This window comes from Suncus etruscus, chromosome 4, assembly GCF_024139225.1.
Source record: "Suncus etruscus isolate mSunEtr1 chromosome 4, mSunEtr1.pri.cur, whole genome shotgun sequence".
In the NCBI taxonomy this organism is placed as follows: Eukaryota; Metazoa; Chordata; class Mammalia; order Eulipotyphla; family Soricidae; genus Suncus; species Suncus etruscus.
The window spans coordinates 160,131,028-160,203,116 of record NC_064851.1 but is presented as its reverse complement, the minus strand read 5'-3'; the positions used below and the strand labels follow the sequence as shown (position 1 = coordinate 160,203,116).

Here is a 72,089-nt window from a genome sequence, read left to right as displayed (position 1 = left end):
AAAATTAAAGGGGTTATTTTCACTCTTAAAATATTAAAATTATTATTTTTGAGCTAATTTGTACATTTGAAAAGAAGTATTAGAAGTAATGGGTAGGGGAGGTCAATTTGTTAACAGTGAATTTGTCAACAGTAAATTCACTATTAGATTTAGTGTAGTATATACAACATTTGTGTATGTGTGTATTAAGGCTGTGAAACTATTCTCCCCAAAGATACAGCGTTAGAATTCAAAATAAAATAAAATTAATTTTTTAATGCTAGTAACTTTCCATAAGCTTTATTTAGCAATTCTAGGCATCTGAGCTCAGAAGGAATTTCAGGTTTTCTAAAAGTATTCCCTCTTAGTGAACTGGAATGAAAATCTCTTTTTTTTTCATAACTGAGTTAATATCATTTCTAAAGTTAAAGTTATAGCACAAATATATGTCTAAATACCAAATTTCTGTCACAACAAGTTTACTCTACTTTTGTGAAATGTTGGCTAGGTCAAGTTCTTCTTATGGAATTGTGTATTTGATTCTCAATTTCTTACTTTATATAAACAAATTAATAACATCATCAAACAAAAACAAAAAATATTAAAATTATAAAACAAATACTTAAATTTAGGCTGGAGAGATAGTATAGGAAGTAGGCATTTGCTTTGTATATTCTTAGGATCTCCATGTTTTGATACTCAGCACCACAAATGGTCCCCTAAGCACCTCAAGGCACCAATCCTAAGCACAGAGTCAAGAATAGCCTCTAAGAGCTGCCAGATGGGGCCCTAATACCCTCCCTCCCAAAAACTTTTAAAAAAATAAAACCTCAAATTAATTTCTACTAGATAATTTATTTGCTCTCAGAACTTAGAGCCTTCAGAACTCTTGACAGAACTTTTCTTAAAAGATGGTCGGTCCATTACACTGGCAAGCCAGAGGGCTATGTTTGGAGGTATAGGATGCACCCTGGGAACTTTGGTGGAGGAAGGTCAACACTGGTGGGAATGGCCCTAATTTATTGTCATAGTATGCCTGAAATCCAACTATGAAAGACTTGAAATTCACAATGGTTTCAATAAAAAATTCTTAATAATTTTTATTGTGACCAAAGTGAGTGAGTTACGAGCCTTTTCACAGTAATATTTAAGGTACATAGTGACAATAAATCAGGGCCATTGCCACCACCAGTGCTATCCTCCCTCCACCCCTATTCCCAGCATGCATCTCATATCTCCCTCTCTTGCCCCCCCCCCTTCCCGTTCTGCTTTTTTTTGCATAGGCACAGTAAGTATTGGGGAAAGTAGAAAGGGCCTAAGAGATACAGGGTTTCTCCACCCTTAAAGCATACTGCATGGGACCAACTGCAGGCTCTGTATACACTCATTTTCACACCCCGAGGTCTTTTTATAGTGCCAGGAAACTTTCCACTTAGTTGTAGATGATAAAATCAGGCCTCTGTAGCTAGAGATCTTGGTATTTCCGTAAGTCATAAGACAAAGGCTAAGATAGAGTCTTCCTTTATGATTCTAGAAGTTCTGTTCCATCACTGTTGTTGTAATCAGTCTTCTGTAATTTAGTAGTCTTGGTTTTTGCTCAGATCCTAGGACAAAGCCTAGGTAGAGTCTTTCATTATAGTTCCAGAAGTTTTGCTCAGTCCCAGTTGTCAATGTTAGACCTCTAGAATTAGAGATCTTGGTTTATGTACAAATGCTAGGCTGAAGCCTAGGATAGGATCTTTCTTATTGGTCCCACTATAGGTTCTGCCCAGTAATATTTGTCAAAGTCACTCTTCTGTAGTTAGCAGTCTTGGTTTTTGCATAGAGCAAGAAATATATTTTTCCTAAGATTCACACACTCAGTTTAAATATTAGGAAAATATAAGAGATAAGGTCAACCAGATAAGTAGATCATTGTTTGAAAAAGAGAGTTTGAAATAGTCATCAACTGTAAATTATCTTCTAATTGCATTATGATTTCATCTTACAGTTAGATGATAAGATTGGGCAATCCTCTCTTAAATCAAGTTGTTGCCATTCTTTCTTTATCAGAATGTCATGTCATATAAAAACTGGTGCAACTTGGTACTAGAGCAATATTGGGAATTTCCCAGAAAGGAGTTTGGTTCTTGGTGCTTTTGTTTCTAGAAACTGTGTTGGTTAGATGTCTGGGATCTTGGGTTCTGGGTTGGACGGTCACTGTCCAATCACATGGAATCTAAGTTGGGTCCACATGACACAACAGTGTGGGACACACCCCTATATTATAAAATGTATGGGTTCTTATCCCTAGTTGATAAGAGCTTGTTTCTGGAGGCTGGAAAGATAGCACAACAGTGTTTGCCTTGCAAGCAGCCGATCCAGGACCTAAGGTGGTTGGTTCGAATCCCTATGTCCCACATGGTCCCCCGTGCCTGCCAGGAGCTATTTCTGAGCAGATAGCCAGGAGTAACCACTGAGCATAGCCAGGTGTGCCCCCCCCCAAAAAAAAGAGCTTGTTTTTGTGCAAAAGATTTCTTCTTTTTTAGAGTGTCTATGCAAAAGGCACTGGTGCATTTGGGGGTAAGAATGACAGGCTACACAATCTCTGTGCCCTGGTTTTGACCTGAGCTTTTATTCCAGGCACAACTTTTTCTTCTAGGTTTTCATACCAAGCAGAACCAAAACAGGTAAAGTTTAAAATTATATATATATAATATATATTATATATATATATATATATATATAATATACACATATATAGAAGAAAAGAAGAAATAAGTTCAAAAAATGTAACTAAAGAAAATAAGTGATTGAGGAAGCTACCTTTACATTTGGGAACCAACTCACTAAGAGGTATTATTATAGAGGCATTAAACATACAGAGAAAATATAGTCATCCCCATTAAGTCTTTTGATATATTCTTGTTGGGGGCTGAACTTCAGGGCACATTTTCATCCCACACCATGGTCTTGTTGAGTTTGAGAAATGACTTGCAGCAGTAAGGGATCAGGTAGTGTCCTTGAGCTGGAGCTGCATGAAGCAGCATGCGACAGTCCACATTTGGGGGGGGGGAGGGGTTGAGAAAAAGGGCCACATAGCAAGAGTCAGGAGTGTTGGTTGTATTTTCTTTTTTTTGGGGGGGTCACACCCGGTGACGCTCAGGGGTTACTCCCAGCTATGAGTTCAGAAATTGCTCCTGGCTTGGGGGACTATATGGGATGCCAGGTGATCAAACCGTGGTCCGTCCTAGGTTAGGACAAGCAAGCCTTACCGCTTGACCCACCACTCCGGCCCCGATTGTATTTTCTTGCTGGGGCAGGAGATGTGGGACTGAGAGGGTGTCCTTTCACTTTGGTAGTTGGGTGGTGGTTTATTGGGGCAGAAGGTTGGTCTTGGTACCTAATGGGTTAAAAACTGAGGGTAAAGAGAGTTAAATAAGGAGGGAAAATGGATCAGAATTGGGGGATGAAAGGATAGCAGGATGTCTGAAGTGGGGGAGGGATAATATACAGGAGGGGCTATATACACTATAAGCATGGATTGTTTACAATTTAGTTTTGACAATCAGAGAGGAGTCCCTGTGTACAAACGCATGCCCTACCAGTGGTCCTCAAACTATGGCCCGCGGGCCACATATTGTATTTGTATCTGTTTTGTTTCTTCATTGCAAAATAAGATATATGCAGTGTGTATAAGAATTCGTTCATAAGTTTTGTTTTTACTATAGTCAGACCCTCCAATGGTCTGAGAGACAGTGAACTGGCCCTCTGTTTAAAAAGTTTGAGGGCCCCTGCGGGCCTAGACAGACAGACATATAGACAGACATTAGAGATCTATTCTTAAGTTGTTGTTAGACGCCTGACCCTCATAGGATGAGGGTCTGAGTTCTTAAGAAATAGTCTGAAATGCTTAAATTAAGAAAGGATAAAAAAAATTAGCTAATATATAGATTAGGAAAGAAATAATTGGAAAACAGAAGAAAAGAGAGAAGAGAAAATAAAGACAAGTAAATACAGTAAAATAAGTTAAAAAATAAATTGGGCCGGTGAGTCAGAGTTGAAAGGTTTTTCCAGCTTCTAGGCACTTCATATCTGACAGGGATGGGCTGTGCTAAGTGAAGGTTTTAGGGTTAGGAAGTGGCCAGAGCATATTAGGATAAGACTACATCTAGAGCACTAAGCAATATGGTAGTCAGAACTATACGAGATAGCTACCCTATGAAGTATCATTTGCTGCATCTTATGTATCAAAGTTCCTTTACTAGAAAGCCAGTGTGGGATTTATTTAAGATAGATTGAACTGGTAAAGAAGAAGAGGGAAAAGGAGAAAGAAAGAAGTATGAAGAGAAAGAAAAGAAAAAAAAACGAAGGAAATGGTAATTTGTAGAAATGTATTTGATGAGTATGACTGTAACAAAAATCTGTGGTATGCCGTTGACTGTTTCAGTGGTCTGAATGCTTTAGGTCCTAATAGAACACATAAAACAAAAGAAAATGGGTAAATTGGAGTATTTGATCAAGACATTGTCAGAATTAGCACTGCATATGGTATCTAGTATGTTTGAGTACACAGGCATAAAATTCGGGAGGGTGTCCACCCTATGCTTCCAAGAACCACTGTGAACAAAGAAGCTGAAGGGTTAATTTTATGCCTGATAAAATTAAGGTATTAAAACATTGCTAGTAATCACTGCAGTGGGAGTGCCTGGCTTCCAGTCATATTTTGTACCTGGTTCTGTAGATAAATACATTAGAATATTATTATAGACCTTTGTAATTGGAGGGTGATTGATTACCTATTCTCTCTAAAAAAATTTTTTTAATTCTCTTAAAAGATGAATTTTGGTGGTTTTTGTTGTTGTTTATTTGTTTTAATCACACAGTCATTAAATAGCCACTTACAGGAGCTCGGTAACCCACTTGTATGCATGAAGCCCTGGGCTTCATCTCTAGTACCAATAAAAAAAAAAACACAAATTGAAAAAGATAGAGGGGCCGGAGTGGTGGCACTAGAGGTAAGGCATCTGCCTTGCAAGCGCTAGCCTAGAATGGAATGTGGTTCGATCCCCCAGCATCTCATATGGTCCCCTAAGCCAGGAGCGATTTCTCAGCTCACAGCTGGGAGTAATCCCTGAGTGTCAATGGGTGTGCCCCCCCCCCAAAAAAAAAGCAAAAAAAAAAAAAGCAAAACACAGAATTCCTGTAAGGAAAAAACTGCTACCATTCCTAGACCTATAAAGTCTTTATTGGAAAACATTGTTCCCACTAAAATCATTTTGCATGCTTAAAGCAATGTTGCATGTTTAAAGCATAAATAAGGCAAATAGGACCAAGAACTAGCATCCAAAAAGATATCATGATTGGTAGTGGTGGTGGTATGTGTATGAGGGATGGAGAAAATAATGGAGAAGGAAGGAAGGAAGGAAGGAAGGAAGGAAGGAAGGAAGGAAGGAAGGAAGGAAGGAAGGAAGGAAGGAAGGAAGGAAGGAAGGAAGGAAGGAAGGGAGGGAGGGACGGAGGGAGGGAGGGAGGGAGGGAGGAAGAAGGGAGGGAGGGAGGAAGGAAGGAAGGAAGGAAGGGAGGGAGGGAGGGAGGGAGGAAGGGAGGGGTTAAGGACAAAGAAAGGAAGGAGGAAGGAAGAAAGGAGGGAAGGAGGGAAGGGTGGGAGAGAGAAGAGATGAAGGGAAGGAGGGAGAAAAAACTAAAGGAAAAAGGAAGGAAGGGATGAAGGAAAGTAGGAAGGAGAAGAAGGGAGGTAGGGAAGACAAAAGAAAGAAGGAAGAAAGGAAAGAAGGAAGGAAGGGAAGAATAGAGGGAGGGAGGAAGGGAGAGAGAAAGGAAGGAAGGAATATGGAGAGAAGGAAAAGAGGGGAAGGAAGAGGACTGGAAGGGAGGGGAGAGGTGGAGATGAGAGAGAAAAGACAGGAGAGGAAAGAAAGGGAGAGAAGGGAAGAGAACAGAAAAGAAATAGAGGGGACAGGATTGATGGGGAGAGAAGAAGAGCAGAGAAGTAAAAAGAAAATGAAAAGGAAGCCAACCTCAGAATATTTTTCCCAATATTTCAATGGCAGAATTGGTAACCAATATAGGATTAAGTGGAGCTAAAATATCTAAGTTTTTTTACATTTGCATTGAAAGAAGCAAAGCAGATGATTTGAAAATGGCTGTGTGCTCAGCCAATCATCTCAGTAAATTGGCTACAGTCATCTGAAATGAGGGTAATTGAATTAAATTAAAAGCCTGATTGAATGTCGAGAATGTCTTTACTTGTTTTAGAGTAGCATCTGTAGTTATAATGATTAAGTGCCAATTCTGACAACATATTTATTCTTTGTTCAGACTAGGAATTAATGACTCAATGAGAAATTTGTATGAAGGACTATTTTCAAGACAGTATACCCTATTGTTTGACTAAATTACAGTTTTGCTTTACCATATGGCATAGAGATTATGAACGTGAATTTTAGAGTCAAATAAACCTAGATTTAAAATTTGACTCTATTACTTATAAACTATCTGACATTGGTTGATTAAGTCATCTCTGAGCCTTGGTTATCCTTTTTGCAACATGCTAATTGTTCAGATAACTATGGAAAATATGGTACATGGTCCAAAATGAAAGTACAGCAGGTAGGGTGATTGCCTTGCATACTGTTGACTAAGGTTTGATTCCTTGAACTCCACATGATCCTCTGAACCCCACCAGAAGTGGTCCCAGAATCAAGAGCAAGTCCTGAGCACATCTGGGTGTGACTCCAATATATATATATATATATATATACATGTGTGTATACATGTGCATATCTGTATGTATATATAATGGTAGTGATCCTTCATAGATAATACATAATCTAGCGACCTAGCCAAATACTATAATTTCTGTCTTTTGCTAGTGTGGCCATCTAAGACCAAGACAATGGGTTATAAACATGACTCCACTTCCTAGACTATGAACCTTGGAAACACAATCCTCTACACTGAATTTCTGCTTCCAGCCAACTAAAGTAGTACCAGAGGGACCTTAAAAGTCTTTTCATATACTTTTGAGGCTGAGTCTGGATAAGTTGAACCTAGTGTTCATACTCTTACCCAAAAGTGAAGTCAGTTTTGACTTTCTTATATTGGTAAGTCACCAATTTATTGTTCGGTCTTATTATCATGGTTTGGCCTACCTTAACTCGGTCCTGACACATAATTACCCCTCAATAAATTTCAGCAACGTCTCAATGATTACGAAGGTTATATCCTTAAATACTTTTTTTAGAGTAAAATCATGGTATTGACATAGCTACTGAATCCCTCTTTATCCAAGTTCTAAAATTAAATAAGTCATCATTTTACATTATGGCGTTTTATTAATTTGATATTTTCAGAGAAAGTTAAGAACCTAAGAGTAAAGTCTACTAATTTAATAAAAGTGATATAATGAGTATTTCCACAGTTATCATGTTACTATCATAAAATAATTCTTCAACAAGAACTATTATTATTGAAGAAATAGTGTGGGTGTACCTATTTAAGACCCTAGACCCACCCATTTCGGGGAGGGGTCTTGGAAACCGGATAGTAGGTGTAACCTTACCTGCTAGACCCTCCCATTCCTGGGAGGGGTCGGGGAAAAGGTAGATAAGGCTTGGACCAAGGGAATTCGGGCCCTTTTGGCTTTTGGCCCTTTTGGCTCTTTGCCCGTTCTGCGCTGCTGGGCGCTCTGGCTTTTGGGTTTCTGTGTTCTGGTCTTTGACCAGCATGGAGCCCAAAGGGAAGATGGTTGAAAGGAGTTTAGATGCAGAGCCAAGAATAACTAGTGCTTAAAAGGTTATGAGATAGGCCACACACATGTGGTGAATAGGGCATGAATAAAGTTAATGCTTCCTGAAGCCTGCATGTGAGTGAGTCTTGATTACGCCGATTACCTGGGCCTGGAACCCGCCAGCTGAATGGGGGATGAAGCCACGTGGCTGGGGCCTAAGCACAAAGGCCTCCATCCATCGCCATCCAGCACCATCGTTAATTATTTCATGCTACATCTGGCGCTCCGAACTTTGACCTGAATCCTGGACCCAACAAAACAGCGAAAATGGTGAGATTTCTGCTCTTCTGTTTCATTTTTGCTCTTTTCGGGTGCACTGAGCCCAAAACTCTGGGCCACGTGCAACAATGTTCAAAAATGGCCAACACCCCATCTGGGGGTTCAAAGGCCATTGAAACAAGAGAGGTGAAAGCTTGCATCACCTCCAGCCCAGGCCCAGGCCCAGAACTAAAACTTTGTTACAAGAAACAAAAACCTGGGCCTCTTCAAATACTTACTAAAAGTCTAAATTGGAAAAGGAGGAAAAAAAAAAGACTATTAAAAATGGACTGATTTTCTGAAAATGACCTGCGGCTTGAATTTGGATTTCGACTTTGGAAATTTCGAACTGAACTTTTAGTTTAAATCACTTGGAACTCTAAACATCCAAAGTGCGCCCGAAGGAAAAAAAAGCGGCGAAAAGCTCCAAGTGGCTCGGCTCGGCTGGGCTCAGCTTTGCCCGGAAAAGCGAAAAACCTGAAATCCACGCTCCAGATCACAAACCGGCAGTGGAGCCTGAAACTACGGAAGAAAGCCACGTGGTAAGATCAGCGTGGGACAAACCAGCATCTAAACTTTAAAAGTTTACAGAAGCCACGTGGTGAGATCAGCGTGGAACAAACCAGCAAGTTTACAGAAGCCACGTGGTGAGATCAGCGTGGGACAAATTAATCATTTTAAGTATAGGAACTAAGCAAATAGTCATATATTTCACTCATAGTTGGTAATGGGATAAGTTTTAATTAGTTAGTGGTTAAAAAATAAAAGGGAGGTAATACAGTTTAACATCTGATTTCTAACCACCTGCATCTTTGTCTTAGTCATTTTCTTTATAATTTAAATGTGTTTTGTTGTCTTTCAAAGTTAATATTTTCAATTGCAAAATGTTTTACTGTGTATTTTAATGTACTTAGCCTGTTTTTAAAATGTATGTTATGCATGTATGCTGCAGTACTTGTGTATAGAATAGGTATAGGAACATGAAGTTCCCCCAATATAGTTTAAAAGTATAGGAACATGAAAGTTCCAAAATAGTGCTTGGTAAAAAAGCATTAATAAAATTTTAGGTTACAGGTGTAAAGTATATTTTGCAAAAATATGTTTTTGAAAAGGGCTGGTATATTAATTTTCACTCTATTACGTTGGTGCATAAAAATATTAAGAAAAGGAGGAAATGTGGGTGTACCTATTTAAGACCCTAGACCCACCCATTTCGGGGAGGGGTCTTGGAAACCGGATAGTAGGTGTAACCTTACCTGCTAGACCCTCCCATTCCTGGGAGGGGTCGGGGAAAAGGTAGATAAGGCTTGGACCAAGGGAATTCGGGCCCTTTTGGCTCTTTGCCCGTTCTGCGCTGCTGGGCGCTCTGGCTTTTGGGTTTCTGTGTTCTGGTCTTTGACCAGCATGGAGCCCAAAGGGAAGATGGCTGAAAGGAGTTTAGATGCAGGGCCAAGAATAACTAGTGCTTAAAAGGTTATGAGATAGGCCACACACATGTGGTGAATAGGGCATGAATAAAGTTAATGCTTCCTGAAGCCTGCATGTGAGTGAGTCTTGATTACGCCGATTACCTGGGCCTGGAACCCGCCAGCTGAATGGGGGATGAAGCCACGTGGCTGGGGCCTAAGCACAAAGGCCTCCATCCATCGCCATCCAGCCCCATCGTTAATTATTTAACACTACAAAATAGTAATAATTTATTAACCTAAGAGGAATGATAGAGTAGTATCATAAGGGACCTCTTGTCAGATGGTTTCATATTAAACTCCAGTAGTTCAATCAAAGTCATCCTGACTTCAGAAACAATAATTTAAGAAATCGTAAGTTTTATTTAAGTAACAATATTTTATATATAAAGGTTTAAGTATATCAAGTCATAAAAGTACATTACTTGGTTACATAATAATATGAAATTTTCAAGTTTCATACACCACTTACTTGTTAGATTTTCACTTCCTGGATTCTTTTCTTTCTTTTTTTTTTTTTTTTGGTTTTTGGGCCACACCCATTTGACGCTCAGGGGTTACTCCTGGCTATGCGCTCAGAAGTTGCTCCTGGCTTGGGGGACCACATGGGATGCCGGGGGATCGAACCGCGGTCCGTCCTAGGCTAGCGCAGGCAAGGCAGGCACCTTACCTCTAGCACCACCGCCCGGCCCCATGGATTCTTTTCTTACTGTTTTATGCAGCTGTCAGGAGAGATGAAGTCATGAAATTTTCCTATACATGGATGTACACGGAATCTATTATGCTGAGTGAAATAAGTCAGAGAGAGAGAGAGAAAAACGCAGAATTGTCTCACTCATCTATGGGTTTTGAGAAAAATGAAAGACATTCTTGCAATAATAATTTTCAGACACAAAAGAGAAAAGAGCTGGAAGTTCCAGCTCACCACAGGAAGCTCACCACAAAGAGTGAAGAGTTTAGTTAGAGAAATAACTACATTTTGAACTTTCCTAATAATGAGAATGTATGAGGGAAATGGAGAGCCTGTTTAGAGTACAGGCGGGGGTTGGGTGGGGAGGAGGGAGACTTGGGACATTGGTGATGGGAATATTGCACTGGTGATGGGGGGTGTTCTTTACATGACTGAAACCCAAACACAATCATGTATGTAATCAAGGTGTTTAAATAAAAAAAAAAGAAAAAAAAAGAAATATTTAAAGCTTGTCTCTTGTGTTCTAACCTCTGGTCTCAAAATAAAGTAGGAAAGAGCTTTATATAAAATGCATCATTCACAAATGCACATTCATATATATCCCTTTTCTACTTTCATGATTATAAATCAAATTTAGTCTTCTGTCCCAGATCCGGGAAGCATTTTGGAGCATTCCTAAAAGAACTTTTTTAAACAGAACTAATCTTTAAAAAAAAAAAGAAAAAAGAACTAATTTAAATAGAAACTATAGTATTGTTTTAATGATTAGCAATTATGCAGATAAATATTTGATTTTTTTAGGGTGGAAACATTTTATTTCCAATAGAAATAAATATAGGGGGCCGGGCGGTGGCGCTGGAGGTAAGGTGCCTGCCTTGCCTGCGCTAGCCTAGGACGGACCGCGGTTCGATCCCCCGGCGTCCCATATGGTCCCCCAAGCCAGGAGCGACTTCTGAGCGCATAGCCAGGAGTAACCCCTGAGCGTCACCGGGTGTGGCCCAAAAAAAAAAAAAAAAACCAAAAAAAAAAAAAAAAAGAAATAAATATAGGAGTTTAATGGAATAAAAGGCCCATTTAATACATAGTTTGCTATCTAAAGTTTATAAAATTTACTTTTGTTTTAAAAATGAGGACTATGGGGCCCGGAGAGATAGCACAGCGGTGTTTGCCTTGCAAGCAGCCGATCCAGGACCTAAGGTGGTTGGTTCGAATCCCGGTGTCCCATATGGTCCCCCGTGCCTGCCAGGAGCTATTTCTGAGCAGACAGCCAGGAGTAACCCCTGGGCACTGCCGGGCGTGGCCCAAAAACCAAAAAAAAAAAAAAAAAAAAATGAGGACTATGATCACAGATTTCTTATTTTACCAAGTATAGAACTTTCCTAAGAAATAGCCATCACCATTAGCTTAGCACAAAGAGTGGTGGATGCAGTTAGAGAAAGAGCTACACTAACAACTATCATGATAATGGTTAGAAGTGAGAGAAGTAGAATGCCTGTCTTGAACACAGGCAGAGTGTGGGAGGAGGGAGATGGGTGGCACTGGTGACAGGAATGATGCACTGGTGAAGGGGTGTGTTCTTTTTATGACTGAAATCCACCTATAAACATGTTTGTAATCATAGAGCTTAAATTAAAAAAAAAAGAAATGACCATCAAAAAGGCCAGTGCAATAGTATAGTGGGTAGGGTGTTTGCCTTGCTTGAAGCTGACCCAGGATCAATCCCTGGGTTCAGTTCCCCCAAGCCTTCCAGGAGTAATTTCTGAGTGCGTAGCTAGGAGTAAGCTTTTTTTTTTTTTTAATAAAATCTTTATTTAAGCACTATGATTACAAGCATGACTGTAGTTGGGTTTCAGTCATAAACCAGTATGGAGTAAGCTTTGAAGTCTGCTGGATGTAGCTCAAAAATGATAAAATAAAAAATGAAATGATTATCAAAATGATTTTTCTGTCAGATTTCTAAAGATCTGTATTTCTACCTTTCAGGTTTAAATTCAGTCACCCAAAACTCTGAGTTGTTCCTTTTACCCTAACTTTGGAGATGAATTTATAAATATATTTAAAATTGCTATACTTCAATACTGTGAAAAATTAGGGGAAATTACAACAGAACCAATTATTTTTTTGACATCTAAAAACTACAAAGCATATGGAAAGGTCCCATTTCCCTATAAAAATAGAAACAAAAGAGCAATGGGAAGGACCCAGGAAGCCTGCTCTCAGCTTTCTATTCAGCAGATGAAAGAGCTAGAAATAATTTTTCCTGTTTCTGGAAAGCCAGGATCAAAAAGCCAAGTTCAACCAACCCAGCTGTACTGTTCCTAGTGTGATATTAATTATGATTTTATGGCATCTACTCACTGCAAAAATATTTCTCAGCAACTATTTGCTAATTTGGATTGTCAGGTAAAACATAAATATCAATAAAATGAAAGGGGGAAGTTCTTAATTATTTTAGTAATCTGAAAAACTTCTCAGGAAGAAAATGGTCTTTATTTATAAAAAATGCCTTAAGAGAAAGCAGTTTTAGGCTTGAAAACTGGCTGAAAGGCTGAGTACATATTTGGCATGTAAAAGTCTCTGATTCAATTCCTAGCAACACTTGGTCCCTTAGTAACACCAGGAGACTCTCTTCCGATAGATGATAGATAGATAGATAGATAGATAGATAGATAGATAGATAGATAGATAGATAGATAGATAGATAGATAGATAGATAGATAGATAGATAGATAGATAGAATGGAGGTAAGGCATTTGCCTTGCATGCAGAAGGTTGGTAGTTCAAATCCCAGTATCCCATATGGTTCCCTGAGCTTGCCAGGAGCGATTTCTAAGCACAGAGCCAGGAGGAACCCCAGAGCGGCGCCAGGTGTGACCCAAAAATCAAAAAAATAAAAAATAAAAATAAAATAAAACACTTCTGGAAACTAAGAGTTGACTGAGTCAACATATCAGAACAGAAAGCTTCAGATACTTGGGTTAAAGCAATAGTACAAGGGTTAAGGTACTAATATGTAGCAGCCCACTCTCGTTGGATCCCCAGGACTACCACAGATGGTCTTCCAAGTCCCCCAAGAATAATAACTAAGCACTGCATCAGAAGTAGACCTTGAGCCCTGCTAGGTATGGCCCAACTGGCCCACTTTCTCTACAAAGATATGTAAGGTGTACTGTCCAGGTACAACAGACTAAGGAAGCATACAATTCCTTACATTACAAAGCATTACATTATATTACACTTTACATTATATTACATTAAGGCATTATTAAGTTTCTTGTCATTATAGACAAAATAAAAACAATCTAAATATAAATTTAAAACATTTATAAATGGAAATAATATAGATACTTATCTATATATAAATATTTGTAATAGATAAAAAGTATATATAAATAGCAAATAGAAGATAAAATTTTAAATAATTTTTCATCAAATTTTATTATGCTAAATAGTGTCTTAAAATAATGAAGCTGATTACATGTACTTGCAGGAAAAATTGAAAAACAAACTCACTAAGTGAAGAGGCAAACTCTTTAAGTAACACAGTAATTTCATGCAAAATCTATAGGTATTCCTGGGAGGGTAGTTCCTAAGCAGATCATATAAATACTTTTATATAAGTCTTTAGGTGTTCTCAATAATATATTTAAAAAGTAGTTTATAAGAATTTTTGAAGCTTTTCAACTTCCTTGCTCTATAGAATACAGCTGCAAGTCCCCTTTTCTCATATCACAATATCAAAAATATCAAAATTATCCTGTTCCTGCTCATGTCAGCACTTCTCTGAGTTTTACCTACAACCTTATTTTTGTCATGTGATCTTGACTCCAGTGTTAAGAAAATTGTATTTAAGAGCCAGAGAGACAGTACAAAGGTTAAGTCATCTATCTTGCATGTGGCTGCACTGTGACAATGGTTGAAATTCCTGCATTACATGTTTGGCATGTATGGTCAATTGCTAGGTGTGGCCCGTGAACACCACCAGGTAATCCCCTCCCCCCAATATCTTCCGTATTTAAAATTCTCAAAAGGTCATCTTCATAAATTTACCAGTCATACAATGAAGAAGCTGATGGTAGAATTAAGTCAAGTTGGCTGCAATTCAAGATTGTTTTTCTAAGAGGATCAGAACTGAATTTCACAGTGACCCCAAAGAATAAAACAGAGCAGCCAAAGCCATGTCTCTTTTAGTACAGAGAGCATTCAGTCATTCCTGGAGCACATTGGCCTCCTTAATTATGTTTATTTATGTGAACTCTAACATGAGTGTGGTTTGTATTCCTCCGCAAGTATGAACAAACTTTCAGAGAAGGTGCTCAGCAGTGTGATGGGAATACACATGGTTTGAATCATGACCAAAGATACCCCACTGAGTACGTAATCCACAGCAGGATAATAAAAGGCCTTTTAGTTCACTCAATTATCTGGTTAGATAAATATAAACTCTGGCCAGGCTTCCCTTGTCCACTTAGTACAATTGGGGGGCAAAGGGTGAGGCACTTTCCAAATCAGGGGGTTTAAAGCTCCAGGAATACATTCTTCTTGTTAATTCAGGTAAAGACATTCCCTCTTTTTTCTTTTTAGCCATCAATTAAACCCAGCAACAGTCACGTATGTCATATACACTGTTTACAATTTTCAGCAGAATGTTCTTTAGCAAGACACAGGAAGCTAAGATGCTAAGATGGCAAAAATTCAGTCAATGTGAATTAAGGACAGTTACAAACCTTACAAACCAAAATATCAGGTCATCTCTATCCCTCTAGCCTTTAATCTGATCCTTCTTTATTTCCTGCAGTCTATAAGCATTTTCTAAAAAAAAAAAAAAAAAAAAAAAAGCAGATCAGATACCAGCCCTGCTAAGACTTAGCAGGTTGGTTTTCCCAGTAAGGATCTTCTCCTGATGTTTTTTAAAAGTTGTCATGGAAAAAAAGCAGTGATATAAATGGGAGTTGTCTCAAACACCATTGACCCCAGGATATAGTGAGGAGAAGGAAAGAAATAAAATGGAAGAGAAGAAACACAAATATGAAAAGATGGGGGTCAAAGGCTAAGCAGTCTCAGGTGCATTGGTAGTGTTCAAAATGAACAGAACTAAATATCCAAGCCAAAGGCAATAACAATGGAATCCAGAGACCCAAGCTTTAACAATCTAGCAAGTTGGGAGGTAAGGAGATGGTACAAGATGCATTGGGAAAACATTGGTTGTGGGTGGTGGGCACTGATGGTGGGATTGACCCTGATTCATTGTATGTCTGAAACCCAACTATGAAGGACTTTGTAAATCGCAATAACTTCAATAAAATAATTTTAAAAAATGGCAAGGGCACCCATTAAATAGTTTCAAGATGTGGAGTACCTATATATTTTGCCTGTGGTAGAATCCTCTGTGTTAGCCTGAGCAGGATAAGTCCCAGCATCTGGGACTTAAGCAAACATCTGGACAATGGTTTTAACTGCTGTCCATGAAAAAAAAATCTACCTACATATTGTACCTATTTTTTAAAAATATCTGGTTGATTTAACACTTTGTATTCATTAAAAAATCTTAAAAAATGTGATCATTGTATTGGAGAGAGAGTTCTATAGGTTGGCATGCTTTACATATAGGTTTTATCATTGGCATCATATGACCCCTGAGCACTACAGGGAATGATTCTCAAGTACTGAGCTGTAAGTTGCCCTGAACACTGGAAGGTGTGTATTCCCCCCACCACCAACAGAAAAGTAAATGTTATGAAAAAAAGAGAGAGAGAGAGCAAGAACAAAAGAAAAGACAAAAGTAGAGTTACAGAGCACCAAGATAAGTTAACAATTACTATGTCAGAACACTTATTTGCAAATGCAAATAAAGTTATTTTAGAGGTGTATTTATCTCAATTCACATTGTTACTTGAAAGTCCAATTTAAAATGGAACTCTAGTCGCCTTCAGCCAAAGCAATAAGAGTTTCATGGAAAGAATAAGCAAAATAAATAAATAAAACAAAGCAATTAAAACTCCCTCCAAAAGTATGATATAGATCAATATAAAACCTAAAACAATTTGGATTTTTCTGAAGAACCATTTTTTTATAATGCAATTAGAAGATAATTTACAGTTGATGACTATTTCAAACTCTTTTTTCCAAACAACGATCTACTTATCTGGTTGACCTCATCTCTTATATTTTCCTAATATTTAAACTGAGTGTGTGAATCTTTGCAAAAGTAATACTTCTTGATCTATTTTTCTGGGCTCCTTTAGAGTGCCTGCTGTGAGAATTATTTGAGCTAGAATGTGAGCATATAGAATGGAACTCTTTCCACTGGTATATGGTTTCCATTAGAGCAGAGTCTACATGCAGAGTTGGAAACCTTCTTAGTTGAGTTACTATTGTATGATCAAAAAATACTTCACATTTACAAAAAGAAAAACATTTCATAGCAAGGCCATTTCGACAAAAGTGTGAGCTTTGCAGGCAATGCCAAGGATTATCCATGTAAAAGGCCAAGTTAAATAAGATGCAATTAGATCTCATTTGGCCTCCTACCTCTCAGAATTCATAAACTCACATTGTAACGATCTTAGGGGAATGAGTTTTGCCTAAATGGTATCTTGTTCCCCGTGGCCTATCAACATTACTCAGCTCCTTTGACAGGAGCTTTCAGCAAATATCACCCTTTCTTGTGTCTTGCTGACCTTTTTTTCAAGCAGGCTTTTTCTTTTCCTTATTAAATGTTTTTGAGCTGATATCACATTTTATTTTGTTTAGAAAGACAAAACAAAGGGTGAGAATTTATTCATCTATAGGACCATGAGAAGAAAACAGACATCAACTGCAGAATTTTTAGAAAAACATCCTTTTAACCAGTTTTCAGGATGCAGACTTCTCTGCCACAAATATACTAACCCCATGGCATCTACTCATCTTTGATTATTTGAAACCCCTAAGATGGCATGTTTTCATCTTAGAGTAAGACATCTCAGAAAAAGTGAAGTGCGAAGATTTTGCACAGTGTCAAAATTAAGGACCAAAACTACATTTCTTAGGTGTAAGATCTACTGTCTCAAAGCGGTATCTCACCTTTGCCTACATTTTTATCCTCTGTGGCTCCTATTAAACCCTGATCAACAGAAATCTAAAAAAGAAAATTGGTGTACAATGATATGTTGACAGTGAAATAGAGGACAAGTGAGATCGCATGTATGTGACTTTTATTACAGTTTATTGTTGGAAATGTTTTCTTTTATTATTAACTTTTATTGTTGATTTCTTTTTTAATTTTATTGATGGATTGATTAATTGATTGATTGGTTGGTTGTTGGACCACACCCAGCGGTGCTCTGGGGTCAGTCCTGGATCTGCACTCAGAAATTGTTCCTGACAGCTAGGCAACCATATGGGTGCTGGGAATCGGACCAGGTCCCCCCCACCCAGGTCGGCTGCATGGAAGGCAAATGCCCTATTGCTGTGCTATCTCTCTGGCTATTGTTAATTTCTTACTAGGGTTAATTTTTTTGTTTTGTTTTGTTTTGTTTGGGGATGAGGTGGGATCATACTGGACTGCGCTCAGGGATTACTTCTGGCTCTGTGCTCAGGAATCACTCCTAGCAGGCTCTGGGAACCATATGAGATGCCAAGGATCGAAACCTGATCTGCTGTGTGCAAGGCAAATGTCCTAACAGCTGTGCTATCGCTATGACCCAAGGTCTAACACGTATAAGGGGGAAACAAAGCAGAGCTAGCACAATTTCAAACATCCAACTAGGGTCTTAGAATATATAGGGAAATCTTATTCTCATTTCCAGAAAACCCAAAGTTGACAGGATTTCGCCAGTTTTCCTTTCCTAGCTTGCCATTAATCCTTACTTTAAGTGCTGTTCACTGACTGTTTTCTGTTCATAGGTTGCCAGGAGTCACAGAGAAAAGGCATAGGGTAATCCCCAAGATCATTAGGCTAGTGATCCAGGAGAACCACATGGACTTCAGTAACAGTCAAGCTCTCAGCTCCACTCTGTCTTCTGGGAGCCTCCACTCTCACATTCTCAGAATTCTTGGTGACCTATGACATCTGACTAAATGGGAAAACCTCCAGTGTCATGATGCTGAATTTGAGTCTAAATGTTACCACTTACGAGCATAGTGCCTAGATCTCTGCTTCTCCTGCTCAGAAAAGTTCATATCAAGACTGTGATCATCCAGGAATATTGTGAAGAAAATATGTAATAAAGGATAAAGTCTAGTGCATAATTAAGCCTTATTAATAATCATTCATCTGAACCCAGCGACTTCCTCACTAAAGGTACTTCAGTCTTTTGGATAGTCCTGACATGCCCATCTTTCTTCTCCCTCTCAGACAATCAGGACTCCAATCAAGGACAAAGTAGAAATTATTCTGCAGTGGTTCATCATCTGCTCCCTCCCCTGCAGTCTGGTTGGTTTCTATGTACTTTGTCCAGACTTTCCATTCCATACTCTCTCAGGGAGAAGTGTCACTTCCCTTTCCCCAGGTTTCTCTTTGTACAGGGCTTTTGTCTCAACACTGTCTTGAATCACCTTTGCCTTCCTTTTACCCTGTGTGTTAGTGCGGGGAAGTGAAGTGAGTGTCTCGAATTCCACCCTTCTCTCTCAACAGATGTGTAAATTTCCTTCATCAACAGTGAAAGTTTGGGGCTCTCTGATCTTCACAGATTTTTTTGTCAACCAAAGATCACAGCAGTGGCTTAGGGGAATTATAAGTAGTGTAGGGGAGATAGGAACCAACTGCCTTTTCCACTTGCTGGCTATGTGTGGCCCTGTATAGGATAGTGATATTCGAGAAACAGCCAGTGAGATAGTGTGGATCAAGGATAGCATACATAGAAATCAGAGAGAAAGGATCTAGATACCAATGTAAGATCTGAATATAGAACATCAAAGGATCCAAAACCGCCCCCTTAATGCTGTTAAACAATGATAACTTTATGAGCATAGGATGGAGGTTGCATGCACATTTTGCATATATAATCTAATTACCCACTCAGACTAAATCACTTTCATAGTAACATCTGTACAAAGTTGGCACTCCTCCATGTGGGGAAGTGTTTGTCTTGAGGGGGTTGACACTCCTCTACATGGGAAAATGTTTGTCTTATCTTAGTGGGGACCTAGGGGGGATAAACTAAGGCCTTTTCTCTATGTTTCTCTCCTCTCTAAGCATGAGACTTGAGTATGACATGCCTTCATCCTAGGAGCCAGAGGGTTATATTAGGAAGAAATCAAGGACAGACAGCCTAATGTTTAAAGATTCAGCCGCAAGGGGCCGGGGGGTGGCACTAGAGGTAAGGTGCCTGCCTTGCCTGCGCTAGCCTTGGATGGACCGCGGTTCAATCCCCCGGCGTCCCATATGGTCCCCTGAGCCAGGAGCGACTTCTGAGCGCATAGCCAGGAGTAACCCCTGAGCGTCACCGGGTGTGACCCAAAAAAAAAAAAAAGATTCAGCCGCAGGGCCCTGAGAGATAGCACAGTGGTGTTTGCCTTGCAAGCAGCCAATCCAGGACCAAAGGTGGTTGGTTAGAATCCCAATGTCCCATATGGTCCCCCGTGCCTGCCAGGAGCTATTTCTGAGCAGAGAGCCAGGAGTAACCCCTGAGCAATGCCGGGTGTGGCCCAAAAACCAAAAAATAAAATAAAATAAAAATAAATAAATAAATAAAGATTCAGCCGCAATTCCTAGCAGGAAGGCTGTGTAATTGTCCTGTCACTTGCTGGATTGGTTCTCAGAGCTGGGGAGAAAAGGATAACTGAGACAGCAGTCCTTTGGAAGACGACATGGTAACATCTTTCCAACCTAAGCTATCAATGATAAGTCCAGAGACAATAATAAAGGGGAAAAGAAACTATGAGAAGCTGACGAGGCCCCAAACAAAGCTTTCATGGGCCTTAGATTGGCATAATAAAATAACAGGAAGATTTCGTTGTTGTTTTTTTTCTTCTGGGGATAGAGGGAGTACACAAGGTATGAAAGGGCCTCCTGGGTATGTCTAAAGGACTCTACTATGAAGACAGTAAAGAGCTAGATTTGGAAACCTATCAGGATGACAAGCATCTCAGAGGACATGGATGAGATGAAAAATGACAGCTCAAACCAGATCCATAGCAGTGCAAAACTGTACCATCCCAGCAAAGGGGTAAAAGAACGTATACTCTGGTTAACCATCAGCTCCCTAAGACAGAGCCTGCTCTGTTTCTCTTCACACCCCGTGCATACATTTACCAATTTCTTTTTTTGTTTGTTTGTTTTGGTTTGGTTTGGTTTGGTTTTTGGGCCACACCCGGCGGTGCTCAGGAGTTACTCTTGGCTGTCTGCTCAGAAATAGCTCCTGGCAGGCACGGGGGACCATATGGGACACCGGGATTCGAACCAACCACCTTTGGTCCTGAATCGGCTGCTTGCAAGGCAAACACCGCTGTGCTATCTCTCCGGGCCCACATTTACCAATTTCTGTTGAGTTGAGTTCACAAGTTCCTTGTTTCCCTTGATGTTACATTTAGTTTTGAGGTTACCCATTCTTTGATGCTCAGGAATTTATCCTGGTATTACTCAAGGGACTAGCAGTACTCAGGGACTCTATGTGACCAACCTGGGTTGGTTACATGCAAGGTAAATGCCCTACTCTCTGTACTCTCTCTCCAATTGCCTTGGTGACACATAAATGGCATAAAATGTATCTCCCTACCACTCTTATTTTAGTTTTGTTTTTGATCCACATCTGCTGATAATAAGGACTTAGTCCTGGATCTGTGTTCAAATTTTGTTTTTGGCAGGATTCAGGAAACTATACGTGGAGAGTAAACCCAGTGACCTTGCGCAAGGCAAGTGCCCTAAAAATTGTACTATCTCTCTGACCTGCATCTCTTTTTTTCTTTTTTTTTTTTTTTTTTTGGTTTTTGGGTCACACCCAGCAGCGCTCAGGGGTTCCTCCTGGCTCTACGCTCAGAAATAGCTCCTGGCAGGCTCAGGGGACCATATGGGATGCCAGGATTCGAACCACTGTCCTTCTGAATGCAAGGCAAATGCCCTACCTCCATGCTATCTCTCCGGCCCCCATCTCTTTATTTTTAAATGTGTGTTTTAAGTAATGTATCATTGTAACAGTGATCAAAGATAAATGTAGAACGAAAGCATTGAAAATACAAAGGTAAGCAAAGGAATGATGCTACTAGAAATGAAGTTGGTCCAGAAAGTTCAATAAATATTTTAAATAACTTAAGCCACTAGAGGGAGTATGTTAGGTCTATTTGAAATCAAAAAATAAATTACGCCGTTTGGTTGGCAACCCATATGCTATGGGTAGGCAAAATTTTTTCTGTGTTTAAAAAAAAAGGTTTTTAATTAATACTTAAAATATTGTAGAGGAATGTATAATATTTATATATTTAAATTATTTTGCATCACACAAATTGAAGTTCAGTTTTTACTTACTGTGAAATTTCTGAAGTATAAAATGTAGATATTTACAGGACTTCTGTGTTCCACATCCTCAAATAGCAACTTAATATATACATTAACTCGGTGGCCCACTCATGATGTTATAGTTTAGAAATCTTCAAGCAAAAGTCATATATTTCTCCTTTATTTATTTTTTAAATAATATCTTTATTTAAGCACCATGATTAGTAACATGTTTGTAGTTGGGTTTCAGTTATAAAAAAAAAAAAGAACACCCTCTTCACCACCTTCCCACCACCAGTGCCCTCCTTCTCCCTCCTCTAGTACCCCCTGCCTGTATTTGAGATAGTTATCAGTGTAGTTATTTCTCTAATCGAACTCACCATCTTTGTGGTAAGCTTCAAATCATGTACCTGCCCTTCCAGTCTTCATTTCTATTGTCTCCGGATGTTATTACAATAATATTTTTCCTTCAAATGTTGCAAGAATCTCCTTAGTGATCATTTTACAGTGAAAGATAAAGAGTATCTTAGCTTTCTCTTTTATTTTCAGAATAAAATTATTTTCAGAATGATTTTTCAAGGTTCTAATAATAGTATAATTTGGATACACATTATATATTTAAATATTAAATATTAAACTCTGTAGTTTCTAGGTATTTAGAAGGTTTCTTTCTATAATATATCAATGTAGCAATAAATATAGTCTATTGTGGTCTGATTTTGTATGTTTTGAAATTTTTAGTTATTTTTGTTTTATTATATTCTCAGATAATTGCACTTATTTGCACTTCCAAAATAAGTGAAGATAATTATTTATCAAGATTAGTTATTTATCTAGATTTATCTAGAGTAGTTAATCAGTTATTTAATTCACAAATTTAGTTAACAGTTAAAGCCAGACTAAAAACTTTTGGATTAAAGTAAATAGGATAAATTTTAACAAGTCACATCATTCAAGTAGATTTCTGTTAAGATCCCTAAGTAGCAAGTTCTCCTAGAACCTAAAGCATTCAAAAACATGCAAGATAAAAGAGTAATTCCATTTTGCCACTCATGTTGAATAATATTTCAAGTTTTTAAATGAGAATATATAGTATTGGTAAAAACACAAAGAAGTTGTCTTCACTTATCTCCACTTATGCAAGCAAAGGTTGCATTTTCTCAAACCCCAGGACAAGGAAACAGACCACAATAGTTATGTTGTGCTCAGCATATGTACATGGTCATGGTTCCACATAACAGAGCTTCTCTTCATCCCCTAATATCCTGAATTCCATGAGTGGTAGCCCTGGGAGTAAAGAGGCAATAGCTGCTGTGCATGTGGGGGAAGGGAGGGTGTCGGGTAGCTAATAGGTCCTCTTCACAAAGTCTACTACTAGTAATCAACTCTTTTCAGATTTTGCTCTAGCTATTTGATGAGATTTTATTAATACTGATAATGCATCATTGATTTCTGAGTAAATAAAATAAAATGTTTAGCTCTTGTGAAATGAAAATTTTCTTTGTCATCCAATTATTTGTGTTTAGTGTGGTCTAAAAAGATCTTACTATGCTATCCTTAACATTAAAAGTTATGATATACAGCCCCAAAGTGATCAATTTGGGCTAGTCAAGATACTGGGAATGTTGCTGAGATAGATATTTCACTGAAAAATGTCATTTACAACAAAAAATGGTCTTTAATTATCTGACATAAAAATATGATTTCTATTTTTCTTTATCTGAAGAGTATAAGAATATTTCCTGGAAAAGCAGACACTTACTTGATACCTGTTTCACTGCATATTTTTGAAAGTACATCATCTCAGTAGCCACAATTGAGCAACCTTCCAAATTTTCACCATTTTCCCCAACATGAATTTATCTATCTGCTATACTTTGTGAAGAAAACAATGTGTGCATTGCAGTGACTTTATATTTTTTGTGTTGCCTTCCCAGAGACTGTGAAGCTCTAACATAAGGTTATAAACCACAGAGCCCTTTCTATTTTCAATCTTCATCATTGTCCCCAAGCAAAAATACTTTCTCTAAAGCTTAATATTTTAGCATTAACATAACACACAGTTTCTGCACCTCTTCATTTAAATTCTTTCCATATACTAAAAGAAATTTTGCCCTGTTGCTGTGTTCTCAAATACCATATAGAACTACATAGAAGAATATATATATGTTATATATATGTTATATATATTATATATATGTTGTATATATATATATATATATATGAACACACATAGCTACCAACATATTAAAAATACAGTCTCATCATTTGGGAACTCATCCCATCAAAAGTTCTTCCTACTTCACTTCTGATCATGGCAATTATTTCTCTTTTATAATTCACTTAATAACTCCCTTCAGTGTGGTTGGGGTTAGAGCTCAGTGCTAGTGCATACACTTCACATGAGTGAAGTTCAGTCCCAGGCTCTAGGAAGAAAAGGAAAGCAAAGGACGACATATAATATTAGTTTTATTATTATGTTGCATAAAAATTATAACACCTATATAACTATGCATTATTCTTAGACAATAGGATTTATCTTAAAAATCATCATACATTTTCTTGAAAAAATACATTAAAGTTCCAATGAAATCACTTTCAAGGGCCCGGAGAGATAGCACAGTGGCGTTTGCCTTGCAAGCAGCTGATCCAGGACCAAAGGTGGTTGGTTCGAATCCCGGTGTCCCATATGGTCCCCCGTGCCTGCCAGGAGCTATTTCTGAGTAAAAAACCAGGAGTAACCCCTGAGCACCGCTGGGTGTGGCCCAAAAAACAAACAAACAAAAAAAAAGAAATCACTTTCAAGTTCCAGTAACTTCAATACCCTAAAAATGTTATAACTGACAATATGCTAGAATTAGGGGCAAATAAACTGGAAATTAAATCCAATTAAATTTAATAGTCAGATATTTATATCTTTCACTTATCCTCCTTTTTCTCATCCAGCTTCCTGTGTGAAATCTTCATTAGTCTCGATCATGAGAGTTGCCTTTTTCAAGAATATAGAATCAACTGTATTTGTCGCTTTGACCCATTGATTCACTTTGGGGATCTGGGCGTTTAACAATATAGGGTAACTAACAAAAGGCAATTTGAGAGGCCAGATAAACGGGTGGGATTATACATGTTTTGTACTTGATGGGTGGAGTACATGCTTTTCACACTGAAGGCCCAAGTTTGATGTCCCACAACTAAAATTCCCTCAAGCACAGAGCAAGAAGCAGCTAGTAAACACGACTGCTGTGGCTACAAAACTAAAACCAAAACCAAATAGCAACTAAATTAATTAAATTAAACTAAATTAAATTTAATTCATTAAATGAAAATATAAAAACAACAAGCCCCCCCAAAAGCAAATTACGCATTAATATGTCATATTAGTGAAATTAGGTGAAATAGCATGGCCCTTTTATACCTGTGATACCAAAGTGATTATACTCATTAAAATAAAAGATTTTTGTGAGAGAATCAAATTCCCCCCAGGGAAGGTCCTAAAGCCACCCTAGCACTGACTTGCTTCAGGGTAGTACCTACCTGACAATCAGGAAACAACAACAACTTGCTTTAAGGGCAGTTTTCCCTGCTCATCACCTACTGGTGAGATGAAATCAGAAAACTCTCTAACTTTGACATAGGATCTGTGCAAAAACCAAGATCTCTAATTACAGAAGCCTAACTATGGCCATCACAATTGAATATAACTTTTCTTGGAACCATGAAGTAAGACCTTGGGTTGGACAAATAGTATGTCCAGAGTCTGCTATTGGTATGATAGTATGCTTTATGGGTAGAAGAGACCCTGTTTATATAGGCGAAGGATATTATTTTCTCTCTAATTTATCCAATGTTTGCTGTGCCTATCTATGCAAAAAAAAAAAATTGCCACCACCGCCCTCCCCCTTATTTAAAAAAATCTTTTATTTGTATCTTCTAGATAGGGACTCTTGCCTTTTTCATAGAACCTTGGAATATGAATTAATTTGTTTTGACTCATAATTTCTGCATCTTTCTAGAAATTGAGAAAAGAAAAAAAAATGGATGGGGCCATGGTCCAAGAAGTCTCAGTGCATTGGTGAGGGAAAAAAAGGTCAGAACTAAATACCCAATCCAAAATTAAAGACAATAGAATCAAAAGACCAAAAACATAATAATCTAAATTTACAATGGACCTGTTATACTGGTAGGCCAAGGGGCTAATGGTAGAGGTATGAGATGCATGCTGGGAATTTTGGTGGAGAGAGTTCAGCACTGGTGGTGGGAATGGCCCTAATTCTCTGTCACTCTCTATACCTGAAATACAACTATGAGGGACTTGTAATTCAGAATGGTCTCAATAAAAAAATTTTATAAAATGATTCCTGTGAGAATAATAAATTATATTACGTTTCAAAACCCAGAAAATATTTGTGAACAAAATATCTGCATTGCTACACTGAATCTTTCTGTGACCCATTGGATAGACCTCCCAGGTCCCCACTGATCCCAAGAAAAACTAACTAATTCCTGAATAAAACCTTCCTTACCATAGTAAAGATAACATTAACTCCAAATACAGACATTTGTAACTTGAAAGTTTTCACTCATTTAATTTCACTTGGGGGAAATATCTCACTACAGCAAATATCAAAATATGATAAAATATTAATTAACATGATCTCACAGTCTAAGCCTTCTGATTTCTTCCATTTTATTACCTTGGAGAACAGAGCACATCCATCAGTGCTCAGGAGTTGTTCTTGGATTAGTGATTAGAAAACCATGTTGTGCCAAGGATGGATCTCAGACTTTCCACATACAAGGCACTAGCTCCAGTCTAGTGTTCTTTCCAGTCCTAATTTCTTCCATTTTGACTTACTTATTACTACGAGACATAATACCAAGTACATTAGGTGGTTTTCTACCTCTTATAACCCCTGAAAATTCATAGAGAAATGAAAACTTCTTTTTCTAAATCTGCGAATGTTTAGCCAGTGGTCCTCAAACTATGGCCTGCGGGCTACATATTGTATTTGTATCTGTTTTGTTTCTTTATCGCAAAATAAGATATATGCAGTGTGCATAAGAATTCATTCATAAGTTTTGCTTTTACTATAGTCAGACCCTCCAATGGTCTGAGGGACAGTGAACTGGCCCCCTGTTTAAAAAGTTTGAGGACCCCTGGTTTAAACTGTATTATCTTCATTGGACTTGATCATAAAAATCTCTAGAATAGGGTTTCTTGAACTTTCCTATTTTCAACCATTTTATCTGATTATTTTTTCATGACCCAGGATTATAGATATAATCAGCATATAATAAAACACTTACTGGTATCAGATAATACAGAATGATTTTTAAACCATTTTTTAAAAATCGACATGACTATGTGGAATCATGACCCCCCATTTTAAGAAGCTGTATTCAAGAAGACAGACAGATCAGTGGATAGGAATGAGAAAGAGATCTGCTTGTGAATTCATGTGTGTAGTGTATGTATATATATATGTGTGTGTGATTGTGTGTGTGTGTGTGTGTGTGTGTGTGTGTGTGTTTGCTTGCAGGGAGAAAGAGAAGAAATGTGAAGCTTTTCATAAAGGGCAAGAAACTTTAAGAGAGTCCTCTTAGGCATTAGTGAAGTGCTCACTGGTATCCACCTAGCACTATAGAAAAGATATTATACTAACAAGGAACTACGTGTGTGTGGTATTTAAAGTCCGTTCCAATTCTGTGATTTGTGACAAGCATTGAACAAAGTCCAAGAATGTTTTTGATGCAATAAAGCTCTTCTATAAATTACAAAGTTGTTGTCAGAGAATTGTCTATAATGATACCAAGAGAATATTATCATTTCTAATGAATTACAGAAAAGTATCAATCTAAGAATATTAACACTGGGCGGGGGGCAGGGGCTGAAGCGGTAGTACAGTGGATAGAGTGCTTGCCTTGCACACAGCTGACCTGGGTTTAACTCCACATCTTGTATTATCCCTCAAGCACCATCAGAAGTGACCTCTGAGCACATGGTCAGGAATATTCTTTGAGTACTGTTGAGTGTTGCTCAAAAACAAATAAAAATAATGCTAATATTGTATATGTTAAAATCAATTCTCTTCTACCTATAAATAATATTGCAACATTATTCTGAGTTTTCCTAGAGATAGCTTAATGAGCTAAAAGCACACTATGCCTGCATAAGGCCTGGGTTTGAAACAAGGCCCTATTTCCCAAGCACGGCTGGGACAACCTCTGAGCAGTGAGTATTGGGAGAGTAGCCTCAAGCATCAGTGGGTGTGGTTCAAAAAACAAATTCAGACTTTGTTAGTTGTTCATTATAACAATAAAAGCATGAGAGGATCAAATTAGTCCTTTTTCTCTAATAGTTAAATCTCTATCTCTGAAGGTTGACTGAAATCACCAGCAAAATATAAAAACTGATGACATCCTAAAAATAAATTAGTGAAATTTATATGTAAACATAAATTCACTTCTTTTAGAATCCATCTTTTCATTAGTTTGTTCAGTTCAGGTTTTCTTTTCTTCATTTTCCAATTTAAGTTGTGACTATGAATAAAAGATAAAGCTCAGACAAGCTTTCCCAATGTATTAATCTATAGACTCTCTCTGCAGGGAACATCTTTGTGGAATTTAAAAATAGGACATCTCCTATAAAATTGCTCCACTATTGTGCCAAAATAATCAGATTTCCTGAACTCCAAGTAGGGACCATTTGAGGGTTTTTTTTTCCCCAAGAAGTGCTTAAGCCACTCAACATTGCTCAGGTAGCTGCTATCAGCTCTGAGATGTAGAACGATCATTAATTTTTGATAATGATAAGAACAGTAGAGAACCAAAGAGCAAAGCTGGGATAATCCATGAAAAATAGGAGCATCAGAAAATCTAAGTCTTAAAATAAAATCTTAAAACTATAATCTGGCAAAATCAGAAGATAGGTTCTTATATTCACATTTACTTAAGAATATTCATAGAGTGAGTATGCTGCGATAGCCAAAAATCACATAAAATGCCAGTCCTTGTCAAGAAAGAGAGTTAAATTTGAAGCAGTATCTCACCCCAGTATTACCATTTTTAATTTCTGCATTGAGTTCTCATTGTTAAACTAGAGCATAGAGTCAAGAGAAATAAAGGGGTTGGTTCAGAGAGAGTTGAATAGAAGTTTGTGATAAACATACATATAAGCACAAACAGGATGCTTTCTAGATTTAACTCTATTAACCAAAAGAGGGAAGGAAGAACATACACATTGCCTGTGGATGCTGCCCAAGCCTTACTACCATCTTTTAAAGAATAGCTTAGGGGGCCGGGCGGTGGCGCTGGAGGTAAGGTGCCTGCCTTGCCTGCGCTAGCCTAGGACGGACCGCGGTTCGATCCCCCGGCGTCCCATATGGTCCCCCAAGAAGCCAGGAGTAACTTCTGAGCGCATAGCCAGGAGTAACCCCTGAGCGTCACAGGGTGTGGCCCAAAAACCAAAAAAAAAAAAAAAAAAAGAATAGCTTAGGACGGGAGAGATAGTATAGAGGGGGGGGATGTGTTTGCATTGCACACAGCTTACCCAGGTTCTCTCTCCACTGCTACATATGCTAGCCTGTGCCTCAATGCAGAGTCATGAGTAAGCTCTGAACAGCTAGGGCTGTGGCCCAAAAGCAACAACAAAAACAATTTCATTTATAACAATTTCAGCCTTGGGGCCAGAGAATTGGCGAGGAGCGGTAAGGCATCTGCCTTGCCAGCATTAGCCTAGGACAGACCAAGGTTCCATACCCTGGAGTCCCATATGGTCTCCCAAGCCAGGGGCGATTTCTGAGCACATAGCCAGGAGTAGCCCATGAGCGTCACTGGGTATGGCCAAAAATCAACAACAACAACAACAACAACAACAGCTAAAAACAAACAATGTCTGCCTTTAGAAGAAAATTGCAAAAAAATAGTACAAAGACTTCATACATGCCTTCTCTCGGCATCCCCAGGAGTTAATAACTTGCATAACCATAGTATCATGATCAAAATCAGGAGTTGGGTTTTATTATAAACTAATCCATAGTTCTTATTCATAATTCACAGATGGTGCTTTAAGACTTTCCCTTCCCTACACTGCATTGTTGTTGTTGCTGCTGCCCTAATCAGGGCTCACTTGGACTTGCCCTCTGGGAGTCAGACGGCAGGAGGCAGTCCTCACACACTCAGTCATGGTTTTCACCAATGGTTCACTTCTTTTGGGGGGCTGGAAAGCAGTTCCCTGGACTGAACTCAGGGCTTCATACATACTAGACCAGAGCTTTACCTCTGAGCCACTTCCCTAGGCTCAAAGAATGCATTTAACAATGACGCGTGCTGTCAAAGGGGGTGGATTTTCTGGCTGTGGTACTTGCTCTTCTTTTGCAGAATGCTCAAAAGGAGTCATATGGGGCCGGGCGGTGGCGCTGGAGGTAAGGTGCCTGCCTTGCCTGCGCTAGCCTAGGACGGACCGCGGTTCGATCCCCCGGCGTCCCATATGGTCCCCCAAGCCAGGAGCGACTTCTGAGCGCATAGCCAGGAGTAACCCCTGAGCTTACCGGGTGTGGCCCAAAAACAAAAACAAAAAAAAAAAGGAGTCATACATCTTTACTTGTAGTGCTAACATATGCCTGACTGAGGTGCAATCAGAAATTGCATGGACAGCAGAACTGCTGGACCCAAATAATAGATAGCCGAACAGCCAGGATAGTGCATGGCACATGTGGGACCACGTGGGATTAAACCCAGATCTTAACTTAAGCAGGACCTCCCCTTAACACATTTTTTTATGAATCCGATCCAGGATCTTTATTGTACTGAGTTATTTCATCTTTGTCTTCTTCAATGTGGTTAGTTTTGTAAGCTTCCCTTCACCTTCTTGATCTTAACATTTTAGATTTTAATTTTGTTGTTGTTATTGTTTTTGAGATTTTAATTATTTTTTGCCAGGCCCAAAAATGCAGTGCTGCACCAACATACTCCAGGGACCATGTGTGGTACCCTGGGATACAACTGGGGTTAGCCATATGCAAAGCAAGCACCTTAACTTTTGTGCTTTCTCTCTGGTCTAGATTTACATTTTTACAGGATAATAGAGTATTCACTAGTTCTCTAAAGAACATCTTCGGATTTTGATTTGTCTGATGTTTTCTTATGATGTGATTTAGGCAAAAACAAGTTATGTTCTGACCTTTTCAGAATCCCTTATCTGGGGGAAAATTATGTAAAATGTTATATTACTCATGAATTTCATTTTGAGCTCATAGCTAAGATCAGAGTTGCCAGTTTTCTCATTTCTCCAAGTATTTTTTATAGAGAAATACATTGAACTTTAGCAAATGTCCTGTTTCACATCAAACTTCATCCACCACTAGTTTTAGAGTCCTTAAATTATTCTTTTTCCTTAATAACTATTACTGACATGTTTGTCAAATATGGATTCACTTTCTTACCCTCTCTGCATCTGCAATTATGGCAATTTTTCTACAAGGGGGAAAATTCTCCAATTTATTTGATTATTTGTATCTAAAAGATTTCCTGGATATTTATGTTAGTTTATTTATTTTATCTTATCTTATAGTTGATCACTTTTTTATTCTTTTCAATTAATTGCAACAGATTTTGCCTGATTCCAATTGACTTCTATGTATTTTTGACAATCTGACCACTTCCTTATTCTCTGGCACAGGGAGGATAATTCAAACTGATCTCATACTTTTCATTCTCTGTCCTTTCTCCAAATAACCACTTTCTGTTTATATAAAACTTTAGTGGCTGGATGGGGCCAGAGTGGTGGTGCGGTGATAGGGCGTTTGCCTTGCATGCGGCTGACCTAGGACGAACCACGGTTCTATCCCTGGCATCCCATATGGACCCCCGAGTCAGGAGCAATGATTTCTGAGCACATAGCCAGGAGTAATCCCTGAGTGTCACCAGATGAGGCAAAAAAAAAAAAATTTACTGACTAGAGAGATAATACAGAGATTACATCTTTTGCACAGCTGCTGCAGGGTCAATCCCTGATACTGCATAGGGTTTCCTGAGTACAGAGGCAGATGTAACCCCTTGAACATGGCTGTATACACCTCAAACTAGCCTCCCCTCCAAAAAATAGAAAGGGAAGAGGGTGAAACAGAAAAGTTCTAACTCTACAATGAACTCCAGCTTTTTTTATATTTGTTTTTTCTGATTTGATATTTGGAGATTGTAATGTCTAAGTGTCTGTATCAGGCTGGAAGGCTTTCTTCTTTTGGTTCTGGCCTGTGAGGGTATTTGTGTAAGTAATTCATTCACATTGGACTCAACTTCAATGTGGCCAGGCACCATTCAATCTGTTGTGTCTGAATAGATGAATGAGGTGGAGAATGGGTAAATCTGTTCTCTTTTCTTGAACATATTCTCTTGTCCTTGGACATCAGTGTTTATAGTCTCAGTCATTCAGAATTTGATTAAATTACTCAACAGCCTGGTTTTCCAACTCGCAGACAGAAAAGTGTACCACTTGTCCACATCCCTAACAGCATAACCCAATTCTGTATAATAAGTTCCTTCTAATAAATGTAAGAATGTATGGCCTCCAAATATTACATATATTTTTCTATTGGTTCTGGTTCTCTGGAGAATCCTGACTAATACATACATCCTTGCCAGAAAGTAAGTTATTTGAAAAAAAAATTTTTAAATCTTACAGGACCATTTTAAATTTTGGCTGAAGCAAACTTGGTTGTAATTTTCCCAGCTAACTTCTGGACTCCTTGTTATTTTGGTTCCTCATACATCAAGACACGAAGTTCCCTTGGAGACTGGAGGATTCCATCTACCATTTCAACAAAATATTGAATTATGTGATTCTTGGTAGAGAGCAACAAAAGTCCTCTTTTTATAGGATTATTTTCAACATTCAGATGGTTCCAAAGAGCTAGGTGGGTCTCAAGTCTGAGTATTTTTTGGAGATAAAATATTTCAGAACCACTGAAGAAAACTGAAGCGCCAATATAACTCATTACTGAAGGGTTATACACACATCAGCCCTTTTAGAGAAATATGATTTAAGTTCTAATAATGTAGCAAAGATTGCTAGATTTTTCCAACATTCATTCTCCTTTTTTATTTGTTAGAGCCCCAGAACGTTAGCTGGGCACATAACCAGTCAGAGTAAAACCAGAACCTGTAAAACTAGGTGTGACAGAAAGGCCAAGTTCTGACTTAAAGGTTTTGAGTTAGAGTGACATTCACAATTCTTTGGTTATAATCATAAAATTATGTTTTATTTGTGTTCTTGGTGTCTGCTTTCTCCTACCCAGATTCTAGGACAAGAATTTTCTAGAAAGAGCCAGATAAATCATATTGGGCAAAGACAAAAAATGCATGTTAAGTAAGTTATATATTAAAGGATCTATTAAGAGTGATAAGATAGAAGGAGATCTAACCTTGGCATCAGGAAGATGATAAATTGGATATGGTTAATTTGCTCTGGCTACATCATGAGAAAGAAATTTAAGTTCTTGCCATGTAACAAAAAAAAAAAAAAAAAGATCGGGGCCGGAGAGATAGCATGGAGGTAAGGCATTTGCCTTTCATGCAGAAGGACAGTGGTTTGAATCCCGGCATCCCACATGGTCCCCCGAGCCTGCCAGGGGCAGTTTCTGAGCATAGAGCCAGGAGTAACTCCTGAGTTAAGTCTAGCGAGATACTCCAAAGGGTGAATCATATACATTGCCAACAACTCATGCACCACAGTTTCCCTTCTCCCCAGCACCCTATAGTATGGACCCTGGTGGTTTACAGTCCCATTGGGCTGAGCAGCACAACACTAAGCCTGAGCACAAAAGAGTCAGCCTACACTGCTGGGCTGAGCCTCACTAGGAGTGTCCAGAACACCACTGGAGAGCAACACCTTCCTCCCCTCCCAAAAAAGGATAAAATCAAAGGAACAAAATGATCATGCAATGTAAAATGCCCTGGCCTTGTATGTGGCTAACTTGGGTTTGATCTCCATCACATATGGTTTCTCCAAGCCCTACCAGGATTAATCCCTGAATACAGAACCAGCAGTAAGCCCTGAGCAACACCGGATATGGCCCCCAAAAGCCTAAAACAAGCGCCCCCAAAATATCTGAAGTCAGAGAGAATTTCCTATAGAGGGGGAAAATCTGTTTTGTGCAACATATTTCTTTGTTTTGCCAGATCTAAATGAGAGCAGGTTCAGTGAATGGACCTTCTTTGCAGGACATCACTCCTCTGTGCCGCACATAAGAAAGCCATGCAAAAGGCAGCTCTAAAGAGTAGGTACAAGAGGAAGTGAGGATATGCTCCCCGGCTTTCAATTCTTTGTAGTGCTCGTCATCAAATCTAAGTTTCTACCATACACAGCACACACTCTACCACTAAGCCACGGAGCCACATTCTCAACCCCACCACAATTTTGCGTGACCCTATAAACAAACTCCTAGAAGATCAAATTAGATTGTATCATGGGAATTCATTAAAGGAATTCTATATATAATTTTGAGAAGATGCTACAAGAGAGTACAGGTATCACTTGAGCTAGAAATGCTGATGGTTGGCTATGATGTTATTACAGAAATAATAACTAGAGCTGCTAAAATTGCAAAGTGACAAGTTGGATGGGAGCTAGGGGTAGAGAAATAGCTGAAAGGACCAGGGCACATGTTTTGCATACAGAGGCTCTGAGTTTGATTCATGGCAACATATGGCTCCATGCTCCCTCCCATACCAGCACCAGGCATTGGTCTGGTGGCGCCCAGCACTACTGAGCCTAAGCTAAGACACATCACCAGGCCTCAGCATAGCATCATGGGGAATGTCTCCTACAGCCCCATGTTAAAAACAATCAACAAATCAGGGTAGAATTTTCTCCAAAAAATTTAAAATAGATTTGTGATATGACCTGGCCATCTAACTTCTGGAAATGTAATCATTCTCTCAGAGAAACTATGTGCTCATATTCACTGCAGTACTGTTAATGGAAGCTAAGATACAGATGCAAGTTGGCATCTATATTGGCACTTTGATGCAAGTGGCTGGTTAGAAGTTGTTATATGGGGCTGGAGCTATAAAGCAGCAGGTAAGGTATTTGCTTTGCATGAGGTCAGCCTGAGTTTAATATCCAGCATCCCATGGTTCTCAAGCCTGCCTGAAGTAGTTTCAGAATGCAGAGCCAGGAGTACAGGAGTAACCTCTGAGTGCAATGAGTATGGCCTGAAAACCAAAAATAAAATAAAATAAAATAAAGCTGTTGTGTATACATATATATTCATATATGATATATATATATAATGGAATATTGTTCAACCATTATAAAGAACAGACTGCCATTTGTAATAATATGCATCAACCATAAATGTATTGTTCTTAGTAAAATAAGACAAAAGAGACTAAATAATGTTTAATTTGGAATCCTTAGAAGCTAAAATTACTGAACTCAAAAAAATTGAAAAGGGATCCCAGAGCTATAACACAGCAGTAGGGAGTTTGCCTTGCACGTGGCTGACCCAGGATGGGCCTGGGTTCGATCCTTGGCTTCCCATATGGTGATCCAAAGCCAGGAGCGAATTCTGAGCACATGGCCAGGAATAACCCCTGGGCATGCCCCTCCCCCCAAAAAAAAACAAACAAAAGAAAGAAAACAAACAAAAACATGAAATTGGAAGAGTAATGATTAACAAGAATTGCAGGGGGGCAGAAACTATAATAATATAACTAAATTCTGAGCGTCTAATATACAGCATGGAGATTTGTTAACAATGCTGTGTTGTCAAATTGAACGTAGCTTGAGTTAAGTTTAGTGTTTTTGCCATTTCAACAACAAGCCAGTGAAGAATGTTTTCACTGGCCTTATTGTAATGAACATTTCACAATACATACCTATAGCATTCATCATATGTACACTAAACATGACAGTGTCATGTAACTTGTCTCTCAGTAAAGCTGGAATAAAAAGAATATTTGGACGCCATAGAGATAGCAGAGAGACCACTTGGTCCCCTAAGCACAGAACCAGGAGTAACCACAGCATAACACTGGTGTACCCAAGGAAATATAAATTTTAAAATTAAAAAAGAGCAATTGTTTAGGGAAACAACACATTCTCCCTTTGAAAATGTGAAAAGCAGGGGCCGGGTGGTGGCGCTGGAGGTAAGGTGCCTGCCTTGCCTGCGCTAGCCTAGGACGGACCGCGGTTCGATCCCCCGGCGTCCCATATGGTCCCCCAAGAAGCCAGGAGCAACTTCTGAGCGCATAGCCAGGAGTAACCCCTGAGCGTCACAGGGTGTGGCCCAAAAACCAAAAAAAAAAAAAAAAAAAAAAAAAAAAAAAAAAAAAAAAAAAGAAAATGTGAAAAGCAAAAAATAATAAAAATAATGAGAGAGAGAGAGTGTAGAGAGAAAATTACTTGGCAATGAGAAAAGGTAATTGAAAGAATACAGTGTGACACTTAGGGTCAAGGAAGTGTCTCTAAAATAGAGATTGTCTATGAGGGAAGGGAGAAAGGGATGAAAGAGACAGTCATGGCAGGAGCTGATTTTGAAAGCTGAGCCAAAAATCTAATTGAAACCAGAACTGGTTGGGAGGAGAGTGGTTTAAAGAGTGAGATCATAAAACCAGTTCCGAGTAGGCACAGTGTTTATACTTAAAGACAAAGTAAGTCCTCAAAGACTTCAGAGGTTTTTGTCTGTTTTCTTGCACAAGACTCAGCTGTAATGCCTCAGGGAACATTTTAGAGTAGTGAAGAAGTGCCTTCCCCTTAGAAGGTCCTTTTTAGATGAGAAATTTCTCTTGCTTTCTATAAATCAAACGTTTCTTTTGGAATGCAGTAATAGAAATGGAGTTAAGGTGAGAAGCAACTAGTATAAGTCCTGCAATGGAAACATGAAGTTCTACTTGACCAGAGAGTTTGTTTAAATAATGCAATCTGTATTTACAGTAAATACCCACGAGGCAAGATAATCCCAGCCTGGACTTGAGATCTGTCAACTGTTCACAAACTGAGTTCAAACTACATAGTCACTGTTTCAGTAAATATTCCTTCCTTTTTATTTCTCTGACAAGTCTTTGCCTGCTCAACTGAGTTCATTTCTTTGTTTTTTTTTTTCCTGAGTTTATTTCTTATTTTACAAAGGATATTTGTATTTCTGGTTTCTTAGATGCTCTTCTAAAAGATGAAAAACAGACAAAAATTAAAACAAATAGCTATAAAATTAAATTTTAACTGAATTTTAAGAAAGCAGGATGGAACAGTCAAAGCTATTATCAAATTACTTATTAAAAATAGTTTCGTCTAGAACTAGAGAGATAGTAACGGGTACAGTATTTGCCTTGCACAAAACCCACTCACATTCTATCTTCAGTATTCCCTGAGCACCAGCAAGAGTGATTACTGAGTCCAGAGCCAGGAGTAAGAACCCTGAGCATAAACAAGTGTGGCCCAAAAATCTAAATTAACAAACAAACAAACAAATAAATAAAATACCTTCTTCAGGTTTGCAGAACTAGGATAGGAGGGTCAGGGCACTTTCCTTGAGCAGAGCCAACCTAGCAGTGCAAATGCCTAATTTGCCTAACTAGATCCCTGTCACCATTATTTGGTGATTTTATGCTATTTATGGAATAAAATTGGTTTAAGGATAACCTGCAAAGATTTAGTGTAGTTTTAGCAAAGCACTGGGTACAGATTCCAGGGGGAGATGGACAAGCACTTACAAGAATCGACTTCACGTCTACACAGAAAGAAACTGGGTGTGGAGCGATCAAGAAATTGACAGGCCGGCTCATGCTATGAAGCTCACCCCAAAGAGTGGTGAGTGCATTTAGAGAAATAACTACACTGACAACTAGCATGACGATGTTAATGAGTGAGGGACATAGAATGCCTGTCTCAAATCAGGCAGGGGTGTGGAGAAGGGAGATGGGGGGCGGCATTGGTGGTGAAAATATTGCACTGGTGAATCATGTTTGTAATCATGGTGCTTAAATAAAGATATTATTTTGGAAAGAAAGAAAAAAGAAGAAAGACCATATGTGATGCCAGGGCTTGTACCCTGGTTGACTATGAGGCAAGCAAGCAACTCGCTGTACTATCTCTCTGGCCCAAATATTATTCTTTTAGTGAAAACAAATGCATTGGAAACAAAAAGGAAAATGCATAAACATGTCCTTATTTTTATATACACAAAACCAGATTGGTTATGAAAAGAAAATCAGCATGCATAATGGAAGGAGGATTTGACAAGGATAATGAAAATATAGAGCCTCTTACTTTCTTAAGGATGATTGGTATCAAATAGTGTTTCCTTCACATGAACATGGGGGAAAAGAAAAACAACAGACAAAGGCACTTTCAATACTTTCTCTCACATCTGTGACTTAACAAAAAGCAAACAAGCTATCTTGGAAGCAGATATGAAAACTCTCTCTAGCCTAGGATCCACAAAAAAAATAAATAAATAAATCCAAATGATGCCCTGAAGCACATGAATGATTTCATCTCCTGTTACTCTGACTCAGTGCTAAGGATTTTAATGGGGCCTGGAAATCTCTCAAAATAGTCTCCCAAAGAGAGTACCTAAGTTCATATATACATTTTCCAGGGATTAAAAGGCTCCACATTTGATCACATATGCAAAGCTCTTGATACCACACCCACAACTATAATAAATTTCAGCATTTATGTTTAGATTCTCAAGGAACATGTCAAGTTGGTCCGGTCCACTGATCATTATGCATGGAGTATGCATTTTAGCCACCCTACAGGATTCACTGCTGTTTCTCATAGCAAAATTGTAGGCATAGATTACCTTGTTTCAATAGGTATGCTGTAGAAATGAACATGCCAACAAGTTCTTTGACAGTTCTGCCATCAAGTGTTAGGGGTCTGTTCCCCTCCCCCTAAAATTTTGATGGGCACTGTGATGACTTTAATATATTAGTAATAAAAGGGATTTGAGTTTTCTCACAGGGACTAGCCTAGCTAGTCTACTCTATAACTGGCTTCATCCTGAAGATCTCTTCCATTGTAGTGTCAAATCTCATCACCAGATTCTCCTTTTTTACTGGGGAGAGGGTTATGAAGAAAGGAAGCATGGTTCTGTGCTCAGGAATCACTCTGACAAATTCCAGGAACCATTCGTTCAACTCAGGTTTCCTTCATGAGCCTTATCTACTGTACTATCTCTCTGGTAACTTTGTCAACAGATTCTTTGAGGTAGAAAAGGTCATCTCTCAAATCAGCATATCCACTGTCTCCTTGGCTCCAATTTGATTAGATGATGCCATCATTAATCTTACTATTTGGCCTGAGGAATGGGATAGGTAAGTTTTTTTAGAACAGGGGGATGGTCAATCTGATATAAATATGATGACAGGTTCCCAAAGGAAATGCCGATAAAAGATTAAATGTAGGGGCTCAAGTGATAGCGCAGTGATAGGGCGTTTGCCTTGCATGTGGCTGACCCAGTTCGATCCCCAGTGTCCCATATGGTGGTCCCCCAAGCCAGGAGCGATTTCTGACCCTGAGCGTCACTGGGTGTGGCCCAAAAATAACTACAACAAAATGTAAAATGTTAAATGCATAGCAATGTACCTGCTATGAGAGTGTTATTATTATATATGTTAGCAAGACATGTTTTATTGGAGTGTTTAAGGGAACATAAAACCAGATTAGCTGCATGCAAGGCAAACACCTTTTTAAAAAATACTTTTTAAAAAATCCCCATGATTACATATTTGTAAGTAAGAAATAGTCATTTATTTTAGTTCCACAAACACTATTTTCTGATATACAAGTATAAAAATATTCAGGCCTGTCTTTTATATCTACTGAAATCATGATTGTGATGTCCCTTAAGCCTTTAAATGTTCCTTTCACCCTTGTCTACTACCTGCTTCTTTGTTCCAGCATCAAGATTCAAATTTTGAGGCTTCTGTCCTTTTCACCTGGGTCATCCAACTTCTTGATCTCTTCCCTTTCATTCTCTTATAGCCACATTTTCCTTTTCTAAGGCCCATTTTAAGTTATTTCCTATATGAAGCAATTGAGAAATAATGATCCTTTCTGAAAGATTTCCATGGCCTTAAGTTACCATTTGTAATTTTACTATCAGTCACCACTCTAGCTCATGGAAGAAATTCTTTAAATGTGATAATCTTGGGCCGAAGAGATAGCACAATGGTAGGGCATTTGCCTTACATGCAGCCAATAGTCGTTCAAATCCCAGCATCCCATATGGTCCCCCATGCCTGCCAGGAGCAATTTATGAGCACAGATCCAGGAATAACCCTTGTGAGCTGTCAGATCTGACCCAAAAACAAAAAAACACAGCAGCAACAACAAAAAAAGATGATAATCTTACCTCTTGTCTGGAACATAGCTCTAGGTATCTTTCTAAATCACTTCAGGAAAGCCCCAATAATTCATCAATAAATCAGTTAGTTACTAGTTTTGCTTGAACTGTAGGCACACCCTGGGAGGTTTTAAAAGCTCCAAGTTTACCTCGAAAAAATGCCCATTAAATGTGTGGGAAATGAAGTTTAATAGAATGGAGAACAAAATCTAAAAGTAAATTGAAACAGTAGTAACTGTCAAGCCCAATTATAAGTTATGAGCACGACTACTAAAATACATATTTAAAATGTGAGAACTCAGAGAGTCCTTTCCTCCAAAAGCTATCCAGGGCCATAAGGCACCCGAAGAACTGAAGCACATGCTTAGCTTGCACAAGACCTGGTTTCCATCCTTAGGCTCACACAGACCCCCCAAGCATTACTAGAAGTGACTTCCAGTCCAACCACCAAACTGGCAGTTGCTCCTGAGCACCATCAAAAAAGAAAAGGGGGGAGGCAGGAAAGAGAAATTTTTTTTTTTGGTTTCAGTCATGTAAAGAACACCACCCATCATCAGTGCAACATTCCTGTCACCAATGTCCAAAATCTCCCTCCTCCCCACCCGACCCCCGCCTGGACTCTAGACAGGCTTTCTATTTCTCTCGTACATTCTCATTATTAGGACAGTTCAAAATGTAGTTATTTCTCTAACTAAACTCATCACTCTCTGTGCTGAGCTTCCTGAGGTGAGCTGGAACTTCCAGCTCTTTTCTCTTTTGTGTCTGAAAATTATTATTGCAAGAATGTCTTTCATTATTCTTAAAACCCATAAATGAGTGAGACCATTCTGCATCTTTCTCTCTCTCTCTCTGACTTATTTCAGTCAGCATAATAGATTCCGTGTACATCCATGTATAGGAGAATTTCATGACTTCATCTCTCCTGACAGCTGCATAATATTCCATTGTGTATATGTACCACAGTTTCTTTAGCCATTCATCTGTTGAAGGGTATCTTTTACATGATTAAGTTGTTGTAAATTGTCAAGAGCAAAATATTCATGTTTCACTGTTACAGACTCTAGGAAACAGATCCACTTATTTACAAAATATATTATGTCAGAGTTGATGTATTTGAAGCAGGGTGAGGAATACATCTTGATAATCTCCTCTTTCATATCCTCTTCAGTTTTTTAGTCTTTGATAGCACTTATTCCAGAAACTTTTCTCAGGGCATATGACTCTATTATCTTCCTCCCCCAGCATCATCTCCTAGCAAGTATCACTCAGTAAGAAGTCTCATATTACAGCATGGTCTCTGCATGGCCCTTATCTGAGAACAGGGACCAAACTGTCTTACGTCACTTTGATCTTTACCACAGCTTCTGCTATGGTCTAGTTGAGGAATGAGCAAATGTTCACTAAAGGAATGATTCTTAGAGCAGAAACACCCACACCAGTACTTTTTTGTCAAGATTTTAAGTTTCTCAATATATAATCTGAACATAATTAAAAAGGATGGAAGTCAAAAGCAATCTAATTAGTGCCTTTTGTTAATATTTTGGAAATTTTTTTGTTTGTTTTTTGGGCCACACCCGTTTGACGCTCAGGGGTTACTCCTGGCTATGCGCTCAGAAATCACCCCTGGCTTGGGGGGACCATATGGGACACCGAGGGATCGAACCGCGGTCCATCCGCTTGCAAGGCAGACACCTAACCTGTAGCGCCACCTTCCCGGCCCCATATTTTGGAAATTTTAAACTTCCTGATCCTTTTATTTTTTTTCTCCATATTCCTCTTTCCTCTTCAGAAAACAGTAGATGCATCAACAACTTCACTTGCTGCCAACAAGAATTTGGGTTCATCACTTCCTTCTTCTGATTGTGGTGAAAACTCTTTTATCTTCTTTCTTACTCCTCTCACGTCACAGAAAAGGAGGTTGACTGCCTCAGAGTAAGATTGAAAATGTCACCTTGATAAAAGATACATTTAGCCACATATAGTATAGGCCTGTTTTTTTATGTTTTGTTTTTGTCTGCTTTGTGAAGGATTTGTGGATTTATTTTGAAGTTAACATCCTAATTATTAAAGAAATTTATAGAGGGAGAAATAGAAGGGGCCTTGAGGTGGGAAGTCCTAACTTTAATCATAGTCAAGGAAGAAAGTGTTAGAAATAAAGCCTGAAGCTTCAGAAATATTATAGCCTGTAGAGCACTTGCCCATGCATGTGGCTGACATTGGTTCTATTCACCAGTACTCCACAAACCATGAAGTCAGGAGTAAGCCTGAGCACCACTGTCATGCCCCATAAAGAAGAAAAAAGAAAAAAGTTCTGCTAAGGTTCTTGGTGTGAGTTTTGGAAGGTTATACATGAAAATTATGCAGATACTAGTATCTAAAAGAAAAGAATGTGTCTTAATAGTTCTCCGACCTCTTCCTGAATTCTGGCACTATTGGAATTCCCCTAAGGATTACTATCTTGCAAAAAAAACAAACTCAGACCTCCAGCTAACACCATGCACCAAGGTCAAATGCAAATGGATTAAAGACCTTGATATCAGATCTGAAACCATATGGTATATAGAACAACATGTAGGTAAAACACTATCTGACATTGAGACTAAAGGAATCTTGAAGGAAGAAACAGCATGCTCCAAACAAGTCAAAGCAGAGATACACATATTAAGCTGAGATGCTTCTGCATCTCAAAGGAAATAATGCATAAGGTACAGAAGCTACCCATAGAATGGGAGAAGCTATTCACTCAATACCCATCAGATAAGGGGTTAATATCTAAGATATACAAGGTACTGACAGAATTTAGCAAGAAAAAAATATCTAACCCAATCAAAAAATTGGGAGAAGAAATGAACACTTTGTCAAAAAAGAAATACAAATGGCTAAAAGGCACATGAAAAATGCTCCATATCACTAATCATAAGGGAGAGACAAATCAAAACAACAATGAGGTACTGGCACACATCACAAAGAACAAGAAAAATCAGTGCTGGTGGGGATGTGGAGAGAAAGGAACTCTCATACACTGCTAGTGGGAATGCCGTCTAGTCCAGCCCTTATGGAAATCAATATGGAGATTCCTCAAAATTCTGAAAATTGAGCTCCCATTTGACTCAGCTACACCACTCCTAGGGATATACCCTAGGAACACAAAAATACAATACAAAAATCTCTTCCTCACACCTATATTCATAGCAGCACTTTTTACAATAGCCAGACTCTGGAAACAACCAAGATGCCCTTCAACTTATAAATGGCTAAAGAAACTGTGATACATATACACAATGGAATATTATGCAACTGTCAGGAGAGATGAAGTCATGAAATTTTCCTATACATGAATGTACATGGAATCTATTATGCAGAGTGAAATAAGTCAGAGGGAGAGAGATAGATATAGACTAATCTCACTCATCTATGGGTTTTAAGAAAAATTAAAGACATTGAAATAATTCCCAGAGATTAGGACCAGAAGGACCTAATGATATGAAGCCCACCACAAAGAGTGAGTTATAGAAATAACTCCACTGAGAGCTATCATAACAATGTGTCAGTGAATGAGGGATGTAGAAAGCCTGTCTCGAATACAGGCAGGAGATGGGGAGCAAAGAGATGGGGGCATTGGTGATGGGAAGGTTGCACGGTGAAGGGGGATGTTCTTGTTATGAATGAAAACCAACTACAATTATGCTTCTAATCACAGTGTTTAAATAAAGAAATTATTTTTTAAAAAATTAAGAATAGGGGCCAGAGCAATAGCGCATCTGTAGGATTTTGACTTGCATGTGGCTGACCCAGGATGGACCAAAAAAGTGTATTAAGACCTTAATATCAGACCTGAAGCTACTTAAGGTACATAGAGGAAAACATAGGCAGAGCACTCCAAAATATTGAAGCTAAAGGCATCTTCAAGGATGAACACACCTGTCCATGCAATTGTAAGCAAAGATAAACATATGGGACTACATTAAACTGAGAAGCTTTTGCACCAAAAAGGAAACAATGAATAGGATACAGAATGGGAGAAACTATTCATCGAATACCCATCTGATAAATGGTTAATATCCAAATATATAAGGCACTGGTAGAGTTTATCAAGAAATAAACATATAATCCCATCCAAAAATGGTAAGAATAAATGAATAGAAAGGCCCGCAAAGAAGTAATACAAATGGTCAAAAAGCACATAAAAAATGTTCCAAAATCTCCAATGAGCTGATTCTATCTACAATTGTAGATAAAATCTACAATTTTTTTATGTAGCACATAAAAAATGTTCCAAAATCTCCAATGAGCTGATTCTATCTACAATTGTTAGGAAAAATGAAGACATGAAATTTGCTATGTTTGGATCGATATGGAGAGTATTATGTTAAGCAAAATAATTCAGAGGAAGAGGTATAGATATAGAACAAGCACTCTCATTTTCAGGATATTAAAGAAAAGATCGTATGGTATTAGTATCCATAGATAATACAGACAAGGTCTAGGAAGACCAGTCCAAGGTAGAAAGCTTGCCACAAATAGCAAGAGTGCCATTTGGGCAGGAACAATGGTAGTTGGAAATGATCACCCTGAAAAAAAAATTATACTGAAAAATAAGAAACCATCATTCTTCCTTTCCACCTGAAGAAGGGTGAGAGGAAAACTGTTGACATTAGAGGTGGAAATTGCACACCAGTGAAGGTTGTTGTACATTGGATTATTGTAACTCAATTATGAACCACTTGATTTGTGAAAAAAAAAACTGTAATACGAACAGACTTATAACCATGATGTTTAAATAAAAAATAAAATTTTTAAAAAATGGCATAAAAGTGCTCGCTTCAGCAGCACATATACTAAAATTGGAATGATACAGAGTAGATTAGCATGGCCCCTGAGCAAGGATGACATGCAAATTTGTGAAGCATTCCATATTTAAAAAAAAAAAGAAATTGCAAAAAAAATCCCTGCTGACCCCATTTAACCTTAATTACTTCTTCAAGGTTCTGTCTCTAAATATGATGACATTAGGTTTCAGGGATTATGGGGGTACAGTTGAGTTTGTGACCTCGCAAATACATGGAATTGTAGTCCTCAGAGAAACTGGCATGTCTGTATTAGACACATCCATATGCTGAGAGGATGGAGATGGCCAAGTCTATGGTCCTAGAAGATCCTCTTCTCTTTATTGCAATGTTTTTGTTGCTATGTGACTTTTATTTACCTTATAGGTTATCAAGTAGGTCTTTCCTCTAGTAATACTTTTTCCTGAGTTTTGAAGAGTTCTAACACAATTCAGCACTTTTACGCATCTCGACAATTAAACCTGAGGTTAAATAAGTTGTAAAAATGCAAATTCATTCTCAGAAGCACTTTCTACACTCTCTCAAGAAAAAAAATGGTAGTAATAGAATCACAGAAATTTCAAAAGTTTATATGACCTAAAGTAAGTCATCCTTTATAAACTCATTTCTGATTTTCTGCTTCCTTTAAGCTTGTTATTTGGCATAGTAAAGATAGCTCAAGTTGTAAAATAAATGAACTGCATGTATGAATTCCCAGATTTAATCCTAGTAGTACAGGGTCTCCCAACATTTTCAGGTGACCTCTGGCAACAGGCCCAAGTACCAAATCTTCAGGCCTGCAATACTAGATGAAAAAAATCTAGGGGGATATATTTCTTTTATTTTCTTCTGAGATTACTGTTTAATTACATAAAGAACAGCCAAGCTAGCTATACCATGTTGTATGACTGCAAGACAAACACCCTACCGTTGCACCACTACTCTGGCCCCAACGTTCCTTTTCCTTAAATTAATTTATTTAAACACTGTGGTTACAAGGTAGTTCAACTGGACGGATAGGACAACTTTCCTCTTGCTTCACATCCAGCATGTCCTTTGTATTCTGGTTTTGGTCAGAGGATGCAGTGATACATCATTTTTGCTTTGGCTTGGAAAGCACATAGTCTTCTGTTGTTGTTGTTCATTTTTGTTTATAGGTCACACTGGAAGTACTCAAAGTATGGTCTGTGCACTACTCCTGTCTCTGTGTTCAAGAATAAATCCTGGTGAGACTCAGGACACCTATGCAGTGTCAGGGATCAAATCTAGGTTGGCATAACACAAGGGGCTAAGTGTCTAACCCACTATACTATCTCTCTGACCTTGAAGTCACATAATTATTTAGAACCATTATAATATTAATATTATATTATTATATTATATATGATTAATTATTAACAGTAATTGTATTTATAAATAAATTTCACTATTAATATGATATTGATTATATATTAACATTAATATAAATGATTATATTATTAATAATTTTTAGAACCATTTGCAATTATCTCTATAATTTGTAGGACTTAAATATGTACAGTAAGATAGTAACAAGGGGTCAAAGACAACAAAATGGAAGAACTGAGATGGTTGGAAAGATAAGTTGAAAGGGAAAGTCACTGGAGTCCCTGGGGGGAGGAGGTAGGTACACTGGTGATGGTTACAATATTGGAATTATGTACATGAGCATCCATCATTAGCTACTGAAAATCACAGAAACTTGATCAATAATAAAAAATTAAAATGTATATAATTAAAATAAGTTGTTTAAAAAAAGTGCCATTTACCAGTTTCCCTCTGTGACTGGCAACACTTCGCTTAAAAATGAACTAGAAGGAGACCCATAGGCTTTTGGACCCAGAATTCACATCAGCAATGCTAACATGACCCACTCAGCAGGAGGCCCAGGGAAGAGCAGTGAACACTGAAAGCAAGGAGACATGTACTCATGCAGTTAGCACTGCTGAAAGGGCAATTCCACGGTGGTGCCTCCCTCATAGGACAGCCTGATGCTCAGTGAAGCACTGTTCATAGAGGTATTTAAAGGGCCAAAAACTGTACAGAGGTAAGAGCTTGCCTTGCACATGCACACTACTTCTGTTCCTGGCACAGCATGAGGTTCCCTGAGCACTGCTGGTAATGTTCCCTGAGTACGGGGGCCGGGGGGGAGGGAGGGAGGGAGGGAGGGAGGGAGGGAGGGAGGGAGGGAGGGAGGGAGGGAGGGAGGGAGGGAGGGAGGGAGGAAGGCAGGAAGGCAGGAAGGAAGGCAGGAAGGAAGGCAGGAAGGAAGGAAGGAAGGAAGGAAGGAAGGAAGGAAGGAAGGAAGGAAGGAAGGAAGGAAGGAAGGAAGGAAGGAAGGAAGGAGGGAGGGAGGGAGGGAGGGAAGGAGGGAGGGGAAGGGATGAAGGAAGGAAGGGAGGGGAAGGGAGGAAGGAAGGAAGGAAGGAAGAAAGGAAGGAAGGAAGGAAGGAGGGAGGGAAGGAGGGAGGGAGGGGAAGGAAGGAAGGAAGGAGGGAAAGAAGGAGGGAGGGAGGAAGGAAGGAAGGAAGGAAGGAAGGAGGAGGAAGGAAGGAATGAAGGAGGGAAGGAGGGAAGGAAGAAGGGAAGGAGGGAGGGAGGGGAAGGAAGGAAGGAAGGAGGGAAGGAAGGGAGGGAGGAAGGAAGGAAGGAAGGAGGAGGAAGGAAGGAATGAAGGAGGGAAGGAGGGAAGGAAGAAGGGAAGGAGGGAGGGAGGGGAAGGAAGGAAGGAGGAAAGGAAGGAAGGAAGGAAGGAAGGAAGGAAGGAAGGAAGGAAGGAAGGAAGGAAGGAAGGAAGGAAGGAAGGAAGGAAGGAAGGAAGGAAGGAAGGAAGGAGGGAAGGAAGGAAGGATTAATTTCAGTCAGGTCTCATAGTTTTATCTTACATGTTCCATTACTCTTTTGGCCTTATAACTTTATATGTATGATTTATGTGTTTTGTTTAAATGTTAGTCAGTGACAGATATAAAGGAAGATCAATAAAGAAAGAAGAAAGGTGCTTAAGAACTTTGGAACTTAATTTCTTAAATGTCAGGCTAAAAAAATCTGAGAGGGCAACCTGGAATATGGCATATATCTTAAAGACCAATTAGCATGCTACATGGCTTTCATTAAATGGATACTTCATTTAACTAGCTATATTGCTTTCACTCAACAGCTTAATAACCCAGAAAGTTGTAAAACTAAATGCCTACCCTATTGATTAGCTGTCAAAAATATTATAATATTTCACCTCTCATAAAATATGTACTAAAAATTTATTAGGACATTAATATACAAATTTACCTCTCTAGTGGGATATGTTATGAATCCAAAGCACTATGTTTCCTTTGGTCTTTGAAAGAAATAGTGTTCTTAGGACTTTAGAAAATACATATTCACATGTGTAACACTTCATAAACATGTATATTTCCTTTAAACTTTTGCATATGTTCTATCTTTTAGTATTTTGAAAGAGAGGTTTAATAATCTTTAAAGGTTCGTAAAGGAATTTTAAAATCACATAAAATATATTAAACAGCACATTCCTGAAAACATATGAGAAAAATATAAATTATTCTTAAACAATCATTCTTTTCCTTCTGAGATAAAATGGGCTCCATTTTACCGAGCTTTGGATTCTCTGTGCTGAAACTAAAACACCACATAACATATTTTATAAATATGAAATGAATTTTATGACATCAAGGTTAAATATGAAACTCATACTGCTATTATTATATTAGGATATATGCTCTAATAATCACCAAAAATGTGTAAAGACTTACTCCACCTTTTCAGAATAATGCTTGTAGTTTATTTTTATTTGAATTCTTTCAGCTTCTGAGAACAGGTTTTTTAATTGTCAAACACACTAATTGTCACAATTAGTCACAAGCTAAGAAATTATGAGATAAGGTAAGTTCAGAATTAGTATAATTGAGCTAGAAAGTTAGCAGTAGGTAAGGCATTGTCTTACATGCTGTTGACCTTATCACTTCCTATTGTCTTCCAACTCTCTCCAGGATTGATCCCTGAGAACAAACCCCAGAGTATGACCTGAACACCACTAAGTGTCTGAAATAGAGAGAAAGAGAAGAAATCACAAATCCCATGGAGTAAAGGGAAGAAATTACATGTTGGTATGTGGGTAATTCCAGAGTAAAAGTTCTTAGTTTTAAACTCTTAGATTCTTAGTTTTAAATTGATATGTGACTCATAACATTGCATTCACTTTAGGTGTATAGCATAACTATGATGCATAAATATTGCAAATGATTACAAAAATGTCTTTAACAATGATCATCAGGTAGTTACAGAATTTATAAATTATGATTAGAACTTTTAATACTTCCCCTTTGTTAATTGGTTTATTTGTTCAATCGTTTTTTTATGGATATTTTTGTATGTATATAGGATTGAACACATATACCATCCTAAACATCTCCATTTAAGGGGAGGAGGCCCACCAGATGTATCCCCGAATTTCCCTGGTGTGGAGAACTGGAAAAAACCTCCACGGGGTTCCTCAAAAGGCCTGTTGTGGACGCTTCTTCCCCTACATGAATAGTTGAGGAATTCCTGAAGAGATAAATCCATGCTGTGGTATTACATTTTCTGTCATATTTGGCTATCTCTCCTTTGTAAAATCTCAGGCAAAATTATGGCCTCAATCAAATTATTTTCAGAAATTCCAGCACCAAAGATTACTAAGAGAACCCCTTTTCTGGATAATAGCACCAAAATCAAAGACAATATATTTTTCTTTTTCAAATATGTCCTTGTAGCCTCAATTTCTGGTAATCAAGGGCATAGCCAGAATGCAGATCCTGGGCTATTGACACTTCCCAGAAAATGGGAACTACACTTTAGTGGATTTAGCTTTTTCCTTCACTTGACCTCTGAAACAACCGAGACCATCTCAGTGAAGATCATATTCCTAGATTTTTTCCTACTTCTTAATGATCTCTTATTTTGCATTTGAAGTTAATTTGTTAAGAACTGCCTTGAGTTGTGATCTTCTCCTTTATAACTCACACCCATAGCTTAAGTATTGTCTACTGTTAAACTTTGCTTTGTGGTTGTAAACATTCTTCTTAATACCTACGACTGGCTTTATCCCTTACAAAACCCTCTACTTAAAAACTAAACTTGTCTCACGTCTATGCCAGAAGACGCAGATCCCCATATACAATATTTGTGTGTGGTTTTCATTTATTTCATATTTTGCCGCCCATGCAACCCACTCTTCCTGAAGTGGATTCGTTGAAATTCCACTGGCACTGTAGGACAGAAGCCACCCAAGTTTCAGTTCCATCCCATTACCGGAAAGATCCTTACTTCCCCTTTTTCACCCATCCACCTTTCCTTCCAGTAATTACTATAGTTTCCACGAAGTCTAAAAATTACCATTGTTCTTTTTTTTCTGCCAGTTACATTATTTTTAGTTATCTATAGTCTATATATGAGTGAGACTGTCTTGTCATTGTCTTCTAGTTTCTGATATATTTCATTTACTATAATCATTTTAAATTCTATCCATTTTGTCCCAAAGACACAATTTCATCATTTTTAATGGCAGAGCAATAGACTGCTGATTTATCCATTTACCTATTAGTGGTATTTAGGGTTATTTCATATTTGGGTCATTGTGAATAATGATGTTATGAACATAGGGTTGCAAATATTTGAGTGAAATAACCTTTTATATGTTTTCATATTTTTCAGATATATGCTTGAAATGGTATTACTATATCATTTTGTCTTTCTATTTTATTTAGGAGAGGAGGATTTGGGCAATATTCAGAGTGCTTCAGAGTTATTCCTGGATCTGTAACCTGGTTGCCCCTGGTGGTGCTTACAGAACCATATACAATGCAGGGGATAAAGAGCCTTACGTCCTGTACTCTCTCTAGACCCTCCTTTTATCGGCTTAAGGAATTTTCCAGAGAGGCTGCATCAATATACATTCCCTCAACAATTTTAGTTTTTTACATCCTCAATGTAATTTATTATTTTCCCTAGTTTTACATGTCATGCAATACCTCATTAAGCTTTTTAGTTTTACTTCTCTAATAATAATAATAAAAATGATATTGTACGATTTTTATGTCTGGATGCCAACTGTGTCTTCTTCCTTGAAGAAGTGTATATTCAAGGTCTTTTATCCATTACTTTTTTTTTTTTTTTTTTTGGTTTTTAGGCCACACCGTTTGATGCTCAGGGGTTACTCCTGGCTATGTGCTCAGAAATTGCTCCTGGCTTGGGGTACCATATGGGACGCCAGGGGATCGAACCACGGTCTGTCCTATGCTAGCGCTTGCAAGGCAGACACCTTACCTCTAGTACCACCTTCCCGGCCCCTATCCATTACTTTTTAAATTTATTTATTGCTCATGTCAATGTGAAGTTTGTCAGTTCTTTAAATTTTTTTTTTTTTTTTGGTTTTTGGGCCACACCCGTTTGATGCTCAGGGGTTACTCCTGGCTATGCGCTCAGAAATCGCCCCTGGCTTGGGGGGACCATATGGGATGCCAGGGGATCGAACCGAGGTCCGTCCTACGCTAGCACTTGCAAGGCAGACACCTTACCTCTAGCGCCACCTTCCCGGCCCTCTTTAAATATTTTTAATATTAACCTTTTGTGTGCTGCTTTCCTTCTGGTTTTGTAGATGTTTCTTTTTCTTTCTTTTTTTTTTTTTTTTTTTGGTTCTTTGGTTTTTGGTTTTTGGGTCACACCTGGCAGCGCTCAGGGATTACTCCTGGCTCTACCCTCAGAAATCGCTCCTGGCAAGCTCGGGGGACCATATGGGATGGCGGGATTTGAATCACCAACCTTTTGCGTGCAAGACAAACACCTTACCTCCATGCTATCTCTCCGGCCCCAGATTATTCTTTTTCTAAGTAAATGCATTTTAATTTGATATAATTTCTTTTTTTTTTTTTTTTTTTTGGTTTTTGGGTCACACCCGTTTGACGGTCAGGGGTTACTCCTGGCTATGTGCTCAGAAATCGCCCCTGGCTTGGGGGGACCATATGGGACGCCGGGGGATCGAACCGCGGTCCGTTCCTTGGCTAGCGCTTGTAAGGCAGACACCTTACCTCTAGTGCCACCTTCCCGGCCCCATGATATAATTTCTTTTGCCTAGTCTTTTACTGGCAATGGGGTGGAGCCTCTAAATAGATATCTGATTGAGATTCTAGAGAATATCACTTATATTTTCATATATATTTGATAGTATAGGATCTAATATCTAAGCATGCAATCCATTTTGAGTCAACTATTTTCATGTGATGTTAAATAATTACAAATTATATTTTTGGCAAATGGTTGTTCCATTTTTCCATAATTTGTTGAAGAGGTTTTTGTCCCTATTTTTGTTTGTTCAGAGACCACCCCAGTAATGCATAGAGCTTACTCCTATTTCTGTGTCTGTGGTGGATCACTCTTGGTGGGACCTGAGAGACCATATGTAGAGCTGAAGATTGAACTAAGAGATCTGTAGTCAAGAAACAGCTCTACCTGCTGTACTATCTAAGAGGCTTTTTTATTGTGTGGACGTGTCTCCTTTGTAATAGAATATATGTTCATATATCTGTGCATTTGTTTCTGGCTCTCTATTCTATTACTTTAGTTTGTGTTTCTGTTTTGTTCCAATACCACACTGTTTAAATTACTATTGCTTTGACATGTAATTTCAGTCATGACATATAATGATTCAATTTTTGCTCTTTTTTTTCTCATAAATGCTTTGACTACTTGGGATCTTTCATGTTTCCATACACATTTTTGAATTATTCTGTTTTCATAAAAAGATTCAGATGGCATTTTAATAAACATTAAAAGTTATAGATTTCTTTAAGTAAGATGGTCATTTTAATCATGTTTTTTCCTTCCAATTAATGAACACAGATCTTATTCCATTTCTCTTTGTTTTCCTTCAGTCCTTTTAATCATATCCTCTAAGATTCCAATGTTTCACCTCTTTTGCTAGGTGTCTCCCAGGTATTTTATCTTTTGTTGATATAATTGTAAATGGGATTGTTTTCTTGGTTTCTTTTTCCTCTAGCTCATTGTTTGTGTATAGAAATGCAATGGATTTATGTGTATTGATTTTATGTCTTGCCACTTTACTGAAACCATTCATTACTAAGATTTACTCTTACAGCAACTTTCAGATATACAATATAGTATGAACTCTTCTCACCATTCTGTAATTTTATTCCCAGAATTTATTTATAACTAGTGGTTTGCACCTTTTGACCTCAGTTACCATTTTGCCCATCTCATCAACCTGGGCTCAGAAAACCATCACTGTTCTCTATCCATGAGTTTAAATGTTTATTTATTAATTTAGGTTCCACATATAAGTGATATCATGTGGTCTTTATCTTTGGCTTATTTTACTTAGTATAATATCATAAAGGCCTCTAATATTTGGCACAAAAGGAAAGACTCTTATTTTATACAGGATCTACCCTGTACACACCTGGAAGTCTTCTCTTCCCATCTCATGTGCCATAAATGTGTGTTTTGTGGGGACAAGGTATCCCAAGCAGAGTTCAAGCCATACAGAGACACTCCTAGTAATACTTTGACAACAAGACCAGAAAACTTAGTATTCAGTGAAAACCACCAGGTTCTATTTCCAGTAGTCAATGGCCCCCTGAGAATTTATTGATAGGTGGAACCTTGGAGCTCACCAGTCCTCCTGGGTCTCGGCATGGTACAACTATTGGCATGAGCACTTAGCACTGGGAGTCTTAAAAGATAGTACAAGAGCTTACTAAACTTTCTGACAATGTTCTTGATTTTTACTTTTCTTTATATTCTTTTTTTTGCTTTCACATCTGAAAACAAATGTATTATGATCAATTATGTCAACTAAATAATACATACATGTAATAATTTAAATAAAGGAAATTTTTAAATAAAAATAATACAGGAGTTAAAGCACTTAACTTGCCTCCTATTAGCCCCAATTAGGTCCACAAACCATATGCAAAAGTTTAACAACATTTTATTATACAGGAATATGAATAAAACTGAAATGTTAAGTACTTTTTGCTGAGTGCTCTGAATTAGAGAATTCAATGAAATTTATCTTTTCTATTTTCAGGATGAACAAGTTTTTATTGATAAATAAAAAAGGGAGAATAAATTAAAGTCACTGATGTTAACTTTATAGAATCACCATAACAACATTCACCATGTATCATGTGATGACTGGAGCATGAAGCTCTTCTCTCACTTAATCCTTCCTATATCCAGGTAAGTTAAGCATGATTATTTTTGCACAATTTTTTCACTGGGATATAAACAGAACTTAAAAGGATTTCACCATCTTGACCAAGATACACACTTGTAAGTGGTTGACTCTGAATTAAAATCATAATGGTCCGGTGGGAAGTTTGGTCTTTTAATCACTGACTATTCTGTATACAAATATAAACTGTTAAAAGCAAGTTGAATATGGCATAAAAGCAACGAACTAGGTAGGCCACAAAACTTACAGAAATGTAATTGGATAAATATAACTATATCAAGAAAGAAAACAATTGAACAATAAGGAATGAACTCCTTTCCAAAAAACTATATTGGAATATAACGTAACTATGTAGAGGAAATACTATATCTTTAAGGAAACTGGAAAACAAGAGTAATAGCTAGTAGGGGAGTATTGATGAGAGAGCAGGCAGCATCCTATTTCTTAAATTTTTCAAACAGTAAGAAATCCATCTGTGCAAGAGACCAACTCGATGTGGGTGAAATATCAGACCAGCTAAGCCTGGAGGCCAAGAAAACCAAATTAAAGAGGAAGTTCCAAACAAGGAGGGAAAAATCAGGTAAAACTATAAAGTGAATTGGACTTGAAGTGTGGGTCTTTGTGTAATCAAATGGATCTTAAAATATGTACAATGTTATAATGCAGTATTGCTTCAAATAAAAAAAAATTTTAAATCTTAGTTACTAGAGTAAGACATCTTTTTTTATTGAGGTTAAAGAGTAAGCAGTGAGAAGGGGCCAGCGAGGTGGTGCTAGAGGTAAGGTGTCTGCCTTGCAAGCGCTAGCCAAGGAAGGACCGCGGTTCGATTCCCTGGCATCCCGTATGGTCCCCCCAAGCCAGGGGCAATTTCTGAGCGCTTAGCCAGGAGTAACCTCTGAGCATCAAACGGGTGTGGCCCGAAAAAAAAACAAAACAAAAAAAAAAAGAATATAGGGTTTCTCTTCCTGCTTTGGCATTGACTTACTCCAAAGAGTACTCCCAACACCCAGGCGACTCAGCAACAGTCTGCATGCATGGCAGATTGCTCTGCATGTAATGATATGCTGAAACTCGAGGATGCTCCACATCAGCCTGACATCAACAAAAGAAATGCACAGAATCCAGAGTCTTTAAATATAAAAGTCTGATACCAACTATAGCTAAAGTGTGCAAAAGTTTCACCGGGACCTTGAGAATGACTGGAGTTGGATAGACTGGTATGCCTGGAACCCAGAGTCTGTCTTATGCCAATAAACTTCTGGGGTAAGGCCTTTTTGTAATCAGGTCAAGGATTTTTTTTTCCATTTTCTCCATTTTTCTGGACCTATGCAAACATTGGCGATTGCCACTATCACACCTTTACTATATATTTTTTTACTCTTATCCTTTAAGGAAAAAAAAATACAACTTACTGAACTTAAAAACAAATTACTGTAGTAGAATGCCTGTCTCGAATACAGGCAGGGTATGGGAAAGGGGGAAGGGGATAATGTTGCACTGGTGAAGGGGGGTGTTCCGGTTATGACTGTAACCCAAATATGATCATGTTACTTAAATAAAAATATATTTAATAAAAAAAAAAAGAGTAAGCAGTGAGCAACCAGCGCAATAGTACAACTGGTAAGGTACTTGTCTTGCACCTGGTCAACCTGGGTTCAATCTCCAGCACCCAAATTTCCCCCTGTGCACCACCAGGAGTGATAGCTGAGTGCAGAACCAGGAGAAAGCCCTGAGCACTGCCAGGTATGGTCCAAAAACCCATAATAATAACAATACATAAAGAGAAAGTAGTGGGATAGAGGTGGGAGATAGTTGTCAGATCATCTTAAGGAAAAATCCAACATCCTATCACAATGATGCAATCCCATTGCTCCTAGAGAAGGATACTACCTAGAGAAGCCTCAAATGGATAATAACTGCTACTGTACGCTGATGTTTTGCTTCTCTATCCCTCTCTTGAAGACTAATCTAGTATGTAAGCACTTTAACATGGCAATCTGGGACTGTGATAGGCTTCATCAGGTACCGTATTTTCCAGCATATAAGATGACTTTTAAAACAAAAAAAAGTCAACCGAAAATCAGGGGTCATCTTATATGTCAAGTATATCCCGAAAAATGTTTCAATATGCCGCTAAACGAAACAAAAAAAAAAATTGGGCCACAGAGTTTCCAAATCTCTTTCTTGGGGGCTCCCAAACAGTACTCAGGAGATCTGGGGGCCACTTCTGGCAAAACCCAGCTAACTGTGTTGGTGGTTCAGTGCTAGGATCCGAGGATGGGGTGTTGTTTGGCTCATGTAGTGGGGGAGATTAACTGAGGCCACCAGGGAATTGCCAGAAAAGGTGCCTCTGATAACGGACCAATCACTGCAAGGCTGTTCAGACTAACTCTCTAACTGAGGCAATCCAAGCAGGCTTTTGATGCATGCAAATTAGACAATGTTCTGGACACTGTAAAAGCCTGCTCAGATTGGCTAGAGTCAGAGAGGAAGTCTATTGCAGTATAACCTTTGAACCTTTGCTTGTTGTGATTGGCTCACTGTGGTACATAGAGTTGCAGCACAGGAACGTTCTGTCTGATACAGCGAATATAGGCCTAAATCTATATTTTAACTGCAAAATTAGGGGGTCGTCTTATACGCCAGTCGTCTTATACTCCGGAAAATACAGTAGTTCCATTGTAGTTCTAACTTCATCTTCCCTGTGAGCTGCATCCTATAGTAGCTGAGCCTGGTATCTGGGACCAAGAAATGGTTACCCATCAGGGAAATTTAGGACTCTTTTCATCTATGATTATCTTTTTCAGTCTTGTTATTTTTCTAGATAGCTCTCCTATAAAGCTATACATAGTCCATTCCAGTCCAGAGCTTCCAGTTCAATTTTCCAGTTCTTTTAAGGATCATGCTTGAGCACATAGGAAGAAATAGCTACTAAACAATACTAAATATTTGGAGGTGACACAAATATTCTTCCACCCACACTCAGAGAACCATATGTGGCTTTTGATTCCCTCACCCCAAAGTAAACTAATGTATTACATCGAAGTTTAAAGCTGCTTCTAACAACAACAAAAATAAGTGATTGCTATAAATAAACAAAAATCAAAGAAAAAGCCTAAAACTGAATTCTAAAAAGTATACTGAATGAATAAATATTCAGAACTACCTATTATGAGATGATAATTTTCAATATAGTAGAAAAATTCTATCTATAACTTCCTTGTTGTTTCTCTTTTCTGCTCTTTAAGAACTGGAGATAAAACCCAATAAATTATTTTCCTGCTAATTGACCCCTGCTCTACTAGTTTGTGAGGTTTATGAGGTGAAGGTGGAAACTACTCTAATAGATGAAAAGTATTTTTTAGATTATTTATGGTTTTCACTCAACGCAAATGATCTTGAAAAGCTGAATGAAATATTGACTGATGTTAAAATAGGCATGGTCCTTACCCTCAAGTGATCTGTAGCAGTCTTTTTGGGAGGAAGACTGGCCTATGCTTGGGCACTGTCACAAGAGGGTCACCTCAGATGCCCCCTTCAGAATCTTGTCACAAGTAGAGTGATGACCCTGTTCGCCATCTTAGACTGTTAGGGACCACTTCTTACTTCACCTGATCCTAACTCCTTTTTCTCCCTATTCTCCCTATTCTGCTCCTCTCAGACACCATCCACAGTTGACTCAATGCTCACCCAAAAGCAAGATTCTCAACTCTCTGAGATATGGCCATTGAAGTCTGAATTCTACCCTCATTTTCCTACTCCTGAAATAAGTTGGGCTATCAAGTTTTTGGCTGGAGATCTGTGACAGAAGGAAAAGGTGGACATTCCTCCTTTAACTCCCTTCACTTCTCTGCTTCACTAAAAGGCCATAAAAGAGATTCTGTCTAAATGATTGTGACTCCTGTTAGATTATCCCTCGCTCATACTTGCTCCCTGCATCTAACAAGACATCTCTGATCCTACCAGACTATGAGCCATGAATAGCTTTAGTGCAAATGGACCCTGACCTAGGGATGCGGCATGACTGTAAATCACCTATTTTGTCTACATAAGACTTTGGTTTGATGAGGCATAAAAAAAATTTTCTTCCACATTTTTTAGACCCTCTCTCATGAAATCAGTTGTAACTTTTTCCCTTAGCTCTGTCTGCACCTTTATAAACTGCCTCTTCACTTCAAAGCTCAGTGAGTGGCATAGAACTCAAAGAAGTGAAAAGAATCCCCTGTGTTTGAAAACTCTGTATTCAATCCTTGCTCTGCATGGACCCCCAGTACTGCATTGGTGGCCATAGTGGTCCCAGGGGCAAAACCATTTGACAAAGGAGCACTATATTTCTGAGCCTATACACAAGAGAGACCTACAAAGGACTACTGGGAAGCTCCCTGCCCCCCACAAAAAACATCAGTGTTTATTGTCAGATGCCTTCTGATACAAATATATGTTCTGAGGGTCTTGCCTAAGAGCTAAGAAACCACTTGCTTTGTAAGAACAGTAAGGCAGGAATTCAGGATGTAAATCAGCATCTATTAATAAGTAACAAAATCCGTGCCATAAAAAAAGAGTAGAGGTAAATTAAAGAAAATTATTTAAAGGAAGATCTCATGAGGAAAATGTTTTTCTTATTTTTAAAACTAAGGAGAAGTTTAGGGAGGTAGCTACAAAGACTGGAACAAATGCTTTACATCCAGAGGCTCCAAATTTGATCCCTGGCATCGAATGACCTTGAACACTGTCAGGCATAGAATAGACCTGGTGGCCTTCAAGCACCACTGGGCTGAGCATTTAATTGTTAGGCTCACCAAGCGTAAGCCCTGTGCACCTAAGTACTGCTGAAGAGCCCACCAAAGGAAGTTTAAAACGAATACCTATTCAATAATCGTGCAATTTATATTTATAATAAATTATATTTATTTATATTTTCCTAAATTAAATTTTCTTAATTTATCCATATAAGCTATTTCTAAATCTTCTAGCAAGAGATACAGAGGAGAAGCCTAATTCCCTCTAACAAAATGTGTGTTAGCAATCCCATGCCTAAAAAGGTCATAAACAATAGCTTCAAGTCTAAAGACTTGAAGTGGCATAGGTCACTTGATTTACAGACACTGATAAATAAATGAGCTTTTAGTAATCGCTAACTGGGACTGAAGTCTTCATGTTTATCATGTCCATTTATTTTCTTAAAAACTGTGCTGGAATATGTAAATGTCGGTTTGATTCATTTGGGAGTTCTCATTCTCAGAATCCACTTCCCTGTATTGCTCTAAGATAGTACAGGCCAAGAGAACCTCTAGAGAAATTATGAAAGGGAGTGATAGGCATAAAGGTGCTTGACTGGTCTCAGTTTGTCCTATTAGTCCCTTGTGTCATGCCCTGCTTGTCTGTCCCACTGTTGGCCTGTCAACCATGTTTGGCCATGGCTTAACACATAACATTTCAGAGGAGAAAAAAATATTTTTCTTGAGCTAGCTTACTCCAGACCCAAATTCTCCATAATTAGGTGATGGGGTTTCAGACAATTTAGCTTGGATAATGCCTAGAAGCCACCTAAATAGTTAGACCACAGGTACCATATTCAAGAAAATTACCTACCTCTTACAGTACATTTCTGAAAAGGAAATCAATGCTTGGGAAGAGGGGGATTGGACTAATGCAATTTATCCCTTACCTAGCACTGTCTCTGTCACTGATCATCTACCAATAATAGTGTCTTCACCTTCTCTGTGCTCAGACCTCAGCCATTTCCCTATATCTTCATTCCTCACTTTTCTCTTTTTAAAATGGAAGGATGCAAAAGAAGTTGGCGGTTAGTTTCCACCTTTAAATATAACTGGCTAGTACTAGATCTGGTGTTCAATCCAGAATGATCAGATTTTCCACACCCAGTTGCCTATAGTTTTTTTTTTGTTTGTTTGTTTTTTGTTTTTTGATGCCTCATCAGGGATGGTGTTATCAGTGCTGCTAATTTAAGGAACAAAGGCTAACTGCATCTTATAAATTCCATTCTCTTTTTCTGTGGAAAATGTGTCAGTATAAGATCATTTTGTTATTGTTCTTCTTTATCAGCATTAAAAATTTAAAACTGCTATTGCCTTAAGCTCTAATTAAAGTTTTCAAATTTTGTTCATTTAGCATATGTTAGCAATTGCTTTTATTTTTATTTGCTTATTCATTAATAGGCATCACATATGTAGTACTGGTGGGAGGCACTCCTGGTTGTGCTTTGGGAGCCAGAAGGTGTTGGTGATTGAATCTGGGAGTCCTGCATGCAAAACCAGTGCTTCAGCCCTTTGAGGCAGCTCCCTGCACCAAATTATGCTCCTTTGGTGGTACTCAGGGGATCATGTGCTGTCCTAGGGAAGTTGCCAGATCAAGTTTGGATAGATATAGATATAGATGATATATAAATGTAGATAGATTGCTAAATAAAATTTTATATTAGTGTATAATTTAGGGTAGAATTTAAGATCTAGACCAGAAATCCCTAAAACAATGTCTCATATACAGAAGTTGACAAATCGACTTTTTTAGACCCTATGTAGTTTTTTTTTTAATTAAATCAGCCTTTAAAAAGCATTCCTGGGCCCGGAGAGATAGCACAGCGGCGTTTGCATTGCGAGCAGCCGATCCAGGACCTAAGGTGGTTGGTTCGAATCCCGGTGTCCCATATGGTCCCCCGTGCCTGCCAGGAGCTATTTCTGAGCAGACAGCCAGGAGTAACCCCTGAGCAAAGCCGGGTGTGGCCCAAAAACAAACAAACAAACAAACAAAAAGCATTCCTTTTGTCAGAGAGATAGCACAGCAGTAGGGCATTTGCCTTGCATGCGGCCAAACTGAGACGAACCTGGGTTTAATTCCTGGCATTTCCTATGGTCCTCAGAGCCTGCCAGGAGTGATTTCTGAGCCAGGAATAACCCCCAAGAATCGCTGGGTGTGGCTCAAAAACCAATCACTCAATAATTCAATAAATAAATAAATAAACTGCTGTTTTAAAATAAATAAATAAATAAATAAAAAACATTCCTTCAAAGATGCCTCAGAAGTTCAGATGCCTCACCCTAATTTGAGCTATTAGAGCTGTGTGCACAGCATTCTCCTTCTTTAGGAGCCAAATCCAGTGAAGACATACAATACTGAAAAGACTGTGCCACGAAAGCATGCCAAGAGCCCCTCCCTCCCTTGAGATCCTGAGCAGCCACACATCTGCAAGCCTTCGGACCCCCATCCTTCTGTTATATGCCTACTCCAGGGTTTGGACCGATCTCACATCTGTCAGCCCACAAACCCAAAACACATGGAGACATTAGCATCTGCACAAATATATATATATATATATATATATATATATATATATATATATATATATATATATATATATATACATCTGCTACACCCCCTGCATTAATAAATCCTGAGTTCTAGGAAGGCACCAAGTTTATAAGGACCCTAATTGCCAAAGGAGGGTTTGTTTGGTTTTTTTTTAAGCTGTCTGCTATTACAGGAACAAAGCAGTCTGTACTCACAGAGAGGACGTTTGATAAAAGTAGCACCTGTAAGAAAAGATGCTTGAAAAAAATAACCTGTACTCACAGACTTTGGGGCCCTGAAAAAAAACCTTGGTTGCCTCTCCATGAGACATTCGGAAAACAAAGGGATGTAGCATAAATATTAGTTGAGACATTCCTCAGCCGACATTCTACTATTACTCAGATTTAATATTTACATGGATTCAAATATTCTTTATCTAATAATTATTACTTACTTTTCTTAAAGCCTCTCTTAAAAGTTACTCAGATATATAAACACACCTTATGAGGAACATTTGCATAGATTCAAGTATTTTTAGTCTTAAGGAATTATTACTCACTAACTTTGCTCTCAGCCTCCATACATGCAGCCATAGTAAGAGTTAACATTTTAGGCCCCAGTTCAGTAAGCATAAAACCAAAACAATTCTCAACTGACCTTGCTGCTAAGAAACTACTGATACCAAGAAGCAGAAGCAGCCTCAAAAGTCAAACTATCCTGCATCAGAAATATGCCTTGAACAATTTGCCTCTATGCCTTTTGTGGTATATTAGCCTTATGATCCATCAAGAAATTGATTGTAAGTATTCTACCTTGTGCCTTGAATAAAAGGAACAGAGTTTGGGGCCGGAGAGATAGCATGGAGGTAAGGCGTTTGCCTTTCATGCAGGAGGTCATCGGTTCGAATCCCGGCATCCCATATGGTCCCCTGTGCTTGCCAGGAGCAATTTCTGAGCCTGGGGCCAGGAATAACCCCTGAGCACTGCCGGGTGTGACCCAAAAACCAAAAAAAAAAAAAAAAAGGAACAGAGTTTGAACCCAACTTGACTCCATGGCCTCTATTACCCATTAGCCAACCCTGGTACACACCTTTCAAGGGACCCCAGAAGATTTCTTTGTATCAAGACCAACCAATCTGTGGCATACATCATTTTATTGTGTCAGGTGAATGTAGTACACCTATTTGTCAGACAATAAACAACTTTTAAATCTCAGTTAACTCAATGCAATAACTAGTTGACAATTCTGTGGTCATACTCAAATAACACTGCATGATAAAGAAAATAATCTGAATGGCAGGTATATTATTAATAGCCTTATAAACAATGGAACAGATCAGTTACCAAGTAACTGGGAACCTGTACTTCCACCATAAGCACCTAGAAAACATTAACTGTGGGGGGAGAATAATAAGAAACTCAGTTGCACTCATATATAAGGTCAAAAACCCAGGCAAGTCCTCAAGCCCATAAAAACTTTTGAACCTAGTATATAAGGACCTAAAATCAACAGTCAGTGCAGTGCACAGGCAACAGAAACAAAACCCTTTCCAGTGAAATTAAGCAACAATTGGATGCTTAAAGCAAAAAACTCTAAGAAGAACCATTTCAGAGGATGAGAGAGTCTATACAAATGGAATTGAGGGAGCTAAGAACACAGTAGCAATACAACTAGTAGAATCTCACAGCGGGAAAACAATATAAAAACATGAACATAAAATACATTGTCTTCAGCATTGATGAAAAGTCTAAAAAGAAATAGAAAACAAATAATGGAAGAAAATGTAAGGTACTTAATGAACAAGAAGAAGAATCTACAGCTTATAGGAATACCAGAAGAAGTTAAAGGGGAAAAGGTAAGAATGAGTGGTGGTAGAAATAATAAGTGAGAACATTTCCACTGTCTGGCTGGAGGCAGCTGAGCATATTCAAGAGGCCAAAAGAATATTAAACAAAATAGACAAAAACAGAATGACAGCAAGATACAAAGGAAAGTGGCAAAAACTACAGAGATGAACTTTTACAAACAATAGGAAAGAAGAAAACCTTAAATACAAGGAAAATAAATTAATAAAGCAACAGTTCTCCCATATTAGTTGGGAAAGTCAAGAAAAGTGGGCATGATATATTAAAATCACTGCATAAAAAACTCAACTTACACTTAACTACAATCAAACTTCTCATTTAGATGTGAGGGAGAGGTAAAAATATTCTCAGACAGCAAGAGTACATTTGTGATAGCCAAACCAGCCCTGAATGAACTACCGAAAGACCACTTATATAAATCAACAACCCTACCTGGTAAAATGTATCAGTAATATATATTTTATAGCAATAATATTTTTATATCAATAATATCCCTGAATGTTAGTAGACTAAGCTTTCCGATAAAAAAGGCACAGATTGGTAGGATCAGAAACTAAAATTATGCTTACAGGAAACATCTAAAATCACAAGATAGGCTGGAGTAACCGCACAGTATTTAGAGAGTTTGTCATGTATTTAGCTGACCCAGCTTTGATCCTCGGCATCCTATATGGTACCTTGAGCCTTCCAGGAGTGATTTCTAAAGGCAGGGCCAGGAGTAACCCCTGAGCACTGCTGGGTGTGACCCAGAAATTTAATAATAATACTAATAATAATACTAATAATAATAATAATAATAATAATAATAATAAAATAAATCACAAGATAGACACAGGCTCAGAGTAAAAGGATTGGAAAGAGAAATCAGGCTCAAACAACCATACTTACATCAGACCAAATTACATTCAATCAAAACAAAGTAATTTAAGATGGAGATAGACACTACTTGTTAATCAAGGGAACTATAAACCAATAAATACTAGCTCAAATCAATTATATGCACCAAGTCAGGTCAGCAAAGTTTTTAAGGCTTTTGCTCCCAAACCTATGAAACATATGAATGGATACATAATAGTAGTGGGTGACTTCAACATGCCATTCTCAACACTTTATCCACAAGACAGAAAAGAAACAAGAGCCCTACATGAGAAATTACAAGAGCTGGGACTAATGGATTTATATAAGGCCTTCCAATTATATAAGGTCTTTTTATGTGTATCTGTGTGGAGAGAGTATATATTAATTCATATTGGAGCTCTAAAGGCTGAAGGTTGAGCCCTAAACATCCAGCCTGGGGGTGGGGACTTGTCCAGTTAACTATACAAAAGGGCCTCCCAGTCTCTATGTAGGGTAGGCAGACCTGAGGGTCAGATCTGGGAGGACCAGGAACAGCAAGAAGGGGCAAGGGGCGAGGCACAGACCCCAATCCCAGTGTGCTGAGGAGGAGAAAGATATCCTGGACTCCAGTGGCTGCCTACAATTAGTCAAAGTGGGGTACACACACATGGGACAAGTGGAATTCCAGTGGCTCAGGCTGAGGCTAGAACCAAGGTGCCTGCCCTGGTGGCCCACAGCAGGAGATGGTTTGGCAGTTTTGTTGTGGCATTCTCAGGGAAGCTGCATTAAGTGAAGGTGTGTTGCCCTCCCCATCCCTGCATCACAGGCTGATGTGCATGGCATGCTGCAGCCACTGGCCAAGGGCATTGTGAGGAGGTGAGGGTCTGGGGGCAGGCTGGCACTGGGAGACTCTTCATTATCAGAGAGGCCGGCATTTAGCTATACAAATTGTTGGAGTGCAGCAAGGATGACAGATCCTGGCATAGGTGCTTGTAGTCCTGGATGGATTCTGACAGGCCCCATTCCTAGAACAGCTGGGACATGTCCAGTTGCCGTAGTCAAGTCATTTCCCCATACATTCTTCTCTAATGAATATGAAACATTCTCCAGGATAGATGATATTTTAGGATATTAAGTATAACTTACATAAATTCACAGGAGCTCTTCTGAGCATGCTGGGTGTTGCCCACCACCAAAAAGCTATACATTTGTTTTCCTAATTTTCTGCACGAGGTAGCCAAGAAGACAACAGAATAATCTCTTCAGGGCCCAGCACAAGGTAGGCTGTCTCTGTCCAATAAGGGTAGAGATGATTCCTTTCATGTGTTTGGGCACAAGAAAGCCATTATAAAAGGCTGCTGCCTTGCTCTCTACCTGGCTTCCTGCTTTTCTGCATGAGGCAGCCAAGGAGATTACATCAAACATAATCTCTTCAGGGCCCAGCACGAGGTAGGCTGTCTCCACCCAATAAGGGTGGAGCCATAGAAGTGGCTGCTTTGCTTCACTATGTGACTATGTGCATCTTCTATCCCATGAACCCAATTACAACATGTAGTAAAAACCACACTACAAGTGTGGTAATGGGGAAACAACACATGACAACACCATGCATAGAGAAAGAAGATGGCAGCTCTGATGACCCAAAAAGTATCAACCACCTAGTTAACCCCTCAATTAAGGAGTTTAGAGTAGAAATATGGAGGATGTACAGGGAACTCAAAGAAAGCATAGATCTATCTGAACAGACTACAAAGATAGAAATCAGAAAACTTCAAACTGAAATAACAGAACTGAAAAACTAGGTAGATAAAATGAAAATCTCAATGGAAAGCCTCTTCAACAGAGCAAAAACAGCTGAGGACAGAATCAGTGAGATGAAAGATGAGATGCAGAGCAACTCCATACAACAGAAGAGACTGGAAAAGAACCTTAATGCAAATAATCAGACCATGAAAAAAATCCTCAAAGAATGTAAACAGATGAAAATAGAAGTCTTTGAAAAAACTCACTAGAAACAACATAAGAATCATTGGAGTCCTAGAGACCCAGGAATAAAATCCCCAGGAAGAATCACAGTCAAGGACATTATTACAGAGAAATTCCCAGAGCTAAAAACTGCTTGCAACCAAAGCCTGCATGCTTGAATAACACCAGCTAAAAGAGACCCAAAGGAAAGCATCTTAAGACTCATCCTAGTCACAATGATGAATCCCACAGATAGGAATAGAATACTGAAAGCAACAAGTTCAAAAAGGGAAATTACATTCAAAGGAGCATTGTTAAGATTTACAGGAGTCCTGTCACAGGAAACCCTCCAGGCCAGAAGGCAGTGGTGACAAAACTCAACAAAATAAATGCTTCACCTAGAATACTGCACCCAGCCAGATTAACTTTCAGGTTTGAAGGAAGTATACATAGCTTCACAGATAAACAGCAATTCAAAAACTTTACAGACTCAAAACCAGCCTTAAAAGATAAACTGAAAGGTCTACTTTAAGACAATACAGGCCTAAAGACACATTAAACTTCTACACAAAGATGGCTCTAATCTCATGACAATTACTCTCTCAATGTCAATGGGTCAAATACACTAGTTAAGAGGTACAGAGTGACAAAATGGATCAAAAAGCTGAATCCAACATTCTACTGCCTACAAGAAATACATCTTAATAGTCAAAACAAACACACTCAAAATCAAAGTTGCAAGCACACATCAGGAAGGAAGAAGAGGCTTATATAAATAGCTTAATGACACAGCTTATAAAATTAAAAAAATGATCAAGAAAATGAACCCAAAATAAGTATGCAGAAGGAAATAACAAATCTTAGAACAGAAATTAATAAAGTGAAACCAAAAAATAATCCAAAAGATCAACAAAAGTAAAAGTTGGTTCTTTGGGAAAATAAATAAGACTGATAAGCCACTAGCAAAATTCACAAAGAAAGGAAAAGAGAGAAACTTAATAAACCAGTTTAGAAATGAAAACGGGGAGATCACTACAGATAATATAGAGATCCAAAGGGTAATTAGAGACTACTTTGAGAAACTCTGTGCCACAATACATGAGATCTTGGAAAAAATGGGGAAAAAAAGGAAAAGAAAAATAGTTGCTGGAATGAGTCACGTTCTCAGTGGTGGCAGGGGGCCAAGCTGGAGCCATGGTCAGCACAGTGGTAGCAGTTGAACTGACCGTTGCTGCTGCATGATTTGCAGGCTGCTGTGTTTTGCAAGATATGAAACATATGGAACCTCAATTAAAACAAGTTTTTCAAAGTCTACCAAAATCTGCCTTCAGTGGGGGTTACAGAGGTGGATTTGAAACCAAAATGACAAAACGGGAAGCTGCATTACTACTTGGCACCAGTCCTACTGCCAACTAAGGAAAAATAAAAGATGCTCATCTACAAATTATGCTTTGAAATCATGCAGACAAAGGCAGGAAATGGAGAGGGAACTCCAACTCCATGGTGCTCCCCCAAACATTTAAGACACACACACACACACACACACACACACACACACACACACACAAAACACACAAGGATCTCCCTATATAGCAGCCAAAATCAATGAAGCTAACAATGTACTAAAAGAACATGCTAAAAAAAATGATGTAAACTTGAATTTTTAAATTTTATCACTAATGTATGAGTACCAAGTTTTTATAATAAAATATCTCAAAACTACAAAAAGAAAAAGAAACGACATTATTGCAATAATGCCCAGAGACAATAGAGATGAGGGCTGGAAGAAATGGCTTATGATATGAAGCTCACCACAAAGAGTGATGAATGCAGTAAGAGAAATGATTACCCTAAGAACTACCATGATAATGTTGATGAGTGAGAGAAGTAGAATGCCTGTCTCAAATACAGGCAGAGGGTGGGAGAAGGGGGTACAAAATAGAAAAGAAAACCTATTAATTCACAAACATTATACTATGTTATCATATCAGACCACAATGCCATGGAGGTAGAAATTAACCATAAAAAAACAGATGTGGAAAAGCTCTAAATACCTGTAGACTGGAAAACATGCTGCTAAATAACAGCTGGATTAAATAGAAAATCAAGAAAAAAATTAGAAATTTCATTGAGACTGATATTACCAAAGAATGAAGAAACAAGTTACCAAAATCTATGGGATACACAAAAAGTAGTAGTAAGGAGAAAACTCATAGCAATACAGGCCTACTTAAAGAAAAAAGAACCAGCCTAAAAGAATACCTTACGTGTCTGGAGAACTACCGAAAAATTCAAGACTAGTAAATAAAAGAATCACCAGAACAGAAATCAATTATATAAAAGTCAGTAAAGCAATTCAGAGTCAATTAAATCAGGGACTGATTCTTTAAAATATTTAAAAAAAAAAGAAGGTAGACATTTTTTTTTTGGTAAATTTGTTGACTAGATCACAAGAAAGAGGAGGGAGTGCTCAAGTAAATAAGACAAGAAACAAAAGAAGGGAAATTAGAAACACTGAACCCCTAGAAATACAAGGCATCATGAGAACTTACTATGAACAACTATTTTCTCTTAAAATGGAGAAACTATGAGAAATTAGAATGATTCCTAAAAACATGTAATCTCCAAAACTGAATGAGAAGGAAGTAGAGAGTCAAAATGGGCCAATCATAAGCAAGAAAATTAAAACAGTAATTAAGACTATCACCAAGAATAAAAGTTCTTGTCTAGATGGGTTTACATTACAATAAAAACTAAAGATGATAATGATAGTACCAAAAAAGAAAAATTCTGATCAATATCTTCGATAAACATTGATGGAGTAATCCTCAATAAAATCTTTTTTTTTTTTTTTTTTTTGGTTTTTGGGTCTCACCCAGCAGCGTTCAGGGGTTACTCCTAGCTCAACACTCAGAAATCGCTCCTGGCAGGCTCAAGGGACCATATGGGATGCTGGGATTTGAACCACCATTCTTCTGCATCTAAGGGAAATGCTTTACCTCCATGCCTTACCTCTCTGGCCCCTGAATCTTAAAAAAACTAAATCCAACAGTGCACTAGAAAAGAGTCATACCTGATGATCAAGTGGATGCAAGAATGGTTCAATATATACAAATAAGTGAACAACAAAAATTACATCGGTAAAAGAAAAGACAGATACAAATTATATGATTATATCAATCAATGGAGAGAAAGCTTTGGCAAGATCTAATATCTATTCATAATAAAAACTTTTTTCAATAAAATAAGAATGAAAAAACCTTCCTCAATATAGTAACAGCAGTCTATTAAAAGCCCATAGTCAATATTATTCTACATGCTGAAAACTGAAAGCATTCCCACTGAGGTCAAGCTCAAAACAAAGATGTACACTTTCTCTACTCTTATTCACATTGAATAGTTTGATTAGAAGTTATAGCAACACACATTGATTAGAAGTTCTAACAACAGAAGTCATGCAATAAAAGAAAATCAAATGGATCCACATTGGAAAAGTGGAACTCAAATCATCTTTATTTGAAACTGACATGATAATGTACATTGAGGATTTAAAAAAAATTCACAAAAGAGCTCCTAGAAACAATAAACCAATAAAGCAACAGGGTTGGCTACAAAGTCAATATCCCATGCTTGTGGATTGAAAGAATCAATGTTTTCAAAATTATCATTCTATCTATACTACTATATAGATTCAAGGCAATCCCTATAAAAATTTAGACAACATTCTTTTAGGACTTAGAACAGTAAATTATAGAGTATATGTGGAATCATAAAATACCCCAAATATCCAAACTCATACTAAAAAATAAGAAACTGGAAGGCTATCTAACTTGAAACTATACTACAAAGTCATAGTAATTAAAACAGTATGGTACTGGAATAAAGATAAATTTTCTGCTAGCTGGTCAGAATATAATATCCAACAACAAACCCCTATATATATGTTTAGCTAAAGTTTTACAAAGGTGTCAAGGCATAAAATGGAATTAATACAGCCTCTTCAACTGTGATGTTAGGAAAATTACATAACCACATGTGAGAAATTAAATCTGGATTTATATCTCACACATTACACAAAGAAAATCAACTCAAAGTGGATATAAGACCTTGATACAAAACCTGAATCTATAGAATACATTGAGAAAAATATAGCCAGAAAAATATAACCTTGTACTCAAAAGGAGTCTTTCATAATATGTGGCATAGGTTACAGAATCAAAACTAAACAAATGGGACTGTATCAAACTAAAAAGGTTCAGTATGGCAAAAGAAACTGGCTGAACCTATGAGACAGATAACTGAGTGGAATAAAAAACTTGCGCTCAACACATCATATAAAGGGTTGATACCCAGGATATACCAAGTACTCACAAATATATAAAAAAAAATGTTTTTAAATAAAAAAAATCCTAAACTCCATCAAAAAGTAGGGAGAAGAAATGAACAGACACTACTTTGCATAAGACAAATGGATGGCCAACAGGAACATGAAAATATTTTCTTTTTTTTTAATTTTTTTATTTTTAATTATGAAAACAAGGATGCAAAGAAAGAGTACAAGGTAAAGTTACAGTGGAAGGACAATCCCCCATAACATAAGTCCCAGAAATCCCCTTGCTGATATCTTAATTTTGAAATTTCAGCCAAAGAACATTAAGATAAATAAGACAGAATCCATGTAATTACTTTGTCCCTCAAGTCCCCAGATTGTAACACATTATAATATTTCTTAACAAGCACACAAGGCAATCTAAAGCCATAAAACTTACGTAACTCCTTAAATATTACAGGCATAGTATTTTTTTACATTCCATATACAGGCATATTAGCTTAAGTTAACCTCAAATTTTAAGTGGGTTCTTTTTAAGGATTAGAGTCAAAGGAGCACAGTAAAAATGGTGCTAGAGTGGCAATTGTTGTTTGCATAGGCCCACCAAAATATGAGGGACATGAAAAGAAATAACCTTGGCCTAAATACAAAGAGACCAGACCCCTGAAGTTTCCTGGCACAAGACCAACCTAGACTCCAGGCAAGCTAGATCGTCCAATCCAAGACATTGTCTGTAGTGCCAACACACTTTTATTTTTCACACTGTCTTTGTTGTTGTATCATGTTTCTGTTTTAAAGATCCTGGAATCTGCATATCCTACATTGAAGTCAGGATGTGGAACATCCTCTCGTTTCACCTCACAATCAAAGGGCGATGCAGGGAGCCCTGTCCTGTAAGCAGGTCGTTGTTGTTGTTAAGTCTTCTCAGTGTTAAGGGAAGTCCCTTTTGAGCAGGTCGATGTCTGAGCAGTGTAGGGTCTTCCGTGGTAGAGGATTGCTTCCAGGTGATGTTATAGACCAGCCTGGATGTTTCAGGAACATGAAAATATTTTCATCATCACTAATTATTATTGAGGAAATTCAAATCAAGACAACAATAGAATATCACCTTACATCAGTAAGAATGACACAAATAAAAAATAATGGAATAATTTGTGTTGGTGGAGATGTGAAACTCTCATCTATTAAAAAAAAAAAAAAGAAAGAAACTCTCATCTATTGCTGGTAAGAATGTTATCTGGTCTAAACACTATCGAAAACATTATGGAGAGTTCTCAGTAATCTCAGATTAGAGTGTCCATATGACCCATAAATTCCACTTTTGGGCAGAATCTTTAGAACAGAAATCCCAATTAAAGGGGTAAATAATGGAGGTACCAAGACCAAACAGTTGTAAGATCACTAAGTAGTAAGCTGGACACAGAGGGGACCACTCATTCTAGCAGCCTTGGAGGTGAGGTTGGAGGATATGGGAGGGTGGATGAGAACGGAGGTGAAGGGAGGGTAATTCATTTGGTGATGGGAATTCCCCTGATTCAAGATTATTATGTGCCTAAATTATTACTGTGAACGACTTGTAAGCCACTATGATTAAAATAAAAATTATTAATAAAAAAGAACAGAAATTTCTCTTTAGAACAGAAAAACATCATTAAAAAAGGAAATATGCACAACATTTCTGAGAACAATAGCTATGACTTGTAATAAACCCAAATGTTCAATGACAGATAAGTATGTCATGAAG

General features: G+C 38.1%; 1 non-coding gene and 1 pseudogene across 1 annotated transcript; both read left to right on the top strand.

The window, feature by feature from the left end:
- The first annotated feature begins 44,766 nt into the window (after positions 1 to 44,766).
- LOC126008511 (U6 spliceosomal RNA) lies at positions 44,767 to 44,873 on the top strand. Its single transcript, XR_007495838.1, has one exon. It is a non-coding gene; the product is annotated as a U6 spliceosomal RNA (small nuclear RNA).
- Positions 44,874 to 67,209: 22,336 nt separating this feature from the next.
- LOC126007296 (mitochondrial import inner membrane translocase subunit TIM14-like) lies at positions 67,210 to 67,682 on the top strand (annotated as a pseudogene).
- Positions 67,683 to 72,089: the final 4,407 nt, after the last annotated feature.